The 72,089-nt window shown below is 44.7% G+C and overlaps 1 protein-coding gene across 2 annotated transcripts; it reads right to left on the bottom strand.

Annotated features, from left to right (window-relative positions):
- Window positions 1–14,818: 14,818 nt before the first annotated feature.
- On the bottom strand, window positions 14,819–64,197 carry LOC119251215 (patr class I histocompatibility antigen, B-1 alpha chain-like). Of its 2 annotated transcripts, XM_054698168.1 has the most exons (9): window positions 64,106–64,197; window positions 63,525–63,572; window positions 20,665–20,708; window positions 19,889–20,167; window positions 19,407–19,682; window positions 18,104–18,379; window positions 17,853–17,972; window positions 17,543–17,644; window positions 14,819–17,412 (listed from the first exon to the last, which is right to left on the bottom strand). In XM_054698168.1, exons 2-9 carry the CDS (start codon window positions 63,539–63,541, stop codon window positions 17,369–17,371), a joined length of 1,158 nt encoding a protein of 385 aa, XP_054554143.1. In that variant the 5' UTR covers window positions 63,542–63,572; window positions 64,106–64,197; the 3' UTR covers window positions 14,819–17,368. The 2 variants fall into 2 exon arrangements, with proteins under 2 accessions (XP_054554143.1, XP_054554142.1); XM_054698167.1 differs by lacking the exons at window positions 20,665–20,708; window positions 63,525–63,572; window positions 64,106–64,197 and adding an exon at window positions 20,474–20,548.
- Window positions 64,198–72,089: the final 7,892 nt, after the last annotated feature.

The raw sequence follows: 72,089 nt of genomic DNA, 5'->3' as shown, positions 1-72,089 counted from the left end.
TGTTGCCTTAGCTCCCTCACTTTAACCTGCAGGAAGCTGGCCAGGGCTGATCCTCCCACAGGCCTGGTGTGAGCTCAGGATCGCCTGCACAGGCTGCATTCTCTGGGGCATGGCCTTGCTCTCCCAGCGAGGGTGGGGTGAGCTTAGTGCCATCCTCATGGGCTGCAGCATCCTGGTCATTGTCTGGTTCCTCCAGCACCACTACTCTTGCCTCAGAATCCCCAAAGAAATGTGCGGGATCCTAAGTCAGAGGCCTTAATCAGAGACATCCTGCAGGGGAGGAGGCAGTAGAAGGACCAGAGGGAGAGATTAGGAGCACAGGGGACTGAGGTGATGGTGCACGGGTGCCTTGCAGAAGGAAACTCTATGGGGACTACACCTGAGGGGGTGGGGGAAAGCAAATAGTGTTCACAAATGAAAAGCGAAGTAAAAAATTAAAAAAAGAAGAATATAAAGAAAAATACAATCACGCCTGCAGGATCTTCCCCCTGTCTTGGCTTCTCCAGCAGTGGGGGTGTGAACTGTCCACACTGGGCAGCTCCTCAAGCATCCTGGCCTATTCCTGTCTCCCGCAGTGGGGCTGTTTTGATCCTGTCTCCTGGAGGCAGCATAAAGTTGGGTTTTGTTTTTGGTACAACCAGTCACTCTGTGTCTTGTTCTTTGGTGAGTTCAATTCATTTCCATGAAGGGTGATGACATGATGACTTTCTACTGTGCTTTTGTCTTCAGTCAAATCCAGGCAAGAAATGAGTGGTATCTGGAGCGGGTGGTGAGGGCTCCAGGCTCACTGCCTCCTTGGTCCCCTGGTCAGTTTGGAGGATGGTGTCGGTCCAGAGGCCCAGACATTAGCCAGGTGGCTGGGGTTCTGACCTGGGCACTGCCATAACCCCTCAGTCTCCATATCCTGTGTCAGCAGAGTCGCCTGGGATGTGTTTATAGAGAAGTTCCCTGGCCCATCCCCAGAGGCAGAGAGTGGGCTCTGGCTGCCCAGGGCTGGGAGGGGAAGGTCGGGGTGGTGCCCATGGGCCTGGGCCCAGGAAACAAGGTTGTTGTGGTGATGGAGATGTTCTCAAGGTAGAGTATGGGATGATTGCTCTGCTCTGCACTTACCAAAAGGACATGACAGGTGAGCCTTCAACAAATGACTCAATGGCCAAAAGATATATCTCAATAAGTTTGCTTTAAAAACATTAAAAAATGGGTCTACAAGTTGCCCTGTGTCTGTCCTCCACTGTATCCTCATCGAGGGCTTGTGGAGTAAGAAACTGCCTCAGCCCACGAGGAGCTGAGCACAGACGGTTTCATTGCACAGAAGCTCTCAAGGCGCCTCATCTCCGTGGTCCTGAGTCACATGATGAGATGCTGACATCACGCTGCTTCTGTGATGGGAGAGACTTTTAGGGGCCTTGGGTGGGAGGCAGCTTATTTTTCATGTGGGCAGAATGGAAATAATGAGTGTCCAGAAGGTCTACTGTGTTGGTTTTCAATTTTCCACCAATTCTCTGATACACAGGAGGGGAGACAGTTCCCCCGGGAGTGTGTCTGACTTGTTGGTTCTTCCTCGTGAGGAGAACGAAGCAGAAGGGATGCGCCACGTCACAGAGTCAGGCTCACAGGGGCTGAGATTTCCCCCCGAGCTCCCCTCCTGGTCCCTCTCTGGGGTGACTCCCTGCACACGGTGGACCCTCAGCTAAGGGGACGCCAACAGGACAAGGACCTGAGGGTTTTCTGCAGGAGCCACATGCAGGAGCTCTGAGGCAGGTCCTTCCACGCTGATCACGGCCCTTCAGATCCGCCAACATCTCGTCCCCATCGCAGCCTCGTGGGACCCAGACCTAGAGCCTCTGAGTGAGGCCCCTCCTGCCGCCTCCCCCTCAGAGACTGTGGAGATGCCAGATCTTTGGTTTAGGTGCAAAGGAGGAAGTGATTTGGTACAAACCAGTAAAATATTCAGGCGATAAAGGGATCAGTGGCTGTTTTCTCACAAGAAACAGTGGAGGCCAGAGTAGCTCACGTGACCGTCAAGGTCCTGATTGCAATGAGCTGTCAGACAAGGATTCCACGTCCCCTGAAGTGTCATTCAAAATATGTGATTTTTAAAAATCAGTTCTACCGTTTTCAGATTCCCATTTAATTTTGCTGTTTTGTTTCTTTATACTATCCCCAGAGCGGTGTCTGCAGGGTCACGGCACAGAGGGGCTGTCAGCAGCCTGGAGCTGTGAGCAGGGCTGACTCATACCCGCCTGCAGGGAGTTGGGCCTTGGAGCCCCAGAATCAGCTGCCAGGGCTGGTCCTCTAGAGCAGCACAGGCCTTTCTCCTCTTGATTCCCTGAATCACCTCCTCTTCATTGCAGGAATCTCCCTGCCACCCCAGCATTGGGGAGTTGGGGAGGATGTTGAGGCTCAGGAAATGGGGGCCTCCTCCTAACCATCTGTCCTCTCCTCCTCTCTCTCCTTCATCAGCCTGAGTGTGCGTGTTTGAGTCACACCAGCCCTGCACGGACAGGAAAGGCCCAGAACTTAAGTGATTCCCTGGTCAGTTACAGCACCAGCCCCTCTGCAGTCCCACCAGGGGAGACAGAGACTCTCCCAGCCCCAGCCAGAGCCATGTCACCCACACAGGCCTTCCCCTCACAGTGTCCCCGATGCTGCCCCTTCCTGGCCCCACCCTTCCAGGTGCCCCCACCACTCCTTTGGGGCCCCATCCCCTAGTCCCCTCTGCTCCATTTCCAGGAGCCTCCCTGTCTTCCTAGTCATGCCCTGGGGGCTCTCCTCAACCTCCCCTCATTCAGAGATGGAGAATTTTTAAAAGATGTATATTTGTTTATTTATTTCCTTACAGCGTGGGTCATCTTTCTATAGTTATTGTTCCTCTTAGGTGCGGCCCTTCCACCAATGATCCACCACACACCACCACCAGCTCCCCGGGTCTCTCCCCGGCTCTGATCACTCCTGCTCCCACCTGCTCTAAGACGTGGATGGGTGGTTGGCCCCCGGGTCTTGGCGTTTTCCTGGAACCTTGTCCTATTCCTGGGCAAGGACCTGGGCTCCTGGGTAGAACTGAATGTTATTTCCCAGGAGGAGGCGCTTTCACCCCTGGAAGCAAATGACAGAGACGCTGGAGTCCAAGGATCCACCCAAGACGGAAGGAACCTCTATATTTGAGGATCAGCCCATAATCTGGGAATCAGCTGTTTTGACCTGGAAACCTGCTTTTGTCCTTTGTCCACAGGACTAAGAAAATTGGGGACTTCTGACCTGACACTGGACTTGGGCGCCCCCTTGTGTGCAGATCCCTGTCCTGCCGCTGGGGGCCCAGGGAGCCTGGGGAGGGCCTGGCTGAGCAGGAGAAAGGGCGGCTCTGGGCTCCTGTGCTCAGCCCTGTGGCCACACGGGGGCGCTGCCGCGCCGCTCCGGATTCTGGTGGAGCCGCCAGGACGGGGCGGGGGCTGAGGTGGGCAGAGTTGGGGGTCCTGGAGGGCGGCGTCCTGGGGTGAGATGCTCTGTGAGGAGTCAGAGCAGCAGGGCTCAGAGGAGAGGAGACTCCGGAGCCCGCCGTGGGGGTGAGGTTTCCAGCTTTTCTCCTCAGAACGCTTTTCCCTCGTCCCTGGATGGTGATCCCTGGGAAAACTGGAAAAGAGAAAATATTTCCTTCTATAACCTATTAAATATTGACAGTATTTTTAAAAATAACATTTAAAAATACTGTTCGATTTACAGAAAAGTAGCAAAGGCGGTGCAGGTCTTGTTTATCCCACACTATTTCCATTTTGTTAACATCCTGTAACAGGGTGGTCCCCAGGAAAGGGGGAGGTTCTAGGTTCCCTGCCCCACCCAAGGGAGGGTGGAGCTGAGCAGGAAGAGAAGAGGCTGCAGAGGAGACTGAGGAAGGAAGCAGGATGGAGCCAGAAGGAGACCTGGAGGAGGCGCATGGAGCCTAGAGACACGTGAAGAAACTGCGCTTGTCTTTTGGTCATGGACTGGGTGACACAGATGTGGGTGAGACCCGTGGGGAGGTGACAATTTCAGCTTTTATCTTGATGTTGATTTTGCTCTTTTCCTTGTGGGCTTCTCTGGTTGTTTCTGATCCTTTTCTGTGGGTCTCCCTGGAAGATGCCTTAGACTTGTGGCAGGCTTTGGGGCCTTGCTCTGGGCCAATCCCATTTGGATGGACTTTAACCCATGAGGGGATGGGTAACTTTGGGTGCTTGATTTAGAAACTAGATTCTTTGCCTTTCCTGTATTGTTTCCAAATTGTATTAAAGTTCCTTCCCATTAAAGTCTCATATGTTTTGTGTTGATGCGGCAGATGGCAGAACCCTACATAGAATAGGCAGGTTTGCGGAGTTTGGGCTGCCCTCTCCCTGCCCTATAACAATCCTACATGAGTACAGTTTTGTTTTTTTTTTTTTTTTTTTAACTAATGCAGCAATGTTGACATAATAACTAAACGCCACACTTTCATTTCAGTTTTTGCTAATGTCCATTTGATGCTCCATAATCCCATCCAGTTTGCCTGGATGACAGTTCCTCAGACTTTCCTTGTTTTTGTAACATTGACACTGGTGAGGAGTGATGTTTGGGAGAGGTGCTGGGGTCACAGATGGGGGTTCTTGGGTCACCTCTGAGAAAAGCTTCACGAGAGTCCTCTCAGTGGCGTGAGGGCACACACACACACACACACACACACAAAGGAAAGAAGAGGATGCTTGTGCAGACACCAGCAGGCAGGAGCAGCTGCCCCTGGAGAGGGCGGGTGTGTGAAGAGAAGCCTGCAGGCCCCAGGCGGAGCCCTGGGAGCAGAGCTGCGTCTTCCTGGGGGAAAAAAAGGGCACTGAGGTAGTGTTCTAGTTGGGAGGGCTCATTCCTTTGTGCAATTGTTATCTGTTGTTAAATTAATTACTTATATGGTGTGACTGAGCTGATTTGTCAGGAGCAGCAGCGAGTCTCTGCAATGGCTCCATCCCTGTATCCCACCTCTGGTCTGCATCTCCTTGTACTTCCTGTAGCATCTGATACTTGCTATAGCAGTTGGCCACAGCGATTTTCATTTCCATAATTGATTTAATGACTATGTTAATCACTTCTACCCCCACCTCCAGTTTCAGGTCTTGTGACCCCTCCACCCTAAATTTCCTACTCTTAGCCTCCAAGGAACACTGCTCAGGACTATTGTCCCTCAATTTAGGTTTTTTGTTTTGACTGGGACTGTGGGTTTGGGGAAGCAGACTCCAGGGGTGCAGGGACATTGTCCACTCACCACGGCAGTGCTCATCATGTCCACCTGACTCATCACTGATGGTGTTAACCTTCAACACCTGGCTAAGGCACACTTTCCCAGATTTCTTCCTGAAAAGCTTCTTTTTCCCATTTATTTAGAGGCTGTTGTCTTTAGAAGGAAGTCACTATGGGCAGCTCACACTTATGGGTGTGCTGCTATAAACATTCACATGCATGATTCCACTCCTAGGTATTTACCCAAATGACACAGAAACATTAATTCCAAGGGCACCTGCACCCCTATGTTTATAGCAGCACTATTTACAATAGCTAAGTTATGGAAACAACCCAAATGCCCAAAAATAGATGACTGGATCAAGAAGATGTGGTACATATACACCATGGAATATTACTCAGCAATCGAAAAAGATAAACACATTCAATTTGCAGCAACATGGATGGAGCTGGAAGGGATCATGCTCAGCGAAATAAGCCAGAAAGAAAAAGAAAAATACCAGATGGTCTCACTCATAGCAGGAATCTAGAAAACCTAAATAAGGGACTAGGAAAAAGAATAACTATAATAAAGAAAAAATCAAAATCAACAAGCAACTATAAACCAGAGACACACTATGGGGGGGAGGGGAGAAGAAGGATTGGGGTCAAAATGAGGGGGGTGCAATTGTATGGGGAATATTAAAAAAAAATCTTAAAAAAAAAGTAGAAAAAACCATTTACATGCATGCAGAGTTTTTTTTAATATAAGTTTTCATTTTTTAAAAGATTTATTTATTCATGCATACAAGAACTGGGGTACAGGCCAGGGATGCGGGGGTTGAGAGGATTCACCAGAGACAGAGTGGGGGCAGAACAGGCAGCTAACTGAAATACACTGCTCAGGGGAGCAGTGGACGGTCAAGAGAGGTCTGCTGCGCCATGTGGGTCACCTCCCCAACTGCACACAGCTTCATAGGTTGCGTCTTAACCCCTTGTGCCTCCAGGGAGGCCCCCAAATATGTTTTCAAATTATTTGGGTAACTAGCTGGGGCAGTGATCGCTGGGCTGTATGTCAGGTTTTTGGGTTTTCAAAGAAACTGTCAAAGATCTTTGACAGTGACCGCACCCTTTAGCATTCCTGCAGGCAGTGTTGAGGCTCCTGTTGTCCACATCCTGGGCAGCACCTGTGCAGGGTTTGCATTTTTCAGCCCCTACCAGGTGTGATGGTGTCACTGTTGTTCCCTTTGTCTTTCCCTAGTGCCCTGTGATGCTGAGCATCTGTTCATGTTCTTCCTTGTCGTCTGTGTCTCTTCTTGGTGACGTGTCTGTTAAAGTCTTTTGTCCATTTTTCAAATGAGGCACCACTCATTTACAACACTGTTTTTGTCCCTTTTAAAATTGTGTTATTTCTCTCTGCTCATTGAGTTTTAAGCGTTATTTTGTAAATTCTAGATACAGTCCTTGATCAGATTCATGATTTGCAAATGTTTCCCCCACTCTGTGTCCTGAACTCCTGTACTGACAGGAAAACAAGCATTGTTGTCCAGACAGAAGCATGGAGATATATATATATATATATATATATATATATATATATATATTTTTTAAGAAGAGAAATGATAAATCACTAACTGTTTTTGAGCAGATGTCCTAGCTGACTGGGTGTTGGGGGGGTGACTTACCTATGTGTGTCCTTGAGTGTTATTTAAATGTTCTTGTATGTGCATGAAATATGCTTTCAAAAGTAAATTACACTACATTACTCAATTTATAACACTCCTCACACATCACGACCAAATCACGTGTTAAGACCAGACTGGCACGTGTGTTACCAGTGATGGACCCGCACGTCACAGTCGCCAAACTCATGGTTTCCCTTTGGGTTCACTCTGGTGTTGTCCGTTCTGTGGGTGTTGTTGGACAAATGTACAATGACCTGTGTCCATCAGAGTATTTTCACTGCCCATAATGTCTTCTGTGCTCCAATGAAACAAAAGCAAAAAAAAACCAAAAACCCAATGGAATCACATGAGACTAAAAAGCTTCTACATAGTGAAGGAAACTATCATTAAAATGAAAAGACAATATTGAGTCAGAGAAAATATTTGCACATCATCAATCCAACAAGGAGTTACTATCCAAGATCTACAAAGAACTCCAAAACAAGGAAACAACCCAATCAAAACAGGGGCAGAGAAGCTAAATAGGTACTTTTCTAAAGAAGACACACATGTGGCCAACAGGTACATGGATACATGTTTATCATCATGTGCTGTCAGGAAAATGCCAATTAAAACCACAATGAGTTACCACCTCACACCTGTGAGAATGACCCGTTGAAGGGTGTGGAGGGAAAGGAACTCTGGCACATGAGGATGAAGTCTGGTCCTGTTAGCGGGCTGAATGAGGGGTTCCCAGGGCCCTCAAACCTGCTCTACATGGGATCTGCATCAGCTGCCTAAAGACAAAATCTAACGCATAACATCTTTGTTAGAAAAGAACTTGAACACAATGAGTGTGCAATAGAGAATTAGTGTGTAATAGGGAAAGAGAAGAGAAAGAACATAGATAAATAATTCCCAATTAAGCACCCAAAGCTACCTGTCCCCTCATGGGTAAATGTCCAGCCAAACAGGCTTGGCTCAAAGCAGAACCACTGAGGCCCAAAAGCCTGCCACAATCTATGGCACCTACTGGTGACCCATGGGACAGGGGCAGGAGGGGCCAGGCAAGTCTGGAAGGACAAGAGCAATGTCAAATCCACATCAAGATAACAGCTGCCATTGTCAGGCTCCCCTGGGTCTCTCACCCACATCTCTGTCTCTTTCACGTGTCTCTGACCCTACATAGGTCCTCACACGTGTGCTCACAGGCTGCACCTGCAGAACTTCCTCTTGCACCTGTGCGTGTCCACAGGGCGTCTGTCCTGAAATCCTCCATGTCACTTCAATAATGATGTATTGTATCGCCTCAGTACCCAGGACTCATAAGTATCCTTTTGCTTTAAACTTGATTCCTCATTTTCCCTCTATATCAACATCCTTTCAGTGAGAAGGTTTGAAGTGTTTGGGGAGAAACAGGAACCCTCTGCTACATGGTCCCCCTCCTAGATGATGTTGTCATCAGGGCTCACGGCCTTATGGTCACATCTCCTAGCGCACAGCCCTCCCCGGGCAAGGACTGGTCATGGGAGACAGACTTACAGCTTCCCGTGGCCTGAACTTTTCTCACCATTTGGTTCCTGCTTTTTCCATGAGGGCCGAGCAGGAGGAGGGGAGTGTCCAGCTCCTCTCCGGAACCCTCAGCCTCTGTCCTCCCTCAGGCGTCAGGGCATGAACAAGGACAGGGAGTCGGGGTACCTGCTGTGTCTAGGTTCTGCCATCACTGGCCTGATGCTCTTTTCATTATTTACCCTCATCTAGAAAATAAGAATGGATTTGAAGTTCTTTTTAGCTCAAATCCTAACACTCTGGCAGGCATGGATTTTGTTTTTAAGATTTATTTAATTATTTTTAAATGTATGTGTTTATGCATACAAGAACTGGGGAACAGACCAAAGGTGGGAGTGAGAGGGTTCACCAGAGACAGCGGGGAACAGAACAGGCAGAGTGACTGAAATACACTGCTGAGGGGAGCAGTGGACAAGTCAGCAGAGGTCTGCTGCGCCATGTGGGTATCTCCATGGCCAGGGATTGAACTCGTGCTGCAGAGACTGCGGACAGCTTCATAGGTTGCATCTTAAGCCCTTGTGCCACTAGGAGGCCCAAGATTTATTTATTCATGCTTATAAGAACTGGGGTACAGGGCAGAGGTGTGGGGGGTAAGAGGATTCACCAGAGGCAGTGGGGAGCAGGACAGGCAGACTGACTGAAATACACTGCTGAGGGGAACAGTGGGTGAGACAGGCGAGGTCTGCTGCACCATGTGGGTTGCTCCCTGGTCGGGGATCTAACTCGTGCTTCAGAGGCTGTGGATAGCTTCACAGTGCTGTGCTTAACCCCTTATGCCACCAGGGAGGATGAGGCATGAATTTTTGCAGCTTCACTTGTCACTTTCTCAGGCCTGAACAGAGAAGGGGGGGTCAAGTGGGCACAGGACACCACACCCTGCAGCGGGACAGTCACCAGTTCCACTCTCAGGTTATGTTAAAACAGGGCAATGTTGGGGACAGTCACTGTCTCTGGGTCCTCATCCATGTGCTCACACTTGCAAGACAACACTCAGGCTCAGGATGTAAAAGCAACAGGGTTTATTAAAAAGGGGAGACTGCAAACAAGGAAGGAGTGTCTAAGCCCAGAAATGGCCATCCGTCCTACCTCAGACAGTGTCCTCAGTGTCCACCGGTCCAAAACAAAGGCTACTCACACAAGCTGTGCTATGACAGCCTGGAGCTGGTGACAACAGGTAAGCAGTGGAGCAGGATCCAACTCCCGGTGGCAGCTGGGGGTGATCCCAGGTGGGGCTGCTCAGGTGACGCTGCAGCAGCCAGCAACAGCTGTCCAAAGGCCGGGCGGACAGCACCAGACCCATGACTGGACAGTGCAAGATGTGATAGCACCAGGAGATGGTGCCCAAGGATGAGAAGTGGTGGACAGCTCTCAGAGGAGGCCAGATACAGGTCAGCAGTGCTGGTCAGCACTGGTCCAGCAGGCAATGGTGCCAGAGATGCCAGTTTACATCTTAATCAAGATGCCATTGTACCAACAGCAAACAGCCTTAGAGAGGCTGGGCATAAGCCACCAGCAAACAGCCCCTTTAGAAACCCCAGGGACAGCCTGACGATGTTCTCTGCAGGCGGTGTTAGAGCCAGGGCCAGAGGCAGGTGTAGCCATCAGGTCTCAGAAAGGTGTCTGGAAAGGTCTCACACTCTGCAGAGGGCTTGGCAAAGATCTTTCTAGGAGTACCGACAAATCTGACCAGTAGTTGTCTATCAAGTGGCTCAGGCTGGCTGCTGCTCTGGCTTGTATCCTCTTCAGGGTGCCACCTTTCAAGCTTGATTGGCCCCTTTATAATCCCAGCTGTTTGGTTGGTGCCAGTGGAGCTCCAATCAGATTGGTCCATTTAGAGGCCTGGATGGTCTCAAAAACCTTGAATGGTGGGGTGCTCCCTGGTGGTGCAGGGGTTAAAGATACAGCACAATCAAGTATTGCCAGCCACTACAACATGAGTTCGATCCCTGGCCAGGGAGCCAATCCACGTGGCACAGCAGACCTCTCCTGTCTAGCCCGCTGCTCCCCTTAGCAATGTATTTCAGTAGATCCTCCTGTTCTGCTCCCTACTCTGACTCTGGTGAATCCTCTTACCCCCAACACCTCTGGCCTAAACCCCATTCTTGTGTGCATACGTAAGTAAAAATAAAAATCTCTTTTAAAACAAACAAACAAAACAAAAAATATCTTGAATGACACCTGTCAGAGCCTGAATCTGTTTGGTCCATTACAATTCTGGCACTGTGTTCTCAAATGAAACACCTGCCCATGTGTCCAGATGCCTGAGGTCAGATAGTCTCACCCTGGAGTGCAGGCTGCTGTCACTCAGAGGGCATCAAACAGGCCCGTAGGCTGCACGCAGTAAGGTCCCCTCTCCCCCCAGCATCAGGGATCACAGTGGGAGTGGGCTTCAGCAGGGCCACATGCTCACCTGAGCATCCAGAGCAGGCACCCCTCTATCACAGCCCACCAGGCTGGTCTCCCAACTGCCACAGCACAGCCCAGGCCAACGCTGCCAGAGCTCAGGGAGGCCCACAGTCCACATGCTGAGTTTGGGCCTAGAATGCCATGGGCCTCTCTCCCCATGGCTTCTGTCAAGGCTTGCTACTGAAGCGGGCCTCAGCAAAGCTGGTCATACCCCACCACTTGCACCAGGCTGCAGGGATCCAGATTAAATGTAGAAGCAGGAAAATGACCCCTGGGCAAGTCTGCCCCCAGAGGACAAACTGACCAGAATAAAACTGAATCTGCTGTTCCCTCTTGTGGTGGCCCCTGGCAGCGTGGAGAGCACACAGTGACCTCGGCGGGTCAGAGAGTCACTCAGCTGAGAGCAGGCCTGGCAGAAGCTGTGGCCACAGGAGGTGCTCCCAGGGGCCTCCTGTCTCCAGGCAGATGCTGCAGGTCACTTCTTCCAGGGGGGTCCAGTAGTGACCCCAAGGCCATGACTGTCCTGCAAGGTGGGTGAGGAAGGTGAACAAGGAAGGGCAGAGGAGACGCTCAGGGAGGAGGTGACCACACCTGCCCTGGTCAGACCGCAGGAGCCTCCTCCCTGCCCCGCACACTCTCACCCTCTCCAGTCTCTGCTCCCCACGGCACACCAGGCCTTTCTCAACATGGACCCTCACCTGCCTTCTCTGCTCCCCACACCAGGCAGGGAGGGCTCACAGGGCCTGGCATCACCTCCACTTTCTCTCCCACCCCACCTGCCTCCAGCATCAGAGCAACATCAGGAGGAATGTTTTTTAATTTGACTTGTCAGTAGAAGGGCGCCTGGGCAGGTAGTGGGTGCCCGTCACTAAGAGGACCCAACCCTCACTCTGGATGTTTCCAGTGGATGTGACCACACTGAGGCCTCAGCCCCCTCAGCTCGGTGAACCTTCCTCACTGCAGCTGCCACAGCAGGGGGCCCTGGGTGGTCAGAACCCTGGGTCGCCCAATGTGTGGCCTGGGCTGCGCTTCTGAGTCTCACTCCCCACAGTCATGAGTTACCCTGGGATCATGGTATCTGACAACTCACAGGGTGTCGTGGGTTAAACTGAATAATTCATGCAAATGTTTCTCTTATTTTCACTGTTGACTTTTTTCCCTTTTTTTTTTTTTTTGGTTGTATTATGAAAACTCAGTTCAACACTTTCTCCTTCTCCCAGGTGTTTTTCTAATTGCACAGCCTTGTTACAGCAACAACCCAAATAAAAGATCTTTTATAGTAAAAAAAAAAAAAAAACTTCCCTCCAATCCCAGTAGCAAATACCATAATGATACTTACCTTTCCGTGCTCTCCTCCAGCGCGGCCATGCGGACAAGCAGATGCATCCTGAACACTAGTGGGGAGAGGCGTGGGGGAAGCAGCCTGGGTTTGACCTGACATCCTCTCCCTGCTGCACATGGAGGGTTATGCTGGGGAGACGGGAGAGCCCCAGAATGAGAAAGAAACGTCAGTTCGTCCTCTAACATTACATCTTCCCCTAAGAGCTGAGGGAGACCCTGGTGGGTCCGCTAAACTTGAGCAGCCTGTTCAGCTGCCATTTGTGTGACCTGCAGTTCTGCATTCCTGCACAAGGTCAGAGCTGCCCGGTCACTCAGTCACGGGAGCCAGACCTTACAAGGTGCCTTTCAAATCTTGCAAGAGAGAAAGCTTGATCACCCTGGGAAGGCGATGCATCACGAGGTGGGACAAGGGAGCCCAGAAGCTGACCAGGGGACCGCCTTGTTGATAAGATTAGGCCCATGGTCCAGGGTCTGGGGTCTGGTTTCGATTCCAACACTTGATCATCAAGCAGATAAGAATTATCTGGTCAGCAGACTCCTGTCCCCCTGAAGCCCAAGATGACGTTCCTTATTTCACCCATCCTTTCCTCCTCGTCCTCCTGCCCCACGTAACTGACGCTGTATGATTATTCTAGCAATAAAAACGGCCCGGATCTTCCTCTTCCGCAGCATCCTGCATCATGTAGCCTGCTCCACGACGCCCGTTTCTTTATCAGTGTGGTGTTGCCCGACGCAACAGACCCTGCTCCATCTCCCTCCCTTCCTGGACTGTGGACAAAGGCTCAGCTCAGGAACTAGGGTGACTTGGACTAATCCTGCCCCTGGGCCAGGCCAGTGGGAGACACACATTCCTCCCTCCCCCTGTGTGGTTCCCTCCAGTTCTGGTCTAGAGAGAAAGTAGCTGAAGTGCATGGAACAACCTCATTTTGAGACCCGTGGGTTTTCTATGGTGAGTCCAAAGAAGATGAACGTCGGGGACTGAAGAAGAACATTGGTGACTGGGGGAGGGAGCTGTCAGGGGTGAAGTTACCACCACATCCTAGCAGGGGCCTGGAGCAGGGGTCCTGCCCAGCTCCTTACACCTCAAACCAACCATGAGATAGTTCTAAACCTCAGCCTCTTCTTCAGGTCCAATGCCTTTTCAGTCCTGCTTGGAAACTGCTTCTCCACAGAACTGCATTTACTGAGGTGTTGTTCTCACACTCTTTACTCTGTGTGCGATTTCAATTCATTCATTCTGGGGCTTGATGTTAATTGTCTTCCCATCATCTTGTGTTGTATATCCTGTCATTCTTGTTACACACACACACACACACACACACACACACACTCTCCTTGGGAACCAGACCCTCACTCAGCACTGGGGTTACTCTGACCCTCTGTCTCTGGTCCCCTCAGAGCCGCCCTCTCTGCAGTGTCTCTACTCAGCGGGGTCTGAACAACCCCAGGAGTCCCTGCACCTCCTGCCTCTGACCTTGTGGGAAACCAGCCCCTCAGCCTGCATGACAGTGACTGCAGTGACTGAGGAGACAATTTGCTTTTTTCGTTTCTTTTTCCCCTCATTGTACTACTCAGTTGAGGTAACATTGCTTTACACACTGTATGTGTTCAGAGGCCCAGGGTCACCCCTTTTCAGATGTTTGTTACCACATCACGCCTACCATAAGGGCACCCACAGTCTTCACCATAGTCCACTGGGTCCTCTTCCTACCTTGTTTCCTGCTCTTACCCCCACCCCATACCTTCAATTCCAGAGTCATATTTCTAGAGTTTGTTTTGGTTTAGTTTCACCTGTGCCTGCTTTGTTTCTTTATATTCCATATATGAATGAAATCATCCAGTATTTAACTTTCTCCTTCAAACTTATTTCACTTAGCATAATCCCATCCATATCTATCCTTGTTGCAAAGTCAGTATTTTTCTTTTTCATGGCTGAGTAGTATTCCATTGTGTATACGGTTTGTGTTCTTTATCCCCTCACCTGCCGTTGGGCACTTAGGTAGTCTCCATTGCTTGGTTATGGTAGACAGTGCTGCAGTGACCATAGGAGGCGCATATTCCTCGGAATTAGCATTTTACGTTCTTTGGATAAATACCAAGGAATGGAATGCTTGACCATGGGACAGGTCTATTTTGAATATTTTGAGGAAACTTCATTTGTTTTCCATTGGGGCAGGACCAATGTGCTATCCGTAGAAAAGAGAGGTTCCAGGTTACCGCCCCACCCAAGGAAATGTGGGGCTGAGCAGGGATGAGAAGCTAAGAAAGAGGAGGAAGACGTGGATTGAGATGAGGAAAGAAGACTGGAGGAGGCACATGGAGCAGAGAGACATGTGAAGAAGCAGCCAGGCTTGTTCCTCAGGCTTGGACTTGTGCCAGGGAATTGGGGACACAGAAAGAGACATGTGAAAGAGACAAAGACTTGGGTGAGAGTCCCATGGAGACGCTGACAATGGCAGCTGTTGTCTTGATGTGGATTTTGATTTTGCTCTTTTCCTTCCAGACTTGACTGGCCCCTCCTGCCCCTGTCCCATGGGTCTCTACCAGTAGGTGCCTTACCCTTGTGGCGGGCGTTCGGGCCCGGTGGGCCTGCTTTGGGCCAACCCTGTTTCTCTGGGCATTTACCCATGAGGGGACGGGTAGCTTTGGGTGCTTCACTTGGGAACTATTCTAACTATATTCTTTCTCTTCTCTCTATTGCACACTAATTGTATTAAAGTTCTTTTCTATTGAAGGTCTTAGGCTTTAGAGTATGTTTTGTCTTAATTCAGATGATGGCAGATCCCATGTAGAGTGTACAGGTTTGAGAAACCCTGGAAAACCCTCATTCTGCCCACTAACAGGACCAGACTTCATTCCCACCCACCATGTACCAGAGAGAGTTCCTTTTCCTCCACACCCTTCAGTGGGTCATTCTCACAGGTGTAAGGGGGTAACTCATTGTGGTTTTAATTGGCATTTTCCTGACAGCACATGACAAACATTTATCCATGTACCTATTGGGCATCTGTATGTCTTCTTTACAAAAGTATCCATCTAGCTCCTCTGCCCTGTTTTTATTGAGTTGTTTTCTTGTTTTGCAGTTCTTTGTAGGTCTTGGATAGTAACTCCTGCCGGGGACCAGCCTCCGGCAAAATGTCGTGTCAGGGGTTCCTGAAAGGATGAGACGGCCTCGGCGAAAACGAAAGGACTGAAACTTAGGGGCTGAGGGGAAGGGAATGAGGAGACACCGACACTTGGTGAGGTGCTAGTATCTTCTGCCGAGAGGCTCAGCAGGTTCTTTATTTATACATTTTTTGCAAGCAGTGAGATGACATTATCATGTGCACAGAAACAAAGCAGAAACAATCAGTGCATCTCTTATTCTATGGGCTTTTGGCCACTACGTGCTCTCAGCAAGAAGGCAACCTTCAAGGCTAATAAAAAACTAAGCCTTACACTAGAACTCATTGTTTCAACCAAACAATAACCTAAGACAGTGGATAGCCGCCAGTACATCCCTATCAGCCAAAGCCTAAGCAAGAAAAGACCTTTTTTATTCTCATGGCCTTCACAGCAGGAGCTGGCTGCTACTCAGCTATCAGAACTTTTTTTATTTAGAAACTCCTAACTCAAATAGCTTCATTTAAAAACTTCCCCAAGAAACTTCAAGGGAAGGCAAAAGAAGGACCCACTATAATTATTGTATTGTAATGCTTGTCAGGCATGTTCAACAAACCATCTCCCATTGTCAAGTGGGCCAAACTGCCCAACAACTAATTTCTAAACAAACAATTTTTCGTGCTATTTACTTACAGTATGCTGATACATATAATTTATTGCCTAATATACTTTCTGATAAATTTTTCTCTCTCTATGACCAAGAACAAAAAGCAAAGGGATGCCAGATCTTCAGCCGCACGGTGTGAGGCCTTTTCTCTTAGCTGCTTGTCAGCATCCTATCTGGCTGGAGCAACAAGGCCTCCTGCAGCAAACTCCTTTTTGGATTGATGGTGTGCAAATATTTTCTGCAACTTGATATTGTCTTTTCATTTTAATGAGTTTCCCCCACTATATAGAAGCTTTTTAGTCTCATGTGATTCCATTGGTTTCTTTTTTGCTTTTGCTTCCTTGGAGCACAGAAGACATTAGGGACAGTGAAAATACTCTGCATGATATTCTCATGATGGACACAGGTCATTATACATTTGTCCAACACCCACAGAACGAACAACACCAGGGTGACCCCTGAGAGAAACCATGACTGTGCAACTATGATGTGCGGGTCCCTCACTTGTAGCCCACGTGCCAGTCTGATCTTAATACGTGATTTGGACATGATGTGTGAAGAGTTTTATAAATTGAGGAATGAAGTGTAATTTAGTTTTGAAAGCATATTTCATGCTCATGCAAGAACATTTAAATAACACTCAAGGATATGCATAAGTCAGTCATTCCCTTCCATCCCCCAACATCCCAGTCAGCCAGTATCTGCTCAAAACCAATTAGAAATTTATCTTTTCTTTTCTAAAAAAATATATCCATGCTTCTGTCTGGACAATAATGCTTGCTTTCCCGTCAGTAAAGGAGTTCAGTCACAGAGTGGGGAGAAACATTTGCATATTACAAAACTGATAAAGCACTGTATCAAGAATTTACAAATAATGCTTAAAACTCAATGATCAGCAAGATATAACCCAATTTTAATAAGGACAAAAAAACAGTGTTATAAATATAGCAAAAAAAAAATTGACTTCCAGGCCTCCCTTGGTGGCGCTGGTGGTTGAGCGCAGCACTGTGAGGCTGTCCGCAGCATCTGCAGTGTAGGTTAGATCCCGGCCAGCAGGCAAGAATCCCACATGGTGCGGCAGACCTCTCCTGTCTCACCCGCTGCTCCCCTCAGCAGTGTATTTCATCAGTCTGCTTGTTCTGTTCCCCACTCTGTCTCTGGTGAATCTGATCACCTCCCGTGCATCTGGCCTGTACCCCATTTCTTGTATGCATGAATAAATAAATTTTTTTATTTATTATATTTTATTTATTATTATTTATAGACATAGCAACTTATGTAGACATAGAAAAATAAATATATGAACAAATGCTCAATATCACAGTTAAGAACAACAGTGACACCATCACCCTGCTGCCCAGGGTGCGCACAACAGGAGCCTCATCGGGTTCATTGTAAAAGATCCTTAGGGGCTGAGAGACACATCAGAGCCATAGGCACTGTCGCTGCCTGGTTGAGAACAAAACAGAACCTGGTCAGAGATGAGACCACAGGAAGGACTGATGAGGGTAACTCCCCCATGGAGTCCATCTACACTGTCCCCAGGGGCTCAGGGATCAAACCCCAGATCCACACTTACCTGCGGCCTCAGTGTAGCTTCCTCCTTGTCCTACTGTGGGAAGAAGCATCATGGGAGACCAGGGAGCAGTCAGGTCAGAAGACCTAAAGGAATCTTTTAATCCTGCACAACAGGAAGTTTTCAGAACTGGGACTAAAGACCCAGGTCAGGACTGAGAAAAATGAAGAAAGGAGGTGAGGGGGGACTGGACCAAATGCCCTCTGGGCAACACACATGTGTGTGGATGGTAATTCCCATTAACCAGGCAGGGCAAGTTCTCCCTGGGATATGAAAGCCCCCAGTGGACAAGATCCCCCACTCCCTTCCCTACCTGAGTGCTTCTTCCTCCACATCACAGCTGCAACCACTGCAGCTACAGTGAGCACAGCAACAAGGAGAACCAGGCCAGCAATGATGCTCACGGTGAGGATGGAGGACTGAGGAGGGGGCACTGGTAGGGAAGGGAAGATCATACCCTGAGCTCCAGACCTTATCCTGACCCTCTGAAGGGCTCCAGAAGGGCTCCAGAAGGGCTCCTGATGGCCCTGAGAACAACATCACTGCCCACATCCTCCTCCTTACCCCATCTCAGGACTTGGGGCTCCAGCAGGCCTTCATGCTGCACGTGGCACGTGTATCTCTGCTCCTCTCCAGAAGGCACCACCACAGCTGCCCACTTCTGGAAGGTTCCATCTCCTCCAGGCCTGGTCTCCACCAGCTCCATCTCCTGGGTGAGGTCCTCCCCATCTCGCTGCCAGGTCAGGGTGATGTCCGCAGGGTAGAAGCCCAGGGCCCAGCACCTCAGGGTGACCGCATACTCAGAGGTGGGGTGGTGGGTCACACGTGTCCTTGGGGGTTCTGAGGTGGTAAATCAGAAAACTCACTTTGTGTTTCCTCCATGGACACTGAAGAATCTCATGAGACCATCCTCACAATGGACAAGACAACTGGCGTGGCAGGAATGACAGGGGTGAAGGATGTCCTGAGCAAACTCCATACAGGGTTTGTGGACTCCACCCCCACGACACTGGGAACTACAAATCCCATATCACCAAAGGGAAGGTTGGGAGGACCCGAGGGTGGAGTTAAGCAACTAGGCTCTCCATTTGGGTATTTAACTGGTCATGTGGCCGGGAGTCTCTGGCTTGGCCACGAGGCGTGCTAGGTTTTCACCACCTCTGTGGGTCACTGGAATCCCAGGTCAGCGGAACGGGTAGGACGTATTTACAAACTTATCTCCCTCTTTTTCTCCCTGAGTTATTCATTTCCCATTTCCTCTTACCGTGTAAATAAACCTTTTATCAACCTTTTATGTGTGTCTGCAGTTTAGCATTCATACGTCACCTTTAAGCACACAGGTGAGGACCCACAGTCAGGAAACCCCATTTTTTATCAGGGTTTGCCCTGTAACAGCTAGAAGCATAAAAATGTAAAAAACAGGCTAATCTGGGGAATCTGTGAGAGTCTCCTATTTCTTAGATAGTACTAGAATGAGGATGAAAACCCAGGGTAGGATGAAGCAGAGGGAGTGGAACACAGACTTTTTATTCCTGACCTGGGTGGAAGGTGAATGACACAGAAAAGCAGGAATCACATAACTGAAAATGTTCTCAGACCAGAAACAAGACTGAGAGAGAAACTCGTGGTTCTCAAACAGGCCCCTGGTCAAAAGGACCCGGTGACGTGTGATGTCAGGGACTGTCTGTCTTTCTCAGGAGAGACGGGATCCCTTCACTGTCCTTCAGGAGAAGCCGGAGTCTCTGGGAGTCTCTCTAGTGCAGAACATGAAACCCAGGGGAGCCCCCTCTCGGGACTAGAGAGAGGACTCATTTCCCGCAGTGACTCCAGGCAGGGGGGGACCGGGAGGCCTCCAGGCCCCTCTTACCCGTGCGCTGCAGAGTCTCCTTCCCGTACTCCAGGCATGTGCGCAGCCACCTCAAGTACCAGTACTCCAAATAGTTTCTGAATCTCTCTGCCTCACCCAGGGCCTCCCACTCGCGCCGGGAGATCTGAGCGGCCGTGTCCGCTGCAGTCCAGGAGCGCAGGTCCGGGTTCAGGGCCAGGTAATCGGCGCCATCGTAGGCGTACTGTCTGTAAGCGCGGAGGACTCGCCAGTCGGGCCCCACGTCGCAGCCAGACATCATCTGGAAGGTGTGAGACCCTGTCCCCGCCAGTGTCACCCCGTGGTCACCCCGCCCGCGCCCCCTCCCGCCCTGAATAAACTAAACAGAATGAAATGGGGTGAAAGTCCCGCGGGCTGTTCCCGGGCAATTGCAGAGAAGCCTGGAGGGGGAGACCCTGAGCGACACCCCTGCCCCGTCCGTGGGGATGGAGGTGCTGACCCGGCTCGGACCCGCGCCAGCTCACCGGTCTCGCTCCGGTTGTAGAGGCCGCGCAGGGCGTCCAGTCGCGCTCGGTACCACAGTGCGCGCTCCCTTAGGATCCGCGCGTCCTCGTCCCACTCCTCCTGCTTCTCCTGCTCCACCTGCTCCGCCCAGGGCGCCCGCGGCTCCAAGCTCCGGCCCGGAGAGTCGCTGTCGAACCGCCGGAACTGCGTGTCGTCCACGTAGACCACGGAGATGAAGCGGGGCTCCCCGGGGCCGGGCCGGGACATCGTGGTGTGGAAAATCCTTATGGAGTGGGGGCCTGGGGGCGGGAGGGGAGACCCGGCCTATTCTTCTCCCCTTCGGGGGCTCGAGTCCCGGGGGGCGCCCACGAGACAGAAAGTGGGTGAAAGACGAGTGAGATTGAAAAGTGGCTGCGGGACGAAAATGGCCGGGACTCGGGGGGCCAGAGGAGGCTGGGGTCTCGGGGGACGGAAAGGGGCCAGGACGGGGCGGGGCCGAGGTGGGGGGACAACTAGGGCGGCGGCGAGGTCGCGCCTTTCCCACCCCGCCCGCGCCCTCGCTCCCGCCTCTGGGAGCGCCCTGTCCCCTCCCGACCCGCACTCACCCGCCCGGGTCTCCCTCGGGGCCGCGGCCACCGCGAGCAGCAGCAGGAGGGCTGCGCCCCCCATCCCCCAGGACGCGCCTCCAAGGAGTCCCAGCGGGTGGGTGGGGGCTTTGGAACTGGAGCCGCGGGGCTGCTGATTGGCTGCTCTGGAGACCTCCAGGCAATGGGGAGTGAGCCCTGGGGTGACTCACCAGTATCCAGGAAGGAGGACCCGCCCAGGTTGTGAGAAGTGAAACTGGGGAGATGAGGAAACCCCAACAGTCAACTTCCAGTCCGGAACAGCGCTCTGGGGACTGAGACCTTGAGAGCCACACCCCGAGACCCCTGCTCTCCTGCACCAAGACCTTTGTCACACTATTGCCTCCCTGAATCCAGGCCCAGGAATTGGGTCAGTGATTCTCAAACATTTTTCTTTCAGGATGTCTCTACAGTCTCATAAATCACTACGGATCCCATGTATAATTTTTTCATGTGGGTTATAGCTTTAAATATTTACTTTACTAGAATAAAACCTTTCAAAAGATGTTATTATGCTGGGAGCCATGCTACTCCTGTCGTCTTGTTATAGGGCAGCCCCGATACAAAACGGGGTGCCTGACTGTGGGTCCTTACCCGCGCGATTAAAAGGACTTATCAATACTCTACTGCAGGCACACACGAAAGGTTAATAAAAGGTTTATTTACAAGGGAAGGGCAGATGAGGAAATGTACAGCTCAGGGAGAAAAATGGGAGACAAAGTTTTAAATGCGCCCTACCCGATCCACCAATCTGGAATCCCAAATGGCACTCTGAGAGCTGGCCGCGAGCCAGGAGCCCTGAAGCCAGGAGGCAAGCGATAGTGAGCCCCCCAGGCCCATGTGTTTGGTTTTTTATACCAACCCTGGCTGATTAACTCCACCCTCAGGTCCCTGCCACCTTCCCTTTGGTGGTGACAGGATTTGTCTTTCCCAATGTCCTGATGGCTTTGGTCTGGAGTGGGGGTGGAGTCCACAAAGCCTGTATGGAATTAGCTCAGGACATCCTTTCCCCCTAACAGTCTGACAAAGGTCCAGGCATGAGGCAGATTCCTGAAAAGTCAGGAATCTCTTTAGCTGACTCCTGCTAGAGTCTCATTTGTTTATGGCTAGTTTCTACCATTGTTAAAATACACATTTAAAAGTAAAACTGCAAATGCTGTTTGATCAATTACTGAATAACCAATCTGACAGCAAATGGCACTGCGTAATTCATTGATAACATTGGTTAGTTAGCATACAAATTCTTGACACAGGAAAAGGGGGAGGATGCAGATCTTTGAGACTGGCCCAGGAGAACAACCAGCCTAGCAGGCTGCCAGTCCTTGTTTAGATATGCCTGTTAAGGAAGCAAGCTTGTCTTTTACTGACATTTCCATGTCTATGGCTCTTTAACAGGGAAAGATTCGCTTTTCCTTAACAGTTCCCTTTCAGTGACAATGGGTATGGTAGCTGTTGGAGTATGCATTCACGAATAAGCCAACAACAATTTTGTGACTGGTTAAGCTAATAATCTTGACAGCACAAATAATGCACTTGGGAATAGTCAATGTTACCACTGCTGATGTCACGTATTAACCATTCTGAGAACCAAAAGCTATAACCATCTCAGGCCCTGCCTCTGATGAAATATTTGTAGTTCCTTAAAACAACAATCAGCAATCTTACAGAAAAAGGAATTTTCCCTTGATCTTAAAGTTAGATATGAAAACTAGGCTGATTAAATAAGTAGAGGAGTAATAGGTTAGATTCTGTTAGATTAGGAGAATTCCTCCCTTAATTGAGAGCTTGGGGCTAGGGAAGAGTCAGTGCGGCTTGTCTGGCACTGACGCCCTCCATGCCCTTGGTGCCTTAATATTGAATCAGTATCTTATTAAAACAATATATATTAGATGATGATTTCTGTATAAAAGCCTTCTGTTTTTTGCTTTAATCATATTGTTACAAAGCAGCCCCGATATAAAACGGGTTGCCTAGCTGTGGGTCCTCATGTTAGGGGGAATGGATGTCCTGAGCTAATCCCATACAGGCTTTGTGGACTCCACCCCCACTCCAGACCAAAGCCATCAGGACACTGGGAAAGACAAATCCAGTCACCACCTAAGGGAAGGTTGCTGGAACCTGAGGGTGGGGTTAAGCAGCCAGGTTTGGTATAAAAACCTTGGGGCCTTGGGGGGCCTTGGGGGCTCTTGCTCTCTTGCTCCCTCCTGGCTTCACGGCTCCTGGCTCGCGCCAGCTCTCAGAGTGCCATTTGGAATTCCAGATCAGCGAATCGGGTAGGACACATTTAAAATTTTGTCTCCCACTTTTCTCCCTGAGTTGTATATTTCCTCATTTGCTCTTCCATTAAAAATAAACCTTTTATTAACCTTTCATGTGTGTGCCTGCAGTATTTTTTTTTTTTAGATTTTTAAAATTTTTTTATTTATTTATACAAGCACTGGGTACAGTCAGAAGCGTGGGAGGGTGAGAGAATTCACAGAGCCAGAGCGGGGAGCAGAGCAGGCAGAAAGACCGAAGTACACTGCTGAGGGGAGCAGCGGGCGGCAGGAGAGGTCTGTGCACCACGTGGGACCCTCCTCAGGTGGCCAGGGAGCAGCCGGGGATTGAACCGGCGCTGCAGAGGCTGGGGGCAGCTTTGCAATCCAGCGCTCAACCGCTGCGCCACCGGGGAGGCCCGCCTGCAGTAGAGTATTGATAAGTCCTTTTAAGTGCGTGGGTGAGGACCCACAGTCAGGCAACCCATTTTGTATCCGGGCTGCCCTGTAACATTCACCTGCACGCTTCTAATGCTCCAGATTTTTTTTTCTTTTGGCTTGGATAATGGACTATTTTCCAGTAATGGAAAACTGTCATACTGGACATTCATGGACAATGCTGCTGACTAATTGTTGCTTCTCTTACACACATTGTAACCCTGAAAAAAGCCTGTCTCCTAAGACTACACCCTGAGATCTGTGCCACCATAGATATGGTGGAATAAAAATTAAAAGGGGTGATTGTAACAGGGTGGTCCCCAAGAAAGGGGGAGGTTCCAGGCTCCCTGCCCCACCCAAGTGGAGGGTGGAGCTGAGCAGAGAGAGAAGAAGCTGCAGAGGAGACTGAGGAAGGAAGGAAGCCGGATGGAGCCAGAGGAGGCACATGGAGCCGAGAGACACGTGAAGAAACTGCACTTGCCTTTTGGTCGTGGACTGGGTGACACAGATGTGGGTGAGAGACCCGTGGGGAGGTGGCAATGGCTGTTTTTATCTTGATTTTGATTTTGCTCTTTTCCCTCCAGACTTGTCTGGTTATTTCTGATCCTTTTCTGTGGCTCCCCACTGGAAGATGCTTAAGACTTGTGGCAGGCTTTGGGGCCTTGTTCTGGGCCAATCCTGCTTGGGTGGACTTTTACCCACGAGGCGACGGGTAACTTTGGGTGCTTGATTTAGAAACTATATTCTTTGCCTTTTCTGTATTTTTTCCTAATTGTATTAAAGTTCCTTCCCATTAAAGTCTCATATGATTTGTGTTGATGCAGTGGATGGCAGAACCCATTTAGAATAGGCAGGTTTGTGGTGTCTGGGCTGCCCCTTTCCCTGCCCTGTAACAATATGGTTATATGTTAGTCTCAACTTTATAGGTTAGTTAGAAAAAAATCCCTCTGTCTCCCTTCCCCCAGGTAACTTCCTGTCCTTTGTTTCCCCAGCCCTTAGTTAATCCTTCACTGTAGTAAATATAGAAATGTTAGTCTCAGTCACGTAAGTTTTTGCTAGTAATAAAATGATTAAGATAAATGACTATTCTAAGAACACTTTTGTTTAGCAACTGTGCCTTCTTCAAAATAAAGAATGTTACAACCTCTGCTGAAGGGCAAATAAACCCCTGGCTGTTCTAGAGGAAGATGTGATGATTGTTATCTTCCTGCTCTAATGCATATGCTTATGTACTCTGGGTTTGCTTGTAAGGTATAAATAAAGGGCTGCTGAGACCCTCAGCAGGATGATGTCTGCACCCTGATCAAGTGTTTGCATCTCCTCACTCCCTCTCCCCCTAATCCCTCAGATTTGTCCATGCCCTCTCATCCTTACAGGAACCCCTCACAGGACAGTTTGCTGAGGGTGGTCCCTGGCATTATTACTTCTTTACTTTAGAATATTAATAACCATTGTATGCTAACAAAGCATTTTTAAGAAAATAACTTTCTGTAAATGTAAGGATAATCATACAATTGTATGATTTTTTTTTTAAAAGTTACCTATTGTTTCACTACTGAAAGGTCCATGCAGGAGGCCTGAATACAAAAACCCACCAGGAAGCCCACCTGGGAACAGGAATGCAGAAGCCTGCCTAGAGGATTCAGATAATGAATCTCCCCTGCCCTACAAATCTTTTCAGGGACCTACAAACCCAGTCTACCACCTGACCTCTCCTCACCCTATAAAAGCCTGCTTCCCCCTGACAATGTGCGCGGCTTCACAGACCCCCACCTTGGGTCCCTGAGGCCATCAGGGGTGCAATAAATTTTCCCTTCCTTTGAGAAATTTAGCCTGGCTCTCCTTTTCTTTACCGCTCTGAACCTTTCATCTGGTGCATTGGCCGGGAACGGGGTTCGATCCCTGCCCTGTCCCAAACCCTCCACTCTCCCTCTCCTTCACTCTCTCTCTTTCTACCTCTCCCCGTGGAACTGGAAGTCTGCAACCCCTCCGAGCTCACTAAGGCTTAAGGGCCGCTGATACACGACCCGGGGCACCCTCCCTGCGGGAGAACGGCCCTCGCTGCCTCTCATGCCACGTGAGCGGAGCAGGGACTTGCTCTAGTCCCTTACTGGGCTTCCTGGTAACTCCAATCCATGTGGCCACTTACGCCTCAACAACTTCTTCTTCTCATCTCCCTTGGAGGGGCCATCCTCCTCTTCCTCCTGTTGGCCCACCTTCTCTTCCTAGGGCACTTTGCCAAATAATCGCAAATAACGAAAAGACTCGGCCGGCCTGTGGACCACCAGCACTTGGCTCGTGACTCTCCCCGGGTGAGCTGTTGCCTCTAAGGTCCCTTGGATTGTTAGGGGGAAAGGATGTCCTGAGCTAATTCCATGCAGGCTTTGTGGACTCCACCCCCACTCCAGACCAAAGCCATCAGGACACCAGGAAAGACAAATCCCGTCACCACCAAAGGGAAGGTGGCTGGGACCTGAGGGTGGAGTTAAGCAGCCAGGGTTGGTATAAAAACCAGACATGTGGGCCTTGGGGGGCTCGCTCTCTGGCTCACCTCCTGGCTTCAGGGCTCCTGGCTGGCGGCCAGCTCTCAGAGTGCCATTTGGGATTCCAGATCGGCGGATCGGGTAGGACGGATTTAAAACTTTGTCTCCCACTTTTCTCCCTGAGTTGTACATTTCCTCATTTCCCCTTCCCTTGTAAATAAACCTTTTATTAACCTTTTGCGTGTGCCTGCAGTAGAGCATTGATAAGTCCTTTTAAGCGCGCGGGTGAGGACCCACAGTCAGGCACCCGTTTTGTATTGGTGTTATAGGTCCCAGCAACCTTCCCTTTGGTGGTGATGGGATTTGTCTTTCCCGGTGTCCTGATGGCTTTGGTCTGGAGTGCGGGTGGAGTCCACAAAGCCTGTATGGGATTAGCTCAGGACATCCTTTCCCCCTAACATCGGTGCTGCCCTATAACAGGATCACGGGGGTTTCTTCATTTTATTCAGCGATTGCTACCCCCTCCTGATCTGCGCTTTCCATTTGGGGTTCCCTCTGAGGTGAGTTGTCTCCTCAGGGGAACGATCTCTCCTATTTCTTGGAGGTAAAGATGACAGCGGGACGCCGCCTTCCCCTTTCACTCTCCCGCTCGATTCCCTGAGGATCGGGCCAGGGACGCTGGAACCCAGCCTCCCTCCCCGACCCTCCTTTTGAGATCCTAAGAGGGACACTCACTATGGAATCAACGGAATCCCACATTCTGGCAGACACCCCCTTGGGGTGCCTCCTAAAGGCCCTGGGCCCTCTACATTTAAAGCCGGATGTGAGACCTAAGCACCTCATTTTTTATTGCACCACGGCCTGGCCCAAATATGAACTGGACAGTGGCTCTAGGTGGCCGGAAATGGGCTCTTTTGACCCCAAAATTCTAACCGACTTAGACAACCTTTGTCGTAGGCAGAAGGCAGGCCTTATCTTTCTCTATTCCATGCCCTTTTGTCTCGAAATCCTCTACCTCTCTTCCTGTCCCTTTAAGCCCAGGCTGTCTTTCTCTTGCACTCCACCCCTTCCCTCCCTCCTGAAAACCTGCCATATTTTTAAAGTCTCGAGACTCCTCTCTCTTTGCCCTCTCCCAACCCCTCTTCTGTGTCCTTGATCCCCTAAATTCTCTATCTTCTCCTCCAGCTCCCCAATCCAGTCCCCCCCCACTTTCTTTTCACCTCCCAGCAGCCACACCCTCTCTCTGCTTATCCTCTTGTCCCTCCCCTCAGGGAAGTGGGTGGGACTGAAGGAGGAGTTAGAGTCCATGTTCCTTTCTCTGTCTGAGCTCTCCCAGATTGAAAAGCGTCTTGGCTCTTTCACTACCTACACCCAAAAATATGTTTTCTTACCCAAGCCTATGACCTTACAAGTCATGATTACATGTTATCTTCTCTTCCACCCTGACCTCTAATAAAAGGGAATGTGTTTTTAGGTCTGTCCAAGACCATGGAGATCAGGTCCATTTGACTGACACAGCCATGCCCCCAGGCTCTGCAGCAGTTCCCAGCCCAGAGCTGGGGTGGGACTACCAGAGTGACACAGGCAGGACCCCAGGGCTGGGCTCACCTGTCTCCTAGCTGGTCTCCAACGGGCAGCACCTAAACCTATAAGCTTTACTAAGCTCACAAAGATTACCCAGTCTGCCTCAAAAAACCCTGCTGCCAAAAGCAGTAATAAGAGGAAAATATATAGCAATAGAAGCTCACATCAAAAAACAAGAAAGAACTCAAAGAAACAACCTAATCTCGAAGCTCAAAGATCTAGAAAAAGAACAACAAAAAAACCCCAAAACCAGTAGAAGAAAAGAAATAATAAAAACCAAAGCAGAAATAAATGAAATTGAAACTAAAAAAACAACCCAAAAGATCAATGAAACCAAGAGCTGGTTCTTTGAAAAAATCAATAAAATAGACAAACCCCTAGCCAGGCTCACAAAGGAAAAAAGGGACAAAGCACAAATAAACAGGATCATAAATGAAAGAGGAGAAATCACAACGGACACAGCAGAAATCAAAAGAATAATCAGTAACTACTATGAACAGTTATATGGAAACAAGTTCAACAATCTAGAGGAGATGGACAAATTCCTACAACTCTACAATCACCCAAAGCTAGATAAAGAAGAAATAGAACACCTAAACAGACCAATTACAAGCAGCGAAATTGAAATGGTAATCAAAAACCTCCCCAAAAACAAAAGCCCAGGACCTGATGGATTTACAAATGAATTCTACCAAACATTCAGAGACGAATTAGTGCCTATCCTTCACAAACTCTTCCAAAAAATTGAGAAGGAAGGGACAATACCAAACACGTTCTATGAAGCCAACATTACACTAATACCAAAACCGAACAAGGACAACACAAAAAAGGAAAACTACAGGCCAATCTCCCTAATGAACACTGATGCAAAAATCCTCAATAAAATTTTAGCTATCAGAATCTAACAATGTATCCATAAGATAATTCACCACGACCAAGTAGGATTCATTCCAGGGACACAGGATGGTTTAACATCTGAAAATCAATCAACGTTATCCAACACATCAACAAAAAGAAATATAAAAACCACATGATAATATCAAAAGATGCCGAGAAAGCTTTCGACAAAGTGCAACACCCATTCATGATAAAAGCCCTTGAAATTCTTTGGATACAAGGAACATACCTCAACATCATAAAGGCCATCTATGACAAGCCAACAGCCAGTATCATTCTCAATGGTGAAAAGCTGAAAGCAATTCCATTAAGATCTGGAACAAGACAAGGATGTCCACTCTCACCACTGCTTTTCAATATAATACTGGAAGTCCTAGCCAGAGCAATAAGACAAGAGAAAGACATCCAAGGAATCCAAATAGGAAAAGAAGAAGTCAAACTATCACTATTTGCAGATGACATGATAATATACATTGATAATATACCCCAAAAACTCCACAGAAAAACTAATTCAACTCATCAATCAGTTCAGTAAAGTGGCAGGATACAAAATCAACACGCAAAAATCAGTAGCCTTCCTATACACAAACAATAAATCTGAAGAAGAAGAAATCAAAAAAACTATCCCTTTTATTATCAAAACAAAAAAAAATCAAATATTTGGGAATAAATCTAACAAAAGAGGTAAAGGACCTATACAAAGAAAACTATAAAACACTGTTAAAAGAAATAGAAGAAGACACAAAGAAATGGAAAGACATCCCCTGCTCATGGATTGGAAGAATAAGCATTATTAAAATGGCCATCCTACCAAAAGCAATCTACAGATTCAATGCTATTCCAATAAAAATTTCAATGTCATTTTTCAAAGAAATAGAACAATTATTGATGAAATTCATACGGAATCACAAAAAACCCCGAATAGCCAAAGCTCTCCTGAAAAAAAAAAGAAGGGAATGGAGGCATTACACTCCCAGACTTCAAACTATACTACAAAGCCATAATCATCAAAACTGCATGGTATTGGAATAAGAACAGACATACAGACCAATGGAATCGAATAGGAAATCCAGAAATAAACCCACAGATTTTTGGTCAACTAATCTTTGACAAAGGAGCAAAGAATATGCATTGGAGCAAAGAAAGTTTGTTCAATAAATGGTGCTGGGAAAACTGGGTCGCTACATGCAAAAGAATAAAGCTTGACCACTACCTCACACCATACACAAAAATCAACTCAAAATGGATTAAAGAACTAGACATAAGACCTGAAACCATAAAACACATAGAAGGAAATATAGGCGAAACACTACGTGATTTGCACATCAAAGACATCTTTACAGACACATCACCCAAAGCAGTGATAGTGAAGGCAAAGATAAACAGCTGGGACTACATCAAATTAAAGAGCTTCTGCACAGCAAAAGAGACAATAACAAAAACAAAGAGAAACCCACCAACTGGGAGAACATTTTTGCACACAACACTAATGATAAAGGACTGATCACAAAAATCTGCAAAGAACTGATGAGACTCAGCAACAACAAAGAAAATAATCCAGTCAAAAAATGGGCAGAAGAGCTAAAAAGAAACTTCTCTGAAGAGGAAATGCAAATGGCCAACAGACATATGAAAAAATGTTCAACATCACTTGTAATCAGGGAAATGCAAATCAAAACTACCATAAGATACCATCTCACACCAGTGAGAATGGCACATATTAAAAAAAACTAGCAACAACAAATGTTGGCGAGGGTGTGGAGAAAAAGGAACTCTTCTGCACTGTTGGTGGGAGTGCAAACTGGTCCAACCACTATGGAGAGCTGTGTGGAGATTTCTAGACCTACTAAAGATAGAGCTTCCATATGATCCAGCAATTCCACTCCTAGGTGTTTACCCAAAGGACACAGAAACATCAATTCCAAAGAGCACCTGCACCCCTATGTTTATAGCAGCACTGTTTACAACAGCTAAGCTTTGGAAACAACCCAAATGCCCAAAAATAGATGACTGGATCAAGAAGATGTGGTACATATATACCATGGAATATTACTCAGCATTCAAAAAAAGATAAACACATGCAATTTGCAGCAACATGGATGGCGCTGGAAGGGATCATGCTCAGCGAAATAAGCCAAAAAGAAAAAGAAAAATACCAGATGGTCTCACTCATAGCAGGAATCTAGAAAACTTAATAAGGGACCAGGAAAATGAATAACTATAAGAAAGTGAAAATCAAAATCAACAAAAAACTATGAACCAGAGACACTTTTTGGGGTGTTGGGGGCGGGAGGGGAGGGATTGGGGTCAGAATGGGGGGGTTGCAATTGTATGGGGGAATATAAAAATAAAATTTATTATTAAAAAAAAAAAATAAACCCTGCTGCCCTCCTTAGCTGCTGCCTGACGGAGGCGCTCCAGCGCCATACCAGGCTTGACCCTGACTTGCCTGGAGGTGCCACAGTTCTGGCTACCCATTTTATATCTCAGTCAGCCCCAGATATTAAAAGACAGCTTAAGAAGGCTGACGACAGTCCTCAAACCCCTATCTAGGATCTGCTGAATATGGCCTTTACACATGACAGGGCAGAGAGGGAACTCCATAGTTGCCAGAAGGCTGAGCTTCAAGCTCAGGTCCTAGTAGCTGCCTTAAAACCGCCAGGCCATGCTCTTACAATGATCTCAGCACTTGCCGCCCTTTCAAAGAGGATGACAATGGGCCCCAACCGACCGCAGCTGGGACCCTGCTTCAAATGTGGCCGAAAAAGCCACTGGTCCAGACAATGCCCCAACCCCCACCCTCTGTTAGGACCGTGTCCTATCTGCAATGTCCAGGGTCACTGGAAAAGTGACTGTCCTTCCACGCCTGGCTGTGGTGGGCCAGTGCTTCTGTTAGGGGGAAAGGATGTCCTGAGCTAATTCCATACAGGCTTTGTGGACCCCACCCCCACTCCAAACCAAGCCATCAAGACATTGGGAAAGACAAATCCCATCACCACCAAAGAGAAGGTTGCTGGGACCTGAGGGTGGAGCTAAGCAGCCAGGTTTGGTATAAAAACCAAACACGTGGGCCTTGGGGTCTCTCTCTCACTCGCCTCCTGGCTTCACGGCTCCTGGCTTGCGGCCAGCTCTCAGAGTGCCATTTGGGATTCCAGATCGGCAGATTGGGTAGGACACATTTAAAACTTTATCTCCCCCTTTATCCCTGAGTTGTACATTTCCTCATTTGCCCTTCCCTTGTAAATAAACCTTTTATTAACCTTTTGTGTGTGCCTGCAATAGAGTATTGATAAGACCTTTTAAGCGCAGGTGAGGGCCCACAGTCAGGCAACCCGTTTTGTATTAGGGCTGCCCTGTAGCAGTTTGGCGCCCAACGTGGTTTCCAAGTTACACCCACGGTTGACCAGCCCAAAGTAACTTTCCTTGAGTTGGTCACCATAAGCGCACTAGCTCTGCAGGACTCGCAGTGTAATCTTTGTCTCAAGTCCTGAAAAGTCTGTTTTTTTCCTGTGCATACAGCTCTTGTGTGTTTTTGACCCAAATATGGCCTCAACCATGAGCTTATACAGTTTTATCCCTAGCTTGAGTTCTTTCAGTTTTCTTCCAGCCTTGAATTTAAGTAGCCCTTATCCATTAATTACCACCAGTTTCATGAACGTAAATAATTTGATGAAGCCTGGTGTATGGCACATGATTTTACTACTGTATACATACATGGGTGGTTTACAAGCCATCCCTTTACAGTCTGTGCTTCTGGGTGTTTTTTTGGTAACATGTGAAAGCGCCATTTGCTACATTCTTGGTTCTATGAGAGGTAGATGTTCTACTTCACATACTTCAACACATTCAGGCTCTTAACTTAGCCATGCAACAACAAATTCAGGCTCTTGATTTAACTATTAAGAGTATGAGGGATGAAAACCATAACATTTTTGAGTCAGCTTTTAAAAGCATGCAGGATCAAGCTTTTAAAAGTTTGCAGGACTAGATACAGGCTGCCCTCCATAAATTGGATATGGCAGAGGCTCTGCTGATGGCACAGAGAAAGGATAAACCTTCCCCTTCCCATGAGGACTGCCAGAGGGCAGAGTTAGAAGAGGAGGAGCATCATATGTTAAATTCCTTAAATACATCAGGACAAAGCCCTTCTTCATGTGACAAGGCCCCTCCCGCACAGACTCCTGAGGCTTCACAGCCTCCACTGCCCTCCGGGGAGGAAACTAAAATGGCATCTCCTCCCCACACTAGACGCAACACCCATTTTGGCAGGAAGGATCACCCTGAGGCAGGACAGTTTCCTCTTTGCCAGATGCCAATGGGTGGCTTGAATGAACATGGGCAACCTGCTGGGTACTTTTGGTCGCACCATCCTTTTAGTACTGCGGACCTCCTGAATTGGAGGAGCTCTGTCCCTTCATAACAGCAGGCTCCTAAGAGGATGGCGAACTTGTTTGCCTCTATCTTCATCTCCCACTGCTCTGACTGGGCAGATATACAGTCCATGCTGCACACTTTAATAACTCTGGATGAGCAGAGAATGGTATTCCGAAAAGCCAGGGAGGAGGCTGACCATTTCCACCAACAGGATAGAGAATCCCCAGAGCCAGAGATGGTTGTCCCAGTGGTAGATCCTGAATGGGACCCCAACAATGGAGGAATGGTGATGTTAGAACTGTATAAAAAATGTTTATTGGTAGGACTGCAGCAGGGAATGCCCAAACAAAAAATTTTAACAAAATATTACAACTTGAACAAGTAGCTAATGAGGATCCGTCAGAGTTCCTTGAGAGAATTATTCAAACATACACCAACCACACGAATACAAACCCAGATGCCCCAGAAAATGCTCATCTGATCACTATGGCGTTCATTATCCATAGTGCCCCAGACATAAAGAAAAAGTAAGCAAAGGTGGACAGCATCACAGAGATGAGTCCGTCCCAGGTAGTGGACTTAGCATTTAGGGTTTATAATAATAGAGAGGACAGGAGACCGAAACCTGCGACTGTTTTCGTACAAAGAGAGCACAGGACAGGGGTTCAGGGAAACAGTAATGGATTGAGACATGAACCCCTAGGAAGAAATCAGTGTGCTTTCTGTAGGGAAGAGGGACATTAGAAGTACAGTAGTCCCAGATTACAGTGAAGCGGCAGACGCAATAATTACAGAAGGCAGGATAGAACACCGAGGACACCACGATATGATGATTCACGCAGGGGTTACAGGAGGGAATATAGAAGGAGTACACAGAACCAGGAACCAAGGAGAGAGGAAAGAAGACAAATGTTAGCACAGAGTAGAGGCTCATGATGATAGGGAATACAGACAGAGAAGGAATCGAGAGCTCAGCACAGAGGAAAGGAGACAAATGGCAGCACAGAGTAGAGCCTCAGGTGAAGATAGGAGGGAATATAGACAGAGTAGAAGGAATCTAGAGCCAAGTGCAGAGGAAAGGAGACAAATGATAGTTCATGGAGAATTTTCAGAAGAATAGGGGTGCCGGGTTGCTCCACTAGATCTGAAGAAGCCCATTAGGACAACCCTCTCAGAGCCCAGGGTAACCCTCGCTGTGGGGGATCGTCTGATTGATTTCTTGGTGGACACTGGAGTGACATACTCAGTTTTGAATTAAAAATTAACTAAAATGAGCAAAGAGACTGTAACAGTCACTGGGATTATGGGAAGACCACAACAGAAAGCCTTCCTACAACCTTTGGAGTGCCGGCTGGGCACCACACAGCTTCAGCACAGCTTCCTGTACATGGAAGAATGTCCAATCCCTCTACTTGATCATGACCTTTTAAGTAAGCTCAACACATGAATTATATTCTCACCAAAACATCGGGGGCTTTACCTACAGGTACCTCCAGGGCATGCTCTGCGGTTCCAGATGTTACTCAAGATGTTCCACTGAAAGGTGAACTTTTACCTCCAGAAATTGTCGAAAGAGTAAGTAAATGTGTATGGGCTGATGAGACCCCAGGATGTGTGAAAAATGCAGAGCCTATAAAGATAGAAGTGATAGAGGGGAGCAGAACCCCAAGGAGGAAGCAATACCCCTTAAAGGAGGAGGCCTTGAGGGGAATTGAACCAGTATTGAAAAGGTTCCTTCAATCTGGACTCATTCAGCCCTACCACTCACCGCACAACACTTCGATTCTGCCAGTGAAGAAACCCCATATGGGTGAGTCCCACTTTGTCCAAGATTTAAGGGCCATTAATGACATTGTTTGGGATTTACATCCCACCGTGCCTAATCCCTACACCTTATTAACTGCCATACCTGGTGACTTCGGGTGGTTTTCAGTATTAGACCTTAAGGATGTCTTTTTCTGTATCCCAATAGATGTCCAGCATCAACTGCTTTTTGCCTTTGAGTGGCAAGACCCTAAGAGCACTCTCCAGTATTGCTGGACTGTGCTTCCACAGGGGTTTAAGAACTCCCCAACTATTTTTGGGGAAACACTGGCCAGGGATCTCAGGAAGGTTCAATTAAACCAGGGCGTCTTGTTGCAATACGTAGATGATTTATTGATTGCAAGTCCAGACTACAAATCTTGTCTGGAAAATAACATAGTGGTACTGAACCACCTGGCAGAATGTGGCTATAAGGTGTCACCTCAAAAGGCACAGATCTGTAAACAAACTGTGACGTATTTGGGGTTTGAAATTAAGAAAGGCAGATGGAACCTGATGACAGAAAGGAAACAGGTAATTTCAGCCCTTAAACTCCCCAGCAACCGGCAAGAGTTGCGTGGATTTTTGGGCATGGCTGGGTTTTGCAGGATTTGGATTCCTAACTTTGGATTAATAGCAAAACCCTTATATGATGCTCTCAAAGGCCTGGACTCTGAACATTTGTCTTGGACTCCAGAATGTCTAAAGGCCTTTGATGAAATAAAAGTAAAGTTGATCTCAGCACCAGCATTAGGGCTTCCAGATCTTAGGAAGCCATTCAGACTTTATGTACATGAGAGACAGGGAGTTGGCCTAGGAGTGCTAATCCAATTGTTGGGGCCAGAAATGCAGCCTGTTGCATATCTGTCCAAACAACTGGACCACACCACTAAGGAATGGCCTCCATGTTTGCGTGTTGTCGCTGCCAATTGTGACCTACACGAGGCGGAGAAGTTTACATTGGGTCAGCCCATCACTGTGTGTGTGCACATCAGGTCTTGACATTGCTGGAGCAGAAGGGTGGACTTTGATTGACCGCTGGGCGAATGGGAAAATATCAAGCAGCTCTGTTGGACAATCCTAATGTGAAGCTGCAGGTTTCTAACTCCCTGAATCCCACCACACTGCTTCCAAGTAATGCAGATGGACCTGAGGATGCCACTTTAATCTATAACTGTTTAGAAATCATAGACACAGTGTATGCCAGCCGACCAGATCTGACTGACCAGCCTCTGCCAGATCCAGAGTGGGAGCTATTTACAGATGGCAGCAGCTTCATGGACCAAGGCCATCGATGCGTGGGATACGAGTGGTGACACTCCAGAACACCGTGGAGGCCAAGACTCTTCCGGCAGGTATATCAGCGCAAAAAGCCAAATTAATAGCCCTGACCCGTGTGTTGGAACTCTTGAAAGGTAAAAGAGTCAATATATTTACTGACTCCAAGTACTCTTTTTTGATTTTCCACATGAACGTGGCCATTTGGAAGGAACAGGGACTCCTTACTGCCAGTAACAAGGACATCAAATATCCATTAGAAATCCTGGCCTTGTTAAAGGCAGTAGCTTTACCATCACCTGTGGCTGTGATGCATTGCCCTGGCCACCAAAAGGGTGGGTCTGACATGGCAAAGTGTAACAGGACAGCTGATCGGTGGCTAAGGCCGCTGCCTGTTCTGCCCTCCAGGGTGCACTCATCCCTCTTGTGGACCTGACTCAGTATGCTCCTGAATACACCGAGCGGGATGAGGAGAGAGCTCGTGCATGGGGATTCACTGAGTTTGACCCCAGCTCCACTTGGAGAGTAAACTCCCATGGGATGATACTCCTCCCGAAGGCCCTTGCATATACGTTGCTAAAACATCTGCACGAAGGATCTCACTATGGGAGAGATGCCTTATTAGAAACGGTGCGCCCATATTTGAAGGGCCCATATTTACATACAATAGCACAACAGATCACCCGAGGTTGTCAACTATGTGTCAGGAATAACCCCAAGACTGACTCCCACCCTAAAGACATTGGGACTGGCAGGTAAACTTTACACAAATGCCTAGAACAACAGGCAATTTCATATACGTATTGGTTTTTGTGGACATGTTCTCGGGATGGGTGGAAGCATTTCCCACAATGACGGAAAAACCTTCTGAGGTTGCAAAACAGCTGCTGAAGGAGATAATCCCTCGCTTTGGGTTGCCCAGCTCCATCCACAGTGATAATGGGCCGGTATTCGTCTCTGACATTACTCCTGCAGAAAGCAGTGCGTTACAGATCAACTGGAAATTGCATGCTGCATGGAGACCACAGTCTTCTGGGCAAACAGAAAAGATGAACCACACCTTGAAAAAAGCCTTGGCAAAACTGTGCCAAGAAACACGACTTCGTTGGGACCAGGTACTATCCCTTGCCCTCCTCCACATAAGAGTGGCACCTAGAAGTGGGCTACAATTAAGTACAATTAAGCCCCTTTGAAATTGTGTTTGAAAGACCCTTCCAGGCCTCAGTTCTGGAAATAGCACAAGATTGCCGCATCACACAATATGTGAAACACATCCAGGAGGTTCTGGCAGTAATTCATAACTTTGCAACCTTGAGGATCTCTATGCCTCCTGATCAACCACTGCATCCCTTCAGACCTGGAGATCAGGTCTTACTGAAGACTTGACAGGGTGGGGATGCCCAAAATCAACTGTCAGAAAAATGGACTGGTCCCTACGATGTTTTGCTGAGCACATATACTTCTCTGAAACTTGCAGGCATAAAACCCTGGGTACATCATTCCAGAGTTAAGAAAGCCCCAAGAGGAACTGACCCAGAGACGAAGTCCCACAGGTCTTGTGAACCCATTGAGGACTTGAGATATTTGTTTAAGAAACAAACAAAAACTTGAATGTTATTGACTTCTTTTCCAGTTATTGCAGGATACCCAAGGACTGAGAAAACTAACATGAGAAAACTAACTAAACCCTGAGAAAACTAACATGCTCTAACCAATCTTCCTTTCAAAGTTTAGGAGACATGAAATAACATCTAGGATCATGCATATGCTGGCAGTATTTTTTTTTTTTTAACACAGATAGACTTTCAATCTTGATTTTGGTATTTCCTTTTAACTTTTTGTTTATAACTTTGAGGTTTTTTTTTTTTTCTCTGCTTGTTTTTGTTACTTTGGCCTATCAGTGAAACTGCAGTTGTATGAGATATCCCACGCGTGATAAATGGTAACTAAAGAGCTCTTTGTGTCTATATGTTGTATGTCTGTATGTCCTTTCCTTGTGTCCTTGTCTTGGCTTCCAGTAGTTGAAAAATTGGTACACATGGTGCCCATAGACATTGGAAAAAAAAAAAAAAGAGAATCTCCAGTTATGAGAAAAAAACTAAAGGTTATGGTTTGATTGTCAACATTGTACTACTGAACTAAGCCGGTGCCTTCATAGAGATTGAATATTGTTGTTTCTGTTGTTTTTCTGATATTTATGGCAAAGCTTCCCAGAAATCTAAATTCAAGTACAAATTTGGTAGCCTGTCATTTGGCTGATGCAAGGAAATTTTGTGGAACCGCAGTAGAGCTCCTGAGACACTCCACGAAGTTTCTCCCTTTCCTCCTGGGAAAGGCGTTCGATGAATTTGTTCTATTTGGCTTACCTAGTAGAGTAAAACTAGAAGGGAAGCGCTGTTACTTGGGAAAATGGGTAACACTTTGACCTGATATGTATGTAAATTATCAATGGTGAATGTCGCCTTGTAATATTGTATACTTCAATTGTTTAATATCTACAGATTTTTTTTTTTTTTGGACCCTCACCGGCGGCCGGGGAATGAACCGGTGCTACAGAGGCTTCAGGCAGCCTCGCAGGCCAGCGCTCAACTGCTGCACCACCAGGGGAGGCCCTCTATAGAAATGGTTTCTGGAAATATAGGGAGAAAAGGGTCTCAACAGATTCCTATTGATGGAACTGTTGAGAATAAAACTTTCCCACAAAGGACTGAATAGACCTAGAAATACACTTGATATTTACTAAGTTTTCTTTCACATAATACTGATTTTTTTTTTTTTTTTTGCATTTTGTTCTGAATCCACAAAGTTTCTTGTTTTGGTGACCAGGATCTGCAGCAAGGTTGCAATTTTTTTTCCAGCAAAGCTAACTTGTGTTTGCATTTTCTCTCCCCTTGATACCAACACAGCATAAAAATAGTGGTAGCAATCTTTTACTACTTATCTCAGAGTCTGTTTTTGCATAAATTACATAGGGATTTTGTCTGCTTGAACAAAAAATTGGACATGAGTGTTACTGTGTGGCTTTGAGTGGAGTTCTTCCAGAAAGTTGAAACAGAGCTGTACCAAGAGGAAGAGAACCTGTTTGCTTTGCTTGTAGGGTTCCAGAGACATCCAAAGAAGGTGAGGAAGCTGCCTCCATTGGCAGGACTGGACAACCCGGCCAACGAAAAGTCCCTGGTACCCTGGAGAAGAGGAAAGCCTAGAAGGAGTCTGATGAGACCAACTTTGTTCCTGAAGCCTACATGGACCGGATGTCAACAGTTCACTCTGATCCTATATGGAGTATTCCAACAAAGCCAGCTAAAATTGCTGCTTAGTTATTCTGCCCTGTGATTTTATGCAAAAATAGGTACTATGGTTTAAAAGTACATTTAGTTTGCAAACTTTTGCTATGCTGTTCAAAATTTGGGATTAAAGTTGAGAGAATTTGTTTTTACATAATGGTTTTAACCATTTTAAGATTTTTTTTTTTTTCCTGTGATTTTGAAGTATTTGCTATCTTGTTCTGGCTAATGCCTCCAGATTTTTTTTTTTTTTTTGGCTTGGACTGATGAACTGTTTTTCCAGGAATGGAGGACTTTTGCTTTCCACAATGGACAATACCTGGAGGGACTGTTTTTTTTTCACACTGGAACCCTGGAAAATTTTCATCTGAGATTATATCCCAGCATCCACATATTTGATCTTTATCACCATGGAAATGGTGGCAAAAAGTGAAAGGGGGGAATTGTTAGGGGGAAAGGATGTCCTGAGCTAATTCCATGCAGGCTTTGTGGACTCCACCCCCACTCCAGACCAAAGCCATCGAGACATTGGGAAAGACAAATCCCGTCACCACCAAAGGGAAGGCTGCTGGGACCTGAGGGTGGGGTTAAGCAGCCAGATTTGGTATAAAAACCAAACACATGGGCCTTGGGGTCTCTCTCTCACTTGTCTCCTGGCTTCACGGCTCCTGGCTTGCAGCCAGCTCTCAGAGTGCCATTTGGGATTCCAGATCGGCGGATCGGGTAGGACGCATTTAAAACTTTGTCTCCCACTTTTCTCCCTGAGCTGTACATTTCCTCATTTCCCCTTCCCTTGTAAATAAACCTTTTATTAACCTTTCGTGTGTGCCTGCAGTAGTGTATTGATAAGTCCTTTTAAGCACACGGGTGAGGACCCACAGTCAGGCACCCCGTTTTGTATCGGGGCTGCCCTGTAACACTTCCAGCCCCTGCTACACTTCCACTGGCGGTCTTGGGTTTGGCGGCTGAGGACTGAAGAGGCCCGGACTCATCGACTCCAATAATCTTCGAGGAGCCCAGAGTAATGTTCAAGGTAGCAGGTGAGTCCATCTCCTTTCTGGTTGGCACGGGGGCTACCTTCTCTGTCCTCCCCTCCTATTCCAGTCAAGTTTATCCTTCTCAGGTCTCGGTTCCGGGTGCTGACGGCCTTCCTTCTCAGCCCAGGACCACTGGTCCGCTCTTTCCTAGTCATGTCTTCTTGCCCCACACCACTCCTGGGTCGCGACCGCCTGACCAAACTCAGGGCTACTCATGGTTCTAAGATCCTAGCGCTGCTCTCATCCTCCCACTGCTCCAAACATCTTCTCTTCCTCAGGGCTCCCCGCTGTCTCCTCCCACTGTCAACCCCCTGGTCTACAATATCTCTATCCTGATTGTTGCCACCCATCATACCCCAGTCCTCATTTGCTTTAAGGATCCTTCTTTTCCCTTTTGCCTCCAGTTTCCAATCTCCCTCACTTACTGTCAGGGTCTCAAACCCATCATCCAATGACTCCTGGGAAAGGGACTCCTTACTCCTATGAACTCGCCCTGTAATACTCCCATCCTCCCCGTTAAAAAGCCTGACGGTTCTTACTGCCTAGTGCGAGACCTTCACCTCATTAACATGGCGGTGATGCCTATCCATCCCGGAGTGCCAACCCCAACACCCTCCTATCTCATATACTGTCTTCTACCACACGCTTCTCTGTACTTGACCTCGAAAATGCCGTTTTGTTTTTTTTTTCCATCCCTCTGGATCCTCAGTGTTACTTCCTATTTGCTTTTACTTGGGAAGATCCGGACACACACACCTCCCAGCAACTGGCCTGGACTGTCCTGCCTCAGGGGTTCCGGGACAGCCCTCATCTGTTTGGTCAGGCATGAGCTAGTGATCTCTCGTCATGTCATACTCCACCCCACACTCTCCTCCAGGATGTCGCTGGCCGCCTCCTCTGCAGACCTTCTCCGCCACAATCTCAGCAACACACTGCACAACTCCTCACCTTCCTGTGCTCAAAAGGATACCGCGTCTCCCCATCCAAAGCCCAACTTTCAGTTCCCACAGCCGTCTATCTGGGTCTTCGACTAACTCCTTCCTCCAAACAGCTGACGGTGGACCACAAACAGGCCATCCGGGGCCTTCCCTCCCCTGAATCGGCAGAACAAACCCTTTCCTTCCTAGGTTTGGTCGGATTCTTCCGTCACTGGATCCCTAATTTTGCTTTTCCCAGCCAAGCCACTGTACGACACAGCAAATGCCTCCACAAAGGACGTCTCCAATCCTCTGGGGAGGTCCGCAGGACCTTCCTTTTACTCACACATACCTCCTTAGGGCACCTGCCCTTGGCCTTCCTCATCCAGAAAAGCCTTTCCTCCTGTGCACAGACGCACGTTGGGGCATTGCGGCAGGTGGCCTTTCCCAGCCTCTGGGCCCAGCCCTGCGTCCTATCGCTTCTCTTTCCAAGCAAAAGGATCCCACCGTCAGGGGCTGGCAACCTTGCCTTAGAGCCCTGGCGGCGGCAGCTCTGCTCACCTGGGAACCCCTCAAACTTACCCTGGGAAGACCTGTCCAAGCACATTCCTCGCACCCCCTTCAGGCCCTCCTGTCTCCCCGCTCGCTCTCCACTCTCACTCCTGCCCGCTCACAGGACTTCCATGTGCTCTTTATCGCAAACCCTCTGGCGAGTCTTATTCAGTCTAATTCTCTCAACCCAGCCCCTCTTCTGCCTGTCTCTGGCCCCCCTTCTGTCGCCCATTTGTGTCCTGAAATCCTGGGGGAAAAAAATGCAAACCTCTAGACTGGGTTTAACTGACTCCCCTTTGTCAGATGCCTACTGTGTGTGTAGACCAGCAGCTCTTGCGTAAATGCGCGAGGTCAGCGGAGGGCTGCCTAGGCCATTGTTACCGTCAATCAGGTAATTGAGGCAGGAAAGCTGCCCAGAGAAACCACCTTCCAAAAGGCAAAACTCATAGCATTTAACCAGGGCCCTGACCCTCAGCAACCATAAGAAAGTCAACATCTATACGGATTCAACATATGCCTTCCTTATGGCTCACAGTCATGCTGTGATTTGGCAGGAAAGAGGGTTTCTCTCCACCAAGGGGTCCCCCATAAAGAACGCTAAACTTATCCTTAAGCTTTTAGCAGCCTTGCAGCTCACCAGCTGCGTGGACACTTACCCGGACAGGATTGGCAGGTTGATTTTACTCACCTCCCTACTCACAAAAAGGTTAAATATCTGCTAACAATGGTAGATACAATAACAGGGTGGGTCGTGGTCTTCCTGCAGCTACAAAAATGGCTCAGGTAGTAACCGAGACCCTTCTTTTTTTTTTTTTTCTTTCAAAAGTTTATTTAGTATCAAGCAAGAGGAGACTTTGCTTAACACTACAGAACATTTCAAGACTCGATTACAAAAGAATACCACATTATTTGCACTTAAACTTGGCTTCCCTTTTTATGCATGTTGGCAAGAGAAAAAAAAAAACTAGCATATGGCTGAAAGATAAAATAACTAGATTGTATGGAAACCTTTAAAATGAAAGGTGAGGCTTATGTTAAAAGGATGGATTAACATATTTAGTAAACCTATTTTTTTGCTTAACACTAGTTAATCAAAGTTATTTTTTTTTCCTTTTGATGACCTATTTTTTCATATACAGACGGGAAATAGCAAAATTTTACATGTCTTTTTTTGTCTGCCCAGCTCGATGTTTCAACAAAGTAGTTTTAAGTTCCATCCATTCAGATTTTAAGCATTTTGATTTATTTAAAAAGGGATTGTTCATAGAAAAAAATTACTTTGAACAGTATACAGGACTGGTGGAGGTGGGCATGTCACACCAGACAGACAATCAGTATCTGCCATAGGGCTGGTCTCTGTACACGCCCTTCAAGGTCCTGGAGGGCGCCTTGTGCCTGGAGTTCGTCCAGTCCTCCTGCCCATAGGACCGAGGCCCTTCTTAACCACATTATCCCACGCTTTGGCCTCCCCACCTCTCTCCAATCTCACAATGGTCCAGCTTTTTATCTCAAATGTTATTGAGCAGGTCTCCATGGCTCTGGGTGTCACCTGGAAGCTTCACATTCCCCACCACCCACAATCCTCAAGGAAAGTGGGGCGCGCCAATGGGCTAATCAAGGATCACCTGACTAAACTTTTGTTAGAGCTCTGCAGCTGCTCTGGGAACACGCAGACCTGCACTTACCCAGTCCTGCCTTGAATCTCGACCTTCTCAACTGACCTTCCCCACCACTGCATCCGGGAAACCAAGTTCTGCTCAAATCACTTCAGCCAAAGCCACTGCAGCCTCCGTGGACTGGTCCACACACGGTCCTTCTCACCACGCCTACAGTGGTAACACTTCTGGGAGACCCCTCCTGGTACCATCTCTCTCGGGTCAAACGTGCCCCCGAAGACAAACAGTATGCATGTCGTAACCTGGGTCCTACTAGGATGCACATTTCTTGTCAAAATCTCCCCTAGCCCAGTGTCCTGTGTATGGAAATTCAAAGTTAGGGAAACCTTTGTCTCAGGGTCCACTGAGACTACCCACGTGGTGGATACTGTGGAGTGCCCACAGGCCGGATGCACAGCACCCATCACTCTCACCCTAACTCTTTTGTCAATTACTAATCCTATGAACACCGTCTTTTATTTCTTTTACCATCAAACCTTAAATCACTGCAAAAATACCTACAGATAATATAGGGGGTGCCCTTACCCGTCATGTACAGTGCACCTTCCAGACAAAGGCTGAATGTTCTCTCCAGTCCATCATAATACAGGTTTCGGTATGAATCAAGTTAACTCTGCTATTTCAGATCCTTGAGACCAAATTGGGTACAGGGAGTCCAAGCCGCAGGGTACACTGGCTGGCATTCCTACCCAATGGCAACATTGTCCTTCTCAAGGGAATATGTCCCGACACAAAATGCCACAGTCCAAGTCTCCCGGGGCATCCTCCATTCGGAGCAAGTCCTACAAAATCAGCTAACATCATCAGAAAAGACCGAGACACCCTCAGCGTGGATTCCTATAATCCAAAATGTTATATACCCTTCGTAAATGACTCTTTTGGGACTAACACCTCCTCTTGTTTCCTCTGCGCTTCCCTTCAGAGGCCTCTACTGGCAGCAGCTCCAATTAATCTCAATACCACTACGGCCAAGATAATGGACGCTGCTTGCCAGACTCCCCAACTCTCAGTCCCCCTATGGGACTCCAATCACAGCTACCCCTGCCAGCAAACTGACGCCCTTGTCAGCTTCCATTCCTGCAGTTCTAACATTTCGGTTAAAGGATAGATACCTCCTTAGAAAAAACCCCTGTGTCTTTAGCATCATTACAAAGACAGCTCCCCTCCCTGGCACAGGCTGCTCTCCAAAACCGGTGGGCTCTGGACCTGTTAACATCTGATAAGGGGGGTGCCTGCCTGTTCCTCAGGGACGAATGTTGTTACTATATCAGTGAGTCAGGGATTGTAAAAAAAAAAATGTGGAAGCCTTCATGAAACTACGCAAAGACGTGAAAAGGGAAAGCAGGGGCTCCAAGTCTCTGCTGACATGGTTTCAAAATCCTATAGCCTCATGGCTCCTCCCACTCTTGGAGCCAATATTAATAATAACCTTGTTTTTTCTTTTTGCTCCTTGCCTCCTAAAATTCACACAGGCTCGCATTCGGGAAATGTCTCCTACCACCTTTAACCAACTCCTTCTCCACCCACATTCTCCCATCCCTGCAGAAGACCCTCATAACCAGGCCTGAGCCACTCCCTTGGTCTTTATCCCCTTCCAGCAGGAAGTAGACAAAGAAAGAAACTTCTGCCCTTTTTCCTATCAACAAAAGGCTGGTATGAAGGGTCCATGCAGGAGGCCTGAATGCAAAAGCCCACCAGGAAGCCCACCTGGGAACAGGAATGTGGAAGCCTGCCTAGAGGATTCAGATAATGAACCTCTCCCTGCCCTACAAATCCTTTCCCTGCCCTATAAACCCATTCTCCCACCTGACCTCTCCTCACCCTGTAAAAGCCTGCTTCCCCCTGACAACATGCGTGGCCTCACAGACCCCCACCCCTTGAGTCCCTGAGGTCCACCCTGGGCACAATAAATTTTCCCTTCCTTTGAGAAATGTAGCCTGGTTCTCCTTTTCTTTACTGCTCCAAACCTTTCAACTACATATTAAATAGATACATTGTTGATTAGGATCAAGTTATCAAAAATCATATGTTTTACTTTTTACCACAGATCCCAAAAGAAAAATTGGTCCATACTGTAAGTTGTCAAGTTTATAGTAATAGGACTCAATTTTCCATAATTCTGGAAGTTCACATTTTATCAAGGCAACAAGTGCCCTCAGTTGATTTTTAAAAGGGACAGACTCACGTTCATTTTCAGGAAAGTGTCTGCCAATTCAACTAGTCTAAGGAACCATGGTTTCAGCCATTTATTCTTTCAATTAAAAATGATATTGCCTAATAGAAGAGGCAAATTCACTTCATACATTTTTTTCCCCCAGGACACGGCCCTTTGGACTGTAGCAGACATGCCTTAAGTGCACTTCCTGGTCATCACTTCAGACCTTTAAAAAAATGTGGATTTCAGGATGATAAATAGAAAATATGCTTTCATGATTTAACTAGGACATTCTGAAGGGAAACTGGTCTGGATTTTTTTTTTTTTTCTGCAAGAAAGTGGTGGTGAAAAATAACTACAACTGCAGTTGGTACTATAATTTCCATTCTTACTAAGTTTTAACTTAGCAAATGTCAAAATAGTGAAAGGCAAATGGTATCTAAGTGATGTTACAAAAATAGTTTTGACCTCCTGGAACTCGTTAAAAGTTCTGGGTGACCTCAACGCTTCCACAGACTGACTTTAGAAATGCTTTTCTCAGTGAACCAGGGATAGTCTCTGCCTTTGTCACTTATCGAGTGTCCTCTGCCTTTGTCTCTTATTGAGCTCTCAGAATCCATCTCCTTGGTTTCGATTTTCAATTTCCAAAGTTTTTCTTAGAGCTTTGCCCCTGGAATCCCTGGAAGAGCACTCATTCCTCAGAGATGATGAGAGAGTGCTCGGTCTGAGAAGGGAGGTGGAGAGACAGGTGCTTCCCTTTGGAACTGGGACAGTTTGTGTCTGGAGGCACCAGACCCACTGATAATCTTTTTTGATTTTGTTTTTCACCTACTTAATATGTATTCCCATCCAGTGACTTCACCTCATCTTTAAGAGAGATAATATTGGCCCCTTGATTTTACATGTGTTTAATGCATCTGACTTGATGCTCCCAAACCATGAAGAGCTGTGCTGTCCAACAGAACGTTCAGGAAGAAAGAAATGTTCAATATATGCACTGACCAATATGGTGCCTCTAACTTTTGAATACTTGAAATGTGGCTCATGAGCTGAAATGTTGCATATTTTACTATATATCATTTAAAATTAAAAAGCCATACGTGGCTAATAGCTACCATATTGACGGTACATATCTAGAATGTTCTTAACTTTCAGTATCTGCCCCCCAATACTTTGTTGTATAATAAAATAGTACAATAAAATATAATGTACAATATAATTACCTTCATGTGGAAATCATGGATTTTTCTACATGGATTTTAGGTATATCCTTAAAATATGGCATGTCCAAATAGTTTAATTAACATGTATTTTAACAACAGATGGAGAGGTGAGAGCCCAAATCTGAATACAAACTCTGTCAAATCCATGGCTGATGACTAAACTGTGCTGAGGTGTGGGACACTCAAGAGAAACTGTCGGAATACCAGAAAGAACTCAGAGGGTGTTCTACCCTTGAGTGACAGACTCATCCTAGTACAATCTGTCAGTCTGCACCTATGACTGATGACTTGCCCAATCCACACAAGCTCAGAGAACCAACAAAAATCTTACTGACTTGAGGAATTAAACATCAGATTTGGTGGCGACATTTGGGTACACCAGGCACAAGGTAACCAACAAGTGAGTGAATGCCAACATCTGGTAGACATTGTCCAAAACCTTGGTTGACCATTGAATCACATGGAGACAAGTCAAACCCTTCAAGACCCAGCATGAAAATGCAGCAAGTGGAGACTGAAGCAACAGAGCAGGGGCCCAGCTTTGCACACTGCAGGGGCAGATTTCACCTGATTCTGGCAAATGTCCAGCGTCGGTGGGGGAGAAAAGAAATCCCCAGAAAAATGAAAGAGTCCAGATGTGTTAAATCTTGTCTTTCATGTATTTAGAATTAAACCTGCTTTCTCCATGGTGCTTTTTTGAATAAAGCCTGACTACTCTCTACAAGGTATCGGCATGATTTTCCTTCTTTGACAAAAGAATATAAATATTTAGTGGCCAGATGATGGAGAGTAGAAGTTTTTCAAATGTCCACAGGTATTTTTATACACTCCAGAGGTCAAGACCAATTCCCCTCCTGTGAGTCCCTGGACTTGCTGGCTCCCTGCTCATGGAGGAGGCTGTGGTGCCTGCGCTACTTCACAGTGAGGCTCAAATGCGTCGCGATCTCCTGCTTGATCTCTCCTGCTCCTCTCTGGGGGAAAGACATTTGCTCTGCTTGGTGGGCACTCAGATAAGGAGATGCTCACATGGTGAAGAACCGAAGCTTTTGTTCCAGCAGCCACGTGCATGAGCCTCTATGTAGACTCTTCCATGTCCACCAAGCCTTTTCTTCAGCGTGACATTGTGATTGCATAATGTGAGGTGCCCTGAGCTGGAACCACCACTGGGGTACAGGCCAGAGGTGTGGAGGGTGAGAGGATGCACTAGAGATAGAGTGGGGTACAGAACAGGCAGACTGATTGAAATACACTGCAGTCATGTAAAGATCTTAAGAAATAAAAGCGGGGGCCTCCCCGGTGGCGCTGCGGTTGAGCACTGGGTTGCGAAGCTGCCCGCGGCCTCTGCGGCGCCGTTTCCATCCCCGGCTGCTCCCCGGCCACAGGAGAAGGGTCCCACATGGCGCGCAGACCTCTCCTGCCGCCCGCTGCTCCCCTCAGCAGTGTACTTTGGTCCTTCTGCCTGCTCTGCTCCCCGCTCTGGCTCTGGTGAATTCTCTCACCCTCGCTTCTGACTGTACCCAGTGCATGTATAAACAAACAAACAAACAAATAAATAAATAAAAACATAAAAAAAAAGAAATAAAAGCGGGGAGAATGAAGACAAAGTAAATACACTAGAGTTAATTAAAAACAGAATTCATTGCTAGCAGTTCTGTCCCAAGGAATGTTAAAGGATTTCTTCCAGGCCTCGGGAAGTGACAGTAGATGATAACTCACACATTAGAGCAACAACTAGCAACAGAGACACGCAGAATACTCTTTTTTTTGTAGCTTGTCTTAACTTATTGAACAGATATGACTGCTTACATTTTGTGTTTTACAGTTTTATTTGGCTTCTGTTTATTTTGGTTTAATATACATATATTACATGAATAACATTAAGATGGTTAAACAGAACTATATTGCTGTAAATGTCCTATATATTATGGAATGTAGTTCAATTAAGTAGATATTGAAAAATGAAAGATTTAAGTATTTACAACAATAAAAAGTACTGAAATAAATATATCTAAAGCCACAAGAAGAATTAATTTCACAGAAAACTATTTGCTTGAATCAAAGAAAGGCAGATGATGAAATGGAATGAAAAAGATGCGAGACAATGAAAAAATAAACATCAAAGTGATAGACTCAAATCTTACCATATCAAATACTGGATGATCTCACTCATAGCAAGAATTTAGAAAACCTAAATAAGGGATCAGGAAAAAGACTAATTGCAATAAAGTAAAAATCAAAATCAGCAAGCAACTATAAACCAGAGACACACTGTGGGGTGGGGGCGGGAGGAGGGATTAGGGTCAAAATAAGGGGGGCGGGAATTGTATGGGGAATATAACCAAGATGAAAATGCACACATTTTGCAAAAATTAAAATGAGAAATGATGTAAAAATAGATAAAATAATAATAAAAAATAAATTAGGCACTGTGGGCGCCCTAGAGGCGGCCCCCTGGACGCACAGCTTTGTGGCCTCAGAGGCTTGGGTGGGGCGGAGTCCAGACCCTGCCAGGAGGGCGCGTGATGAGGCTGGGCTCAGGGACTTTCGCTGCTGGCCTCGTAGTGATTGAGGTGATGGGGGTCGCGCTGTTCCTTCAGGGTTTCTCCACGGCTCCCCGTTTGTTCTGCTCCCTGGACCCAACACCAAACAGAGCTCCCACCACCCGTCTTCAGTAAAGTTGTTATTATACTGAAAAAAAAAAAAAAAGCTAAATCCTAATCAAAAGCCTGCGATTCTCTGGCACATATTAAAAAACTAGCAACAATAAATGTTGGTGAGGATGTGGAGATAAAGGAACTCTCCTGCACTGCTGGTGGGAGTGCAAATTGGTCCAACCACTATGGAGAGCTGTGTGGAGATTTCTCAACCTACTAAAGATAGAGCTTCCATAGGATCCAGAAATTCCACTCCTAGGTATTTACCCAAATGACACAGAAACATTAATTCCAAAGGGCACCTGCACTCCTATGTTTATAGCAGCACTATTTACAAAAGCTAAGCTTTGGAAATAACCCAAATGCCCAAAAACAGATGAATGGATCAAGAAGATGTGTTACATATACACCATGGAATATTACTCAGCAATTAGAAAGGATAAACTCATGCCATTTGCAGCAACATGGATGGAGCTAGAAGGGATCATGCTCAGTGAAATAAGCCAGAAAGAAAAAGAAAAATACCGGATGGTCTCACTCATAGCAGGAATTTAGAAAACCAAAATAAGGGACCAGGAAAAAGACTAATTGCAATAAAGTAAAAATCAAAATCAATAAGTACCTCTAGACCAGAGACACACTACAGTGGGGGGCGGGGGGAGGAGAAGAGGGATTAGGGTCAGAATAAGGGGGGTGGGAATTGTGTGGGGAATATAACCAAAATAAAAATGCATACACTATGCAAAAATGAAAAATGATGTAAGAATTATATAAAATTCAAAAAAAGCCTGCAATTCTCAGATTGGATAATATCAAGGAGATTTGTATTCTGTGTGTGTTAGAAAGACTTTCTATACAAACAAATGTAGTTTAAAAGTGAAAGGGTGAAAGGATATGCCAAGGAAATAGAAAGTAGAACCACAAACCTTTACTGTCATTGCAGGAGGTGGCAGGAGTGAGGCCTGAGGGACCCAGACAGCAGGTCCCTGCCTCTCTGTCCAGGAGGGAGGGGGAGAGCAGAGTGTGGGGGGCACAGTGGATCTGGAAAAGGACTCTGGGTGCTGGGGTGGAGGGGGTGGTTTGGTCACTACCTCTGAAGAGATGTGAGCCTATTCCCTACATGAATTGTAAATCAATGTTACTGCAATTTGAAAAACAGCCCTCAGCAAAGGGACAGGGAGTGGAAGAGAAACGTATCTGCTCTGGTAATTTCACATCGAATAGATGTGAAATTATTCCCCTAAATCACACACAGTACTGTACATCAGTGTTGCTTCAATTAAAAAAAAAAAAATAGGCCTCATGAAAGAAACAGGGAGTTGAAGGGAAAAGCATCTGCTTTGCAGTCTCCAGGGTGTTGTCATCAAGGGGCTGCAGAGAGAGGCTGTGGGGAGAGAAGATGGCAGCTCCAGAGCCTCCTCTCCTCACTGCCCCCACCCCAGCCTGGTGCCAGGGTTGCTCACAGGGCATCTCACCCGCTCCCCCAGGGATGCTCAGCCCCAGCTCACCCTCTCAGCCTGAGTCACACACACCCAGCCTCTCCCCTGGCTGCCAGACTAGGACAGCGCCGCAGCGCCCCCGTGTGGCCACGGGGCAGAGGACAAGGGGCGAGAACCCTTAGGTCTCTCCAGGTTCTCATGGAGCTCCCAGGACAGGGCTGTGCACAGGAGGGGGAGCCCCACACAGCTTCAGGTTCTCAGTCTGACCTGTTTCCTAATACACGCTGACATGATGAAGGTCTCCTGTCTCGCCCACTGCTCCCCTCAGCAGTGTATTATATCAGTTCACCTATTCTGTCCCCTGCTCTGTCTCTGGTGAATCCTCTCACCCTCCCGCACATCTGGCCTGCACCCCGGTTCTTGTATGCATGAATAAATAAATCTTTTTAAGAAAAGGGTCTAGAAGTACAGATCATGACTTGAGCGATAGTATCATCACTGGTCCATACAAGGTGTTTAACCTTAATAAGATCCTTAACGGATCACTGGAGGAGGGGGAGGTTAAGGCAATGCACCAAGAACGCTTTCTGAAGGGACACATTGGAGAGTGATATGATTCTTAATAAAGGCCCAGCTAAACCTGGATTCCAGTGTCTAGGACAGCCATACTAGTTAAATGGAAGGTCCCAGCTCCAGGTTGTGTTGGTGTCCTCTGATGAATCCCTGTCTCATTCACCCCCAGGTGCTCTCCAGTGTATCACCCTCTTTTCTCTCTGTTTTATGACTTACTACTCTCCAACATTTTCTAGTTGTTCCACCATTCACTAGTGTATTGTCCATGTTTTCACTGTCATTTGAGATCCTTGAAGTCAGGAGAATTGTCCCATGAACACATTTCCTCAAATGTAGTGAATGGCTAGAAATATCCATTAAAGTAATGAAGAAATGCACTGGCTCCTCTCTCATTACTTCTTGGTTCACATCCTAATCCACTGTCAGTTCTCCCCTGTATCTCTTTTGATTTTTCTATCTCTGTCCCTTCCCCAGACCTCATCTCCTCCCTTAGGCTCCTGCCCCAGACTAACAACTTTTCCTAGATGATCCTCGAGGGGAGGGTTTTAGACCCTTCCTTCCATCTGGAGGACATTAGATTGAAATAATCCAACCTCAAAAGGAAACACTGAGAATAGTCAACCTTTCATAGGCTAATATTGCTAAATATACAGCTCATGCATTAGAATGCCCATAGTTGTTCCTTCTCATCAAAAATGGACTTCTGACCAGGGAATGAGGATGAGGTAGGAGGAGAAAACTCCATCCTGCCACATTATCCAAGAAGCATTACTGGTGATATGTTGGAACCCAAAGTGAAAGCCCTCCAAGGAACTGAAGGAGGAGGAAAGTAAGATTACCTTCAGACAGGTGCACAGGAAACGCACCAGTGTTGGAAGCCAGAGGAGGAAGGTAAATCTCAGGTGGAGGCATTACCATGTCTAAGCAAAGAATTTATCCCTGATGAAGGGCTTATCAAAACTGGAATTAGGGGCCTCCCCGGTGGTGCAGCGGTTGAGCGCTGGGTTGCAAAGCTGCCCACAGCCTCTGCAGCGCTGGTTCGATCCCCGGCTGCTCCCCGGCCACCGGAGGAGGGTCTTGCATGGCACGTACACCTCTTCTGCCGCCCGCTGCTCCCCTCAGCAGTGTACTTTGGTCCTTCTGCCTGCTCTGCTCCCCGCTCTGGCTCTGGTGAATTCTCTCACCCTCCCGCGCTTCTGACTGTACCCAGTGCTTGTATAAGTAACTAAGTAAATAAATAAATCTTAAAAAAAAAAAAAAAACTGGAATTAGACTAAATATTTACTTAGCCTCATTACTTCCAAACACCTTACTAAGAGATTTCCTTGTATTATCTCTTGTAATCCTCCAAAGAGCCCATTGGTCACTGGTCTTATCATCAGAGCTAGATTACTAAGACCACGGGAACAGGAACCAGGTCTTTTGTTCTCTTAATTCTTTCGCTTGATATTTTGTCCAAACATCACAGCACAAAACACAATAATTGGAAGGAACAACCAACACTGGTTGATTGATTAGTTCCTCTAATCAGCAATTTTCCTCCACTCTGAAAATACTCTCCTCCTCCTTTAGCTTTTATCTCTGTAACGGTTATATGCATAGCCTCCTCCTTGCCCTTAACTTTGGGGTCTTCCTTCCCTCTGTGAGAAATGCCTCTTCCATCTTTCTTTGGCAGACATCACCTATCTGAAAACAATATAACTTGGTCACTGGGTGGGTGGACTTGTAAGAACAAGATCCACAAAATAGCCATGTGACATTGGACACAGTAACACTTTGTGTCTGTTTCCCTTCAGTGAAATGGTACTAAAAATACATAATTCTAGAATTATTGTAAGAGTTGTTGTAAAGAGTTGAAATATAAAGAGTTACCATAGAGTTAAAACCTAATTACAGACAAAGCATAATACCTCAAATGCAAAGTCAAACTGAAGAGAATATTTGGGGGAGAAGAAAATAAGTTCTCACTAAATGATAGCTGGTAGGGTATTTTGATTGTAGGCAAAAGAAATTGCATTTGACTGGTTTAAACCCCCAAGCCCACACCAAACGGAATTTACTAGCATTCTAACTGGCTCAGAGGTAACCAGTCAACATTGGGAAGGATAGACATACAGGGGTCTCAAGTGTTGAAATTCATTTAAGATATCCTGGGGGATGCACTGGGATGATTTTGATCCAACTGTCTTCCATTCTGATCTTGGTCTAGAAAATCTGGGTTATGTCTTTTCTTTGAAGAAGAAGAAAGAGTAGAAAAGTACATGATTAATAGTCACCAAAATCATGTAGAATGGGGCAGGGGTTGAAATCTCTATTGTTATGGAAATAAATTACCACACAGCCAGTGGCTTAAAATAGCACAAATCTGTTATTTTGTTGTTATTTTATTGTTCTGGAGATCAGAAGTTCAAAATCAATCTCAGTGGACCAAAATCAAGACCCCTGTAGTGCAGTGTCCCTGCCACCTGCTCTGAAAATCTTATAGAACATATTATTCCCTCATCTTTGTCATATAAAGTAACCTGATCCATGGGACAATAACCCACCTTAAGCGCAAGTCCTGCCCATATGCAAAGGAAGAGGATTATACATACCCTTTGTGCGTCTAAAAATGAACCCTTTAGTAAGTAGAATGGGTATAGACTGGGACACAGATTGTAGTTCAACCTAGGAGGTGTAGGCACAAAGGTGTGTATGTGAACTTAAGAGCAATTATGTGTAAAAGTGTCTGAGGAAGGAGAGGAGAAAATGGGGTTCAGAAAGGAGGTGATTTCTGAGCTGAGTTTTAATAGACAAGAATTCATCTCTAATGAGTGCTACACATGTAAACCTAAGAGAAGCCAAATTCAGATTTCTGAGTAAAAGACTAATGCTTTACTCTAGACCACAGATGAATTCCCAAAAGAGCCAAAAATTAAATCCAGGCAGAAATAATCATTTAATCAGTCAGCCAGGCCACCTTGCCTTGCTTTGTGATTTAAAAGGGCTTAAAGAATACATCTGGATCCCATTTTGAAAGCTTATTGAATCTTGAAATTCTTGTTATCTTAGGATTACTAGTGATTTTCAGGATCTTTTTGCTAAAAAATGCCATAAAAGAGCAGGCATATGTGGTGTTGCTGGGAGGAAAAGTAGTCATACTATTGTCTAGATGGCACAGTAGTTGAATTCAATGATCAGCCACTTGCCTTGGGCTTACTAATTTCTTTTTAATCTTACACTGCAATGAAGAATTGCAGGGTGGCGTGAAATGTGAGAAGGGAAAAGGGGGAGAAGACTATTAAGTCAAACACAAAATAGAAAGGGAGCAAGTAAAAGCAGTACATGAAGTTCCAGCTGGCTAGCAGCGATTCATCACTGCTCCGTTTGCTATTAGAATTCCGGAGGCTTGGAGGGTAAAGGAATGTCCCCAGATATTCCTTTTTCAATGGTTCTAGGGTTGGTTGAATCTAGTGTTCACCTAGTCTGAACACTTTTCCGTATTCAAAGGTTTTTTTTTTTTTTTTTTGTATTTGCAATTTTTATCCAGCTAGTATATTAACATTTTTTTAAATCAGGTTTTGTAAGGAATTCTCAAGTAGACATGAATTCTTATGTCTCAAGTAGTGTACTAGAGGTATACTATTCATTTTTTAAAACACTATTGTAAAACTATTTTAAAACTATTTTAAAACTATTTTTAAAACACTATTCATTTTTTATCTGACATTCTTTTTTGTTCTAGTATTCAACTAGCCTACAGTTAATCAAACAATGAAAAACAGCAGCCTGTCTTGTGCTCTCCCTGACCGGTTTCAGTATTTTGGATATATTCTATGCTACCTACAGATAATGTATTTATGTCACTCTTGCTTTGTGAGCTTATTTGAGAAATATTTCCTGACACCAGTAGCTTTTAATCACTATTTGTACTTCCTCTCTTGATTAATTTTGCAATGGTAAATGATATCCCCCTTTTATATAGTGTTGGATTATCTGTACAATAGTACCTCTTGACTTTCTCTCTTGCCTTAAAAGGACTTAATAGGAATGATGACAGGTGAAAATAGTTACACGGAATATTAATAGATGGGTCATAAAGAAAGGTGTTTCATGTATAAATGAGTTTAAGAAATTCTGGGTAGAAGTAGAAGTTATTTATAATGGAGCATATCAGAAGCTTTGATGTGCAAATATGTGCTGTAAAGCTTCAAAAGAGCATGTGATATGCAACATTTTCCAAACTTCTGATGATAGAAACTTTTTCACAGCACATCCAGTGATATCTTCAGGAACTGTTTATAAAAAGGTCCAGGAGGCAATCTCCTATGTGATGTGATGAAAGGAACACAAAGTTACCTTTTAGTGAAACAGTAGTGATCTGCTAGGGCATTGAGAACTGGATACCTGCGGGTGCTATACTGAGTGCTAGCTGTGCTAACAGTACCTCAATTTTACAAAGAAAGAGGCTGAGGTATAGAAATGGCAAATAGTTTGTACAGTGTCCCACCACGTTAAGTGGCAGTCATGATTCAAATCGAGGACTCAGGTTTAGAAATCCCCCAGGACACTCTTCTGTCTCCCCCAATGACAGCTAAACTGCCCAAAATGAAAGCAGCGCAAAAGGACTGTTTAAAGACCCAGGCACTTTAATTAGATTCTATCATTTTCTGTAATCATCATGCTGACTTTTACCCTGTAGAGCAACTTCTATTACACCAACATCATTTACATTTATTATCTCCTTGAGTCTCACCCAACCCTGTCAGTGGACTGAGAAGTCCACTGGATACAAAAAGTTTGAAGGATACAAAAGTTTGAATGTGCTGGCTAACTCAACATCACTAATCAAGGACTAAAATAGTCAGGGGGTTACCTTATTACTATCTCTATCCTAGCGAGAAGAATGTCCAAATTTAATGAATAATAATACAGGAATCTACGATTAAAAAATAAAAATAAGAATAAAAATCTTTGAATAGTCTAAATTATCAGGTTTGATTAACTCTAGGCTAGATGAATGCTAGAACGAAAAAGAATATCAGATAAAGAATGAATAGTGGTTTTAGTATATGTCTAGTACACTACTTGAGACATGCTTATAGTAAGATTTCACCTGCTTTGTTGATCTAAAATTTTTATATGCATTTTATCTGGCAACTTGATAACTGGAAATAGAGCCCAGAACACAGGATTGAGTAAAAGTAGAGATGGGAGGCTAAGTGACCTGGAAGCAGTGTGACATTAAGCTCTGTCCTTGAGCTTCTCAAGTGGTGTGTGCTGACGGTTTAACAAGATGGAGAGGTACTGGTTCCCTCAGCCCCCTGCACAATTAAGGAAGTCAGAAGTGGTAGAAACACAAGTTCTTTCCAGGACTCCTTGAAGGGTGACCCAAGCATGATGAGGTGTAAAGGGGGCCCATTATTCTCTCGGATGACTTTCAGAATAGTTCCATCTACATCGGCAGCCAGCTGCAAAGCATGCCACTGCCCATCATGGTCAAGGAGACCCATGCACCCACAAGTTTGATTTCCAAATGCTCGAAGAGCAGGGCTCACAGCCCAAGGTGCAAGTTGTCGGGGTGAAGGTGGTCAGGACATCTTTCAGGTATGGGCCCATACAATATAACTCCAAATCTCTTTCACATATATTGAATAAATGTTGCTTTGTGGCCCATGTGCTCTTACTGGCAATCTAGCAAGCTTCTCAGATGACTGTATTCATGTTCTGTAAATTAGAGTTTCATTGTTACTTTCAAATACTTGATATGTAAAATATAGTTTTTGAACTCTGATCGCATTATTGTAAGCTAAAATTTAACATATCATTTGTCAACAAAGGAAAAGGAAAAACTATTGAAGTCTTTAAATATAAATTTACCCTTGCAAGTGTTTGAATAGGCTGTGAAATAATGGTTTCAAAGTGTTATCACCTATGTGCAAAACTGTTTTTAACGGTGATGATGAGAATTTCAAGGGAATGCATTAAAAAGTCAATTAGGGTTCACTTGTAACCATTTCAACATAAAACATGATAGAAAAAGCTATCTTGACTTTCACATCCACAAGAGAACACTGCTCCTACCTTAAGAAGAGCAACCCAGATAATCTACAAAAATCATGTTTTTTTAAGCCCAAAGAGAATTCAGGTTGTAAAAAAAGCCTAATGAACCGGATCCAAAAAGTGACAACAACCTCCTAGGAGAGCTGCTTTTATCCTGGGCAGCAAATCCAATGGAAAAGGAAGCTGAAAAAAAAAAGCAGCTGAGCCTTCAAGGCAATTTTAAAGGGTTTAGAATCCTCAAGAGCTCAGACACAGGGGGCCTGCACCTATCCTTTGGCCCTTTTCCATGGACCTTCACAGGACAGCTTGAGGGGGCAGGGAGATAACTGAGAGACCCTGAACTCAGGCATGGAAATCCTGCTGAAGTCAGAGAGGAAGAACTAGGGGAAGTCCCCAACACCCACATCATGGTGCTGCTGATGAGCAGCATGTACGTCTGGGTGAGGAGCTGCAGAACTGAGAAAAACATCTACTCTCTGCCCCCAGGTACAGATGGGAGTCTAAGGAAAACTGAGAGTGATTCCAGGAGAACTCAGAGTCATCCCAGAGATACACATGGGCCTTACCCTGGGTTCTTCTCCCCACTGAGGGAAGGACCAGGAAGTTGAGGTAGACAGCTCACCCCAAACACAACTACAAAAGACCTCCTGAAGACTAAGGGCAGAACAGGGATATGGAGAGAAACCCCAGACCTTGCACTGAGTACTAGGAAGGGACCATGTACAGTTGGTAGAGGGCAGGAGCGTGGATACCTGTGTTAGGATACAGGGGGGAATTTTTCCCCACCCCCCTGGGTTCTTCTGACACTAGACAAATACATTTATATCAAACAGATAAGTAGGAGAAAATAGCAAATTTAATAACAGATATATGGAGAATTTACATTATAAATTCTAAAATAAATGATGCAAGTCTGGGGTTTATATTCTGTGTGAAGGGATCTAAAGTATAAGGTGGTTGGAGGTCATTTCACATGACGAGGAGGGAACAACTTCATATGACAAAATCTTCCCTCTGGATGTTTGCCCTGCCTTAAGGTAGGTTCCTCTGATTTTAAAAAGGAAAAAAAAAAAAAAAAAAAAAAGGTTGTTTCTGGAAATATCCTTAATTTAGTAAATCTAGGTATTCATTCTTGAAGAAGTAGTAACAGTTTCAGTTGAGGATCTCCATTGATCCTAGTTCTACATATCAAGAAAACATATATGGGGGGCGGGAATCTAGATAACTTAGAAAAAGTTTATGTGAACCTTTTTCAGGAGACTACCACCACAGAGGAATAAAGCAAAAGCAAACAGATCTTGTTAAAAATGAAGGTATGAAAGAAGTGATTGGCCTCCCTGGTGGCGCAGGGGTTAAGATGTAACCTATGACGCTGCCCACAGCCACTGCAGCATGAGTTTGATCCGGAGCCAGGGAGCAACCTACATCGCACAGCAGACCTCTCCTGACTCGCCTGCTGTTCCCCTCAGCAATGTATTTCAGTCAGTCTGCCTGTTCTGTGCCGGGCTCTGTCTCTGGTGAATCCTCACACCCCCCACAACTCTGACCTGTACCCCAGTTCTTGTATGCATAAATAAATGAATCTTGAAAAAAAAAAAGAAGTGATTAAATACTCCCAGGTGTTCACATCCCAGTTCCTGCTAAAGGGAAGTGGAGGATAGGCCTCTGTAAGTGTTTTAGAAGAGGCTTGATGGAGATGTGTCAATTTGGCATGTGGATTATTTCAAACTAAGGTTAATAAAGACCCTGCAGGTTCTCATAGGAGAAACCTTTACCACTCCCTTAACTATCTTGAAAAATGAAAATTGAGACTATTACTCAGAATTAGGCTTTTTACCAGAAAGAACCAAGGCAGGGCAAACATCTAATTAAAAAATCTGGTCTTTGTCATATGAGTCACCCAGTCCTCATAATGTGAGTTCCCTTCCTCTCTCCTTGAAGGCCCTGGCCTCTATCTTATTCCTTAGCTAAGGACATAGACCCTCATTTGCCCCCACTGACCCTGGAATTCACATCCACTTAAATTCTCCATATGTGGTATGTGGGCCTCCCCAGTGGCTCAGCGGCTGAGTGCTGGGTTGCTAAGCTGCCCGCAGCCTCTGCAGCACCGGTTCGATTCCCGGCTGCAGGGCGAGGGTCCCACATGGCGCGCAGACCTCTCCTGCCGCCCGCTGCTCCCCTCAGCAGTGTACTTCGGTCTTTCTGCCTGCTCTGCTCTCTCCTCTGGCTCTGGTGAATTCTCTCACCCTCCCGCTTCTGACTGTACCCAGTACTTGTATAAATAAATAATAAATCTTTAAAAAAAAATTCTCCATATGTATGTAACTCAATTATTTTTTCCTACTGATGTATCTGACATTACTTTGTTGTTCAGTCAGTCTAAAAGAACCCAAAGGGGTAGGGAGAAACTTCCTCTCTTCCCCTACAGAAAGTTGTGATTCCTCTACCATGTAACATGAAACCTATAATGAACTAAATAACTAAAGCCACAAAACCTTACAGGCCTAGCTCCACTACTGACTAGATTGTCTCAAATCGTCTCACTAATGGTGAGCCAGATAACAAAAGTCTGCCCTTTCTCTAGAGATGATTGCTGTTTTCTTCAGACTCTACTATTTCTTTATAATTGATGATGTCTGAATTTAATCTTTATCAAAATCAAATTATAAAACACATAGAAAAAGTAAGAAAACTAATATGTCCTCAAAGAGAAAACAGTAAATGAAACCTTCCCTACAGAATAAAATTGTTGTTGGAATTATAAGGCAGACACTTTAAAATAATGCTTATAAATATTTAAGATGAAAGAAATAGAATAAGTGAACATGTTTGGACAATTTCAGAGTCAAATGCAAATGCTAGAAATGAAAGATATATTACAGATAAATAATACTGTCAATGAGTTTATTATGTTGTATACAGCAGAAGAAGGAATCAGTGTCATTGAAAACAGACAATGTGATTTTAAAACATATTTGCGTTCAGGATAAACATGCTAATAAATACATAACTTGATTTCCAGGAGAAATACTTTAATGGCCCAGAACATATGAAAGCCATTGACCCAAGATTCAATAGACTCAGAAACCTAAAGAAGAATAAATACAAAGAAATACCAAAATTATACATCACCGTCTAACTGCTTAAAATCAAACATGAAAAGAAAAATCTTAAAAACCACAAGAGAAAACAAAACACATTCCAGAAAGGAGAAAAACAATAGAAATTATATCTCCTCATTGGAATCAATAGAGACCAGAAGACACAGCCATGACAACTTTAAAGTGTTAAACAGAAAAACATATTAGTCTAGAATTCTAGAACTAGTTAAATTATCTTTCAAAAATAAAGATATTTCCCCAAGGAAAAGGTGAAAGAAATTGTCTTAAATAGACTTCGATAAGGAATACTAAAATGTATTAGTTCAAGGAATACTAAAGGAACACTAAAATGTTTAGTTCAAAAAGAAAAATACCAAGTAGAGACCCAGTTATTTGGGAAGGTGTGAAGAACACTGGAAAGAGAAAAGACATATCAGTAGATATAAGTAACAAACACATACACACACAAATACATACATTTTAAAGACTATTAATCTTGTAAAAACAGTAACAAGGTAATGTTATTTCTAAATAACCATATTTAGAAATAAAAAAATGTGTGGCAAGACAGAGCACAGGGGAAGAGAGAGTGATCATTAAAATATGCTATTTTAATATCATTACATTGTAAAGTAGCAGAATTTTGTTATTATATACATATGACAAGTTAGAGATATATAATGTAATCTTTACATCAACCACTAAGAACATAACATAAAATGATATAACTAAAGATAATACCTAACATAGAAAATGAAAATAAAAGTAAAGACCTAAAAATACTTAATTAACAATAAAAAGGGAGGAACAAAGAAAGAGCAAATGCAACAATAAAAATCTAATATCAGCATTGTAGTTTAAAATCCACATATACTAATAATAACTAATAATAACTAAAAAAAGAAATTAAAAGATGCAGACTCAGACTGGCTAAAGAATGCAACATCAAAGTAGATGTTTTGACAAGTAACACTCTTTAAACATAGCGACAACAGAAAAGGGGGCCTCCCTGGTGGCGCAGGGGTTAAATACACGCACTATCTAGCTCTCCCCAACCACTGCAGCATGAGTTCTACCCTCAGCCAGCCAGGGCGCAACCCACATGGCACAGCAGACCTCTCCTTGTCTTGCCCACTTCTCCCCTCAGCAGTATATTTCAGTAGATCTTCCTGTTCTGCTCCCCACTCTCTCTGGTGAATTCTCTCACCCTCCCCCACCCCCCGCACCTCTGGTCTACACCCCAGTTCTTGTGTGCATAAATAAATAAATCTTAAAAAAAAAGACAACAGGGTCTCCCCGGAGGCGCAGCGGTTGAACGCTGGGTTGCAAAGCTGCCCTCAGCCTCTGCAGTGCCGGTTCGATCTCTGGCTGCTCCCCGGCCACAGGAGGAGGGTCCCACATGGCGCGCAGACCTGTCCTGCTGCCCGCTGCTCCCCTCAGCAGTGTACTTTGGTCCTTCTGCCTGCTCTGCTCCCCGCTCTGGCTCTGGTGATTCTCTCACCCTCCTGCGCTTCTGACTGTACCCAGTGCTTGCATAAATAAATAAATAAACCTTTAAAAAAAAAAAAGACAACAGAAAAATTGAAAATGAAAGAATGGAAAATATATAGCATTGAAATACTAATCATAAAACATCTTCCATTACCATATTTTATAATAGAAGTAGACCTCAAAGAGTATTACCAAGATAGGCATTTCACAATGATAAAAGGGTTAAGTCATCAAGAAAACTTAAAAATTTTAAAGCTGTCATGTTATTAGCTCTGTTATGAACTAATAAAAAGTATAGACAGATCCAAATTATTGTTGCAGATTTTAGAACCTATATCTCAGCAATTGATAACAAGACAAAAATTTAACAGACATCGTAGATATAAATCAACTTAGTTGAAAGTTATAGAACACTACACCCAAGTACAGAAAAGAATTGTATAATCTTCTCATGTGCACTTGAAAAATTCACCAAAGTAGACTATACTCTGAGACATAAAACAAGTCTCAATAAATGTCAAAAGTCAAAATCATACAAACAAAGCATGTTCTTAGGCTGTAACAGTATTAGATTAGAAATCATTAACAAAATATTACAATAGAATTTTTTGTAATGATGAAAAGGTTCTATATCTGTACCACCCAAATACGGTACCCATTATCCATATATGACTTTTAAGCAATTAAAATTTGGCTAGAATGCCTTAGCCACTGAATTTTTTTTTTTCCTAAAAGACACTTCAGTCTTTTTTTTTTTTATATAATTGCTCTTTTTTTGTTGTTGTTTTAAAGATTTATTTATTTATTTATACAAGCACTGGGTACAGTCAGAAGTGTGGGAGGGTGAGAGAATTCACCAGAGCCAGAGCGGGGAGCAGAGCAGGCAGAAGGACCGAAGTACACTGCTGAGGGGAGCAGCGGGCAGCAGGAGGGGTCTGCGCGCCATGTGGGACCCTCCTCCTGTGGCCGGGAAGTAGCTGGGGATCTAAAGGGCGCTGCAGAGGGCAACTCAGAGCTCAACCACTGCGCCACCGGGGAGGCCTTGAATTTTAATTTAAATTCATTTAAATAAATTAAATATCCACAATTGACCAATGAATATCATATTGGACAGTTCAAATCCATTAAATCTCCAAATATTCAGAAATTTAAAAGACACATTTTTAATACACTTAATACACAAAACCACATTTTCTTGGGTCAAACAAATCACAAGCAAAACTAGAAAATATTTTGAACAAACTCATAATAAAACACACGATGTCAAATTTCATGGAATACACATAAAGCAGTTCTCAGACGGTACTTCATAATTTGAAGACTTGTAGATATTACCTAACTTCTCTGAACCTCCATTCTGATTTCTTAATGGGGAAAATAATGCTACTTACCTAGATACTTTTGTAGGAATTAGATGATTATAAGTGCTATTACTTTAAGACATACCTAATAAAGATAAGATAGCCAAAAAAGCATATTTAGGAACAAAGTATCACCCATGTTTGAATTATTATCTCGCCATTACCTAGTTGGGTGACGTGGATACTTTGCATAAGGTCACTTGACCTCCGTTTAAAAAAAAGATAAAACAAAAGCAAGGTAATTTTAAACTTATTTTCAAACTCTAATTTTTAAGAACTATGAAAGTGTGACATTTCCTTTGTAATGTCTACATGACTACAAAGTGCACTGCATTATCATCACCAGGATTCCCTTCTTTCCTGTGGGATCAGGAAGGAGAATGGTGGAACCATCTCCTGACAAACACTGCACTCACCTCTTCACACGCATCATTCCATTTCTTCCTCACACTCCTCCTGGGGGGCTGGTATTTTAAGAAAAGTGTTACTAAAGAATCTGAGGTTCAGAGAAATAAAATGATTTGCCTAAGTCTGCACAGTTACGCAAGAAGGGACAGTTCTCAAATTTACCACCCCCAACTTCATATTCACCCTCGAAAGTGACCTCGAGGACCCGCCAAGCTCACCAGGGAGCAGGACCCAGGGAGTCTCTGCACCAGAAGTGGACACGCCCGTCCAGTCACCCGCATCCCCGCGGGGAGTGTCCGGGCCTCGCGCGTCCCCGTCTGTCTCGGGCCCAGGCCCGGGGACTCGCGCTGGGCGGGGCGGGGACGCGAGAACCACGAGGAGCCGCGACCCGCCGCCGGGTGACCGCGAAGACGGTCACGAGCACCAGCGCGGGCGCGTCACACAGAGACGGGAACAGGGGTTTTCTCTGAGAGAACGTGTGATGTCCCCCAAGGACACCTTCTGTTGGGGCAAATGTTTTCTTTCTAAAGATTTATTTATTTACACACGCAAGAACTGGGCAACCCGCCGCCCCGGGGAGGTTCATTACCGGCTCCAGCAGCCCCGGTGGTGTCGTCACGCTCTCCGCGCTCAGTCGTCGCCGCGCTCCGCCCGCTCGGCCACTCCAGCCCCTCCTCCGGCCTCGGCACCGCACCACACTGCGCTGCGCTGCGCCATGCCACGCACGCCACGCACGCCACGCCACGCACGCCACGTCACACGGTGCGCCAAGCCGTTTGGCCGAGTGCGCATGCACAGTGGGAAGGCAGAAAAACCTGAAGCTTACCCCCCTACTTACCCCCGCACCCCTTCAGATGCATGTTGTCATTCCACACCAACCACCAAAGCACCCACAACCCTCCACCTGTCCATTGTGGTTCCCCCCTCTTTCTCCCCCAACACCCCCTCTGGTAACCTCAATTCTATAGTAGGATTTCTAGGGTTTGATTTAACTGTGTCTGTTCCTTTGTTTTGATGTTCCGTATATGAGTATAATCATCCAGTATTTGTCTTTCTCCAACTTACTTCACTTAGTGTAATCCCCTCCAGATCCATCAGTTCCCTCCATGTTGTTGCAAATGGCATAACTTCATTTTGTTGTGGTAGTTGAATAGTATTTCATTGTGTTAATTTACCATAAATTCTTTATTCACCCATCAATCCTCGGGAACTCAGACTACTTCCACAACTCAGCTATTATAAATAGTGCTGCAATTAGCATAGGAATTCATCTATCTCTTTAAGTTAGTGCTTTTGCATTTTGGGAAATAGATATTTAGGAATGGAATTGCCAGACCATATGGAAGATATATTTTATTTTTTTGAGAAACCTCCATACTGTTCCCATAAAGGCTGAACCAGTGTGCAGTCCCACCAACAGTATATGAGGGTTTCTTTTTCTCCTCATCAATATTGTTGTTTCTGATATTTTTGTTATGGGCCATTCTCACAGGTGTGAGGTGGGTGATATCTTGCCAAAGCAATCCAAACCAAAAAGAACAGAAGAATTACACTACTAGACTTCAGACTATACCACAAAGCTATAGTATTAAAAATAGTATGGTAATTGAATAAAACAGACAAGTAGACCACTGGAATACAATTAAACACCCAGAAATAAACCCATGCTTATATAGACAAGTAATCTTTGACAAAAGAGCCAAGAGTATACATTGGGAAAAGAAAAGTCCCTTCAATAAATGACACTGGGAAAAGTGGACATCCAAATGCAGAAAAATTAAACTAGACCACTGTTTCACACCATACACCAAAATAAACTCAAAATATATTAAAGACATGAATGTAAGACCTTAAGTCATAAAGTACATAGAAGAAAAACATAGACAAAACACTCCACAACATTGGCTTCAAAGATGTTTTGGGGGACTTGACTTCAAAGGCAAGGTAAACAAAAACAAAATAAACAAATGGCTTTATATCAAACTAAAAGCTTCTGCACAGTGAAATAAATATCATTAAAATAAACTATCATTAAAATAAAAGGTATCTACTGAGAGGGAGAAACTATTTGTACATCATACATTCTACAAAAGATTGATTACCAAAATCTACACAAACTCTACAGAGAACTCATACAACTTAACAAAAAAAAAAAAGCAAATAATCTAATCAAAAAATGAGCAGAAGAACAAAATAGACACTTCTCCAATTAAGACATACAGATGGCTAACAGACACAGAGGAAAAATGTGGAGGAGTGAGGGTGCCTAGTGGTGGGTGTGGTGTGGTAAATATACCTAAAGAGGTGTAAACCTATACCTCTGAATCATAGACAGTGTTGTGAGCCAATGTTATTTCAGTGGAAAACTAAACATTGGTTTTTGTTCCCATTCAGTGAAAATACAAAAATGATAGCAGAAGAAGACATCAAAGGAAAAGAATATTCATTGTCACTTATCATCAGGAAAATGCAAATCAAAACTGTAATAAAAAGTTCTTGGAATTATCATTGGATTACAATACCATATAGATTTTTTGAACAATTTTCCACACCTTGATATGAAGATGCCTCACCATACCCACTAACAAAGTTCTAGAGCAAGTCTAAATAATTTGAGTCTATAAATATTTCTAAAACATTTTTAAGAGACTATTTTCTCAGTACCTTCTATTGTATACTTAAAAAAAGGAATTTTTATGAAATAAATTTAAGACAAAACAGTGCTACCTTGCCTAACAAAAGTAGTTATCTTGTGTTCATTTGATTACTTTCTAAATAGTGACCACTTTGGCAACAGCAATAGTCATCTGCTCGAGAACAAATATTATCCACATGTATGAGCATGAATCTCAAACACATATTGCAGCATATCTCTGATGACTCACTTCATTTGTGTTTCACAAACATCTTAAAATGCTTCTGAGGTCATTAGCTTCTGGGTGAAGTCAAACTACATGGACAGTTCATTTACTGCATCCAGCTGTAAGGCAACAAACTGAATTTCAGCTATGAGATCTTTCAGTACAAGGAGTACGATGTTTTTTATGAGATTCTATTTCTACTTTAATTAACTCATGTGAAGAAAAGTTGATTAATTATTACCAGTCTGTAGGAGTTGGAAATAGACTTAATATTACGTTGACACTAAAGTATAATTAAGGAATATTTTCCCTTTAGCAGATATTATAAATACTAGCATTTGTCCTAAGCATTAATTTTGAAAAAAATTTACAAATTGCAATAACATTTCCTTTTTGTATAGGAGTGAATAAATGATTTAACTTAATTTCACTTTGACTTGGATTTCAAATCCTTCTTACGTGCTTTCATTAAATGACTTAATTTTATCCAAATGAGAACTAGTTCTTCTAACTCCATCTTTGTATCCCTCATAAGCATGTGTTCTTTTGTTAGGCCTACTTAGCCACCTGGTCCTGAATATTTAACTGGAAAAGAATCTCCAGCATTTGTCATTAACTGTTAGTCTCTCTGCATCTGGTTTAGCTATGATCTTTGTATATTTATGTATAGTCTTTTAAGCAGACATTTTAAAAAGAAAAAAAAAAAAGTAGGACAAACTAGGAAAAAAGAATGAGGGAAATTAAGCAAAAATCTTGTACTGTAGCAGAATTTTTATAGTGTCTGGTAAAAAAAAGGGTTTCAAATTAAATTGATAATTACAGAGTTTCTCTAAACTAAAATATATTTTGAATGTTTCTATAACTTTTTGAGGGAACATTGATTTACAACACTGTATATAATTTAGGGATATAGGTTCATGCCTCAAAAGCTTTATGTTTCCTCACCATGCCTACCACACATGTATACCCAGAATCCTCTCCATAGACCACTGAGCCTCCTTCCCACTCATCCCCTCTCTAGCCTCTATTCTGCAGCCATATTTCTAGAGTTTGTTTTTATTAGTTTTGTCTGTTCCTTTTGTTTATTTCTCTGTATTTCATATATGAATCAAATCATCCAGTATTTGTCTTTCTTCTTCTCAGTTCCTTAGCATAATCCCCTCCAGTTCTATGCATGTTGTTCTGGCAAATTTTCATGTTTTTAAACTGAATAATATTCACTGTACATATATGCCACAATTTCTTTACCCACTCATCTATCCTTGGGCACTGAGGTTATTTCTATAACCAATGCAAATAGTGCTGTAGCAAACATAGGAGTGCAAATATCCCTTTGAATTAGTCTTTTTGTAATTCTTCTAGGGCATACCTAAGTAACTTCAGATAGATACCTAGGAATGCTGGATCAACCATCAGATCTGTTTTTAATATTTTGAGCAAACTCCATACTGTTTTCTCTAAGGGCTAGCCCTGTCTGCATCCCACCAATATCCTCCCCAACACTTGTTCTGGTCTTATCAATATGGGTCATTCTCACAATGTAAGGTGGTAACCCATTGTGGTTTTGATTCACATATGATGAAAAGTGATGATGAACATTTTTTCATGTTCCTTCTGGTCATCTATATGTTTTCTATGGAGAAGTGTTGATTTTATTGGATAATTTTTGTTGTTGAATTTTGTAGATCTTTTATATTAGTCCCCTGTAAGATATATGATATACAAATATTTTCTTCCACTCAGTGGGGCATCTTTTTGTTTTAATGATAGTTTATTTCACTGTGCAAAAACTTTTCAGTTGGGTGTCATCCCATTTGTTTATTTTTGCTTCTGGTTACCTTGCCGTTGGAGTCAATTCCCCAAATACATCCCTGAAGTCAATGTGGTAGAGTGTTCTGCTTATGTTTTCTTCTATGTATTTTTTACGATTTCAGATCTTACATCCACATCTCTATTCCATTTTGAGTTAACTTTTGTATGTGGTATGAGACAGTGGTCTAGTTTCATTTTTCTGCACGTGACTGTCCAGTTTTCCTAGTACCATTTGTTGAAAAAATTTTCCTTTCTCTAATGTATACTTTTGGCTCCTTTGTCATAGATTAATTGTCCATATAAGTATGGGTTTATTTCTGTAGTCTCTAAACAATGTATGTTAGAATTCAGTGTGATAGATAATATTTTGTTATTTTATAAAGAATATGGAAAGTTGGGCTACTTATCTACTTTGGGTTATGTTCCCCCCACATTCAATCTGATGTTAAGCAGACAACTTAGTAGTTTGTTTTGGAATCTTTATGGAGCAGATAAATTTAAAGATTTGGGGATGTTGATCCATAGTAAAGTAAATAAGTATAACTCCACGTCTTACCTACCTGTGAAAGATGAAATAATTGAATTTACACAACTATGAAATATTAAGACAAGAGACAGTTTTCCTACTATGTAAAACAATGAAAGGACATTCTTCACCACATTCTTCACCACTTCCTGAAAGCACAACAGGAAGTTAATTGAGTAATTAAAACTAAATTAATCATAATGGAAATGGAAGTGCTATAGTTTATACTTATTAAAAATCTGAAAGGTTACAATTTGCTATAGAATTGAGTCAAAATTGAGAACTATCTATTAACTTAAAATATTCCATGTAATGGTAAAATTACAAGTACTTATGACAATTGAAACTAACAGTAGCATCATTCCAGAAATTAGCTTTTGCATTTTAAAAATTGCCACAATATTACCCTTTGTCACAATAGTTGATAAATAATTTTATGGATATGGCAATCCTTATTTCATATGATCATTATAAAGTTTACATGAGTAAATTCATATAAAGCATATGTCAATACAACAGTTCACGTATTGAAAATTTTCAATAAATTATAAACTAATTATTAATTGCTACCTATTTCAAATTACCAAATAAGTAAATATCCAAATTGTGATGCAGTCTTCCCATTGATGATGGCCTTGATCTTCCACTAGATAATCCATCCATTGTTGGATAACTCTAATGCTGAGAAAGAAAACTTGTATATTATATTCCAGCCTTCAACTTTTGCTGTCAATTTTGTTCATTGGACAACACAGACCAGCTTCTCTGTTTTCCACATGACAACTTTTCATACATTTCTATACAGCTACATCCTCTTCCTTCAGACCTATCCCTTGACAGTCATCTTTAGAAAACTGAACCTAGAAATGACTACTGTAGTCCACCCTAGTATAATCAAGGCAGAGCTTAGATTTAGTACTTTATTAGTACTACCTAGAGATTTAATACTTTATTATTATTTCACCCTTATTCCAGACACTATGTTGGAGGTCAAGTTTAAATATTATTACTGACATTTTGTGTTGCAAATGACAGAAACTTGATTAGCTTGAGTTAAAAGGGAATTTCTAGATTCTGTCAGGTTATTACAGAATGTAATGACACTAAGTAGAATGATACTAAGAGATAAAGATGCACCTCAGCCACAGAAGCAACTGACCCAAAACTAAAATTAGAAACTAAAATTAGAAGAAGCCTCTCCTGTTCCTGTCTATACAGATCAGATCCCTGTGTTGCCCCCATAGTGGAGACATGGCTACCTGCCAACCCAAGGTTTTACCTCTTAGACCCCAGACTTCCTAAAAGGGACTGTCTTACCATTCTCAGATATGATTTTGGAATCCTCAGAAACAGATTCTCTTTCTTGGGTCAAGTGTCCACTTCTGGTCTTATCACCTACGTCATGTTGTATGTTAAGTGCTTATGTGGCTACCATTCGGTTTAGGTAGAGGTTAATTTCTAGAAAAGATGTGCTGGAAGGACAGCCCTGCCAGTGTTCACTAGAGAACACATTGTTTTAGATTTCATTTTTTTTTGAATAGCGATTAGTTTAACCCACTTTAACATTTATATTTAAACCTCAGTTTAGTCTCACATGTCCTACTCTATTGTTGTGATTATGACATCAAGTTCTAACTGAACTTCAGAACACCTTTGCAGCCTATATCCGTTGCTTTTGTATTCTAATTATCCAGAGTCTGACTTTCACATCTTGGTGAGTGAATGACAAAGTGTACAGAGTTAACAGATAGAATATTGTTGCAGCCCATTAGAAATTTCTTTGGAGGTCCACAAGGATCCATTAATCAATACCTTTTGGTTACAATCATTCAAACAACCACTATGTCTTAGAAGTGAATCTTTGCAGGAGCTCATGGATGTAAATATCAGAGACATTGAGGTTAGAACACTCAACATCTCCTCATCCCACAGGTAAAAACTATTTGAAGAGCAATGTTCCTGCTACACCAAAAAAAAAAATCTTTTTTTTAATTAATATTTTATTTTATATAATTCTTATATCATTTTTCATTTTTGCACAATGTATGGATTTTCATTTTGGTTATATTCCCCATACAATTGCACCCCCCCCCCTTATTTTGACCTGAGTCCTTCCTTTCCCTGCCTCTTCCCCCACAGTGTGTTTCTGGTTTATAGTTGCTTGTTGATTTTGATTTTTACTTTGTATTAATTAGTCTTTTTCCTGGTCCCTTATTTAGGTTTTCTAACTTCCTGCTATGAGTGAGACCACTTGGTATTTTCCTTTTTCTTTCTGACTTATTTCGCTAAGCATGATCCCATCTAGCTCCATCCAAATTGCTGCAAACTGCATGTGTTTATCTTTTTTGATTGCTGAGTAATAGTCCGTTGTGTATATGTACCACATCTTCTTGATCCAGTCATTTATTTTTGGGCATTTGTGTTGTTTCCATAGCTTAGCTACTGTAAATAGTGCTGCTATAAACATAGGCCCGCAGGTTCCCTTTGGAATTAATGTTTCTGTTTCATTTGGGTAAATACCTAGGAGTGGAATTGCTGGATCATATGGAAGCTCTATGTTTAGTAGGTCCAGAAATCTCCAAACAGCTCTCCATAGTGGTTGGACCAGTTTGCACTTCCACAAGCAATGCAGGACAGTTCCTTTTTCTCCACAACCTCGCCAAAATTTGTTGTTGCTAGTTTTTTTCATATGTGCCGTTCTCACTGGTGTAAGATGGTATCTCATGGTAGTTTTGATTTGCATTTCCCTGATTACAAGTGATGTTGAACATTTTTTGATATGCCTGTTGGCCATTTGCATTTCCTCTTTGAAGAAGTTTCTTTTTAGCTCTTCTGCCCATTTTTTGACTGGATTATTTTCTTTGTTTTTATTGAGTCTCATCAGCTCTTTGTAGATTTTTGTGATCAGTCCTTTATCATTAGTGTTGTGTGCAAAATTTTTCTCCCAGTCAGTGGGGTTTCTCTTTGTTTTTGTTATTGTCTCTTTTGCTGTGCAGAAGCTTTTTAATTTGATGTAGTCCCAGCTGTTTATCTTTGCCTTCACTATCACTGCTTTGGGTGATGCGTCCGTAAAGATGTCTTTGAGGTGCATGTCATGCAGTGTTTCGCCTGTATTTTCTGCTATGTATTTTATGGTTTCAGGTCTTATGTCTAGTTCTTTAATCCATTTTCAGTAGGTTTTTGTGCATGGTGTGAGGTAGTAGTCAGCTTCATTCTTTTGCATATAGTGACCCAGTTTTCCCAGCACCATTTATTGAACAAACTTTCTTTGCTCCAGTGCATATTCTTTGCTCCTTTGTCAAAGATTAGTTGACCATAAATCTGTGGGTTTATTTCTGGGTTTTCTATTTGGTTCCAGTGGTCCGTGTGTCTGT

Source organism: Talpa occidentalis, unplaced genomic scaffold, assembly GCF_014898055.3.
Source record: "Talpa occidentalis isolate TD23 unplaced genomic scaffold, MPIMG_talOcc4v2.1 talOcc4.2, whole genome shotgun sequence".
In the NCBI taxonomy this organism is placed as follows: Eukaryota; Metazoa; Chordata; class Mammalia; order Eulipotyphla; family Talpidae; genus Talpa; species Talpa occidentalis.
The sequence above is the reverse complement of the archived record's forward strand: the minus strand, read 5'-3'. Positions and strand labels throughout refer to the sequence as shown.

Bases quoted from the DNA above. Each gene is read 5' to 3' on its own strand.
- LOC119251215 (XM_054698167.1), bottom strand. From the start codon at position 20,537: ATGGGGGGCGCAGCCCTCCTGCTGCTGCTCGCGGTGGCCGCGGCCCCG. The intron at 20,168-20,473 runs GTGAGTGCGGGT...TCCCGCCCCCAG, and splicing joins CCCGAGGGAGACCCGGGCGG to GCCCCCACTCCATAAGGATT. The intron at 18,380-19,406 runs GTAAGAGGGGCC...TTACCACCTCAG, and splicing joins GGAGACTCTGCAGCGCACGG to AACCCCCAAGGACACGTGTG.